General features: G+C 47.3%; 1 protein-coding gene and 1 long non-coding RNA gene across 2 annotated transcripts; one reads left to right on the top strand and one right to left on the bottom strand.

The window, feature by feature from the left end:
* Window positions 1-44,378: 44,378 nt before the first annotated feature.
* Window positions 44,379-69,437, bottom strand: LOC148107089 (uncharacterized). Its single transcript, XR_015722983.1, has 4 exons — window positions 69,325-69,437; window positions 64,937-65,109; window positions 46,483-46,683; window positions 44,379-44,557 (listed from the first exon to the last, which is right to left on the bottom strand). It is a non-coding gene; the product is annotated as an uncharacterized LOC148107089 (long non-coding RNA).
* LOC148107090 (uncharacterized) lies at window positions 65,240-68,710 on the top strand. Its single transcript, XM_087858986.1, is given in 14 exon segments — window positions 65,240-65,362; window positions 65,629-65,748; window positions 66,364-66,450; window positions 66,452-66,510; window positions 66,806-66,831; window positions 66,874-66,961; window positions 67,024-67,046; window positions 67,169-67,315; window positions 67,359-67,441; window positions 67,443-67,658; window positions 67,661-67,751; window positions 67,832-67,919; window positions 67,982-68,007; window positions 68,229-68,710. Coding segments are annotated over 14 exon segments (1,659 nt in total).
* Window positions 69,438-72,089: the final 2,652 nt, after the last annotated feature.

Genomic DNA, 72,089 nt, shown 5'->3' with positions numbered 1-72,089 from the left:
GCAATGGGACCTGCGTGGTGCGGCCCCAACGGGCAGAGCTGCTGAAGAAGCGAGTAGAACACCTGCTGCCCGCCTTCCTAGACGGAGACCTCAGCTACGTCTCCATGTTCCTGGCCACATACAGAGCTTACGCTACCACCCAGGAGGTGCTGGACCAGCTGGTGACAAGGTGAGCACCCTGCCCCTCCACAGCCCAGTGGGATTTGCCCACCTCCTGCCTGGGAGTCTGGGGAATGCCACCCAACTTCGCGGAGCCTCAGTGGGCTCCTCGGACTGGGGCAGAGTTATTACAGGGACTCAGTGGGGTCCTGGAGGGTAAGGACACCTGGGCGCCTGGCCCTGTGGAAAGGTCCGCTACGGGGGCTGTGGTCGTGCTCGTGGATCATCGTCCCGCTCCCCATGAAGAAGCCTCTGCCTCAGCCCTCACCGTCACCACGGTCTTGAGCTGGGCTCTTTTCCCCTTGGAAAAGGACATCTGACAGTCCATCTGGGGGTCCGCGTCCTGGGTGAGACCAGAGCAGGCATGCCCGGGCATGAGCAGGGGGCCCCAGGCCCACTCAGCTCTCTGGGATGGGGCTGGTGGGGGCCCTTTCATTCATCGAGCATAAAGGATGGATGCCCTTCTAGGTGCAGACCTGCAGACGCTTCCCTGGGCGCTGACTGTGATCCCACGCACACAGCAGACAGCACCCGGGAGCACCCCAGGGCTCCATTCTAGTCGGCAGTCAGACAGGGACACTAGATATGATGAGAGGGAGGGTTCACAGGGCATTTCATGCGATCCCCCCACCACCCCTCCGGCCTCCTCTAGCTACGGATGCGTCCTCTCTTCCTGGGACGAGATCGGCGGAGACCAGGAGCAGCGGGGCACGTGAGTGAGCTTTGGCTAATGCACAGGGCCCTTCCTTCTTCGAGAGGGCAGCGAGGGGACTGTGATCTGGGGGCTGCTGGACCCTCATCCCACACATCTGCCATTCCTGTGAGAGGGTCCAGGTCTGAGGGCTGCTTCTGCAGAAGAGGAAAGGGGGCCTGGAGAGCCCTGGGTGGGGTGTGGGCACTGTGGGAGAGCAGAGCGGGCTGGAGGGCAGCCTCAGCCCCTAACAGAGTCATTCCCCATCCCCGCCGCCTCTCAGCCCTGTCTCTACCCTAATCCTGGGACCCAGAACAAAGGGCGTGGCTTCCACACATCTGGTGGAACGTCGACACTGGGTGCTCAGCAGGTACTCAGGAGACCCAGGGAGGGCTCGGGGACTGGACGTCCCCCAGCCAGTGGGAGATTAGTGTCCACGCAAGGACACCCTCTCCTGGCACCTACTGAACGAGGCAGCACGTAGGCACGGGAGGGGAAGTGGGAGGTATCGGGAGGGTCCTGGGAAGGCCAGGGATGGGACAGAGTCCCTTAGTTCCCTCCTTGATTGGATAGTCACAGCAATGACCACGCCAGACACGCCACCCCTCCCTGCCCACATGCAGTGCAAGTCACGCGGCAAGTGGGCAGGGAGACGGAGCAGGGTGTCCAGCTTCCGCTTGGAGGACAGAAATGGTCACACCAGGGGTCAAGGACTCCCACTCACAGAGGCTTTGGGCCAGCCCCTCCTCAGTGACCAGGCCTGCCTCAGGCAGCTCTGCCACATCACAGGTGGACATGGAGTAGGAATGGGCTCTGACAGCCAGGAGCCGGGGACCCAGGGGCCCAGGTTCCGACAGGGGCTCCCTGGGGCATCCGCGTGGGAGGTGCCCTGTCCTCTGACTCCTCTGCCCACCTGTCTGTCCCCAGGGTCATCTCCTCCATCCTGGGCACCTGGCTGGACCACTACCCTGAAGATTTCTTCCAGCCCCCAGAATTTCCCTGCCTAAAGACACTACTGGCATACGTAGGGTTCCTCGTGCCAGGCTCAGACCTGGAGCAACGTGCCTGGCTCCTCCTCTCTCGGCTGCGACACCTCGAGCCCGCTGAGCCGGAGGCTGGGGGTGAGGAGGACTGGGGGTGACTGATGGAGGCCTGTGGAGGGGAGAGAGTGGGCCACACAGAGCAAGCCTCCACAGACTGCAGTGTGGCTGGGAGCAAGGAGTGGTCTCAGATCACTGTCCCCATGGGCTACAGTTTGGGGAGACCACCCAGGGACGGGTTCTTAGACAATACTGAGTGGTGGGCAAAGTTGCCTTCATTTGGAAGGGACATGGAAAGACAATCATGATGACCATACTTTCTCTTCTTGGAGCGACAGCAGCAGCCCCACAGCGAGATCCGCAACCGCGCCGAAAGCTAGTCCCAGCTCCCACTGTGGTGCCTGATGCAGCTTCAGAGCCTGAGCTGGAAAATCCCATCACTGCTGCTGGAGCTCAGCAACTCAAAAGAGCAGGGACGTCATCTGTCGTGTCGGGCCCAGTGCAGCTGGTGGTCAGAGCTCTGATCCACCGTGAGGACGTCCAAGAGTCACCTGCACCCTTGGAAAGCCAGGAGCCTCAGCAGGCCCCAGCACCAGCCACGGAGGTCCCTGAAGAGCCCGAGATGACACCTCCCACGTCAGAGCCACGGCAGGATATACTCACAGCTCTGACTCTCTGTCGGGAGCTACAAGAGTCACCTGCACCTTTGGAAAGCCTGGAGCCCGAGCAGGCTCCAGCACTACCTATGCAGGTCCCTGAGGGGACCCTGATGCCACCTGCCCTGTCGGAGACGGCGCAGGACATACTCACTGCTCTGACTCCCTCTCAGGAGCTCCAGGAGCCACGCCCGGCCTTGGCAGCGCCGGAGCCCGAGCAGCCTGCAGCACCACCTTCGGAGGTCCCTGAAGAGCCCCTTAGGCCGCGTCCCATGTCACAGCCCACAGAGGATACACTCACAGCTCTGACTCCCTATCAGGAGCTTGAAGACCCACCTGCACCTTTCGCAGCCCCAGCGCCCACGCACGCTGCAGCACTAGCTCTGGAGGTCCCTGAAGGGTCCCTTATGCCACTTGCCATGTCAGAGGAAGCGGAGGATACACTCACAGCTCTGACGAACGGTCAGGAGCTGCAAGAGCCACCGGCATCTATGGCAGCCCCAGAGCCCGAGCAGGCTCCTGCTCCAGCTATGGAGGTCCCTGAAGGGCCCCTGATGCCACCTGCCCTGTCGGAGCCGGCGCAGGACATACTCACAGCTCTGACTCCCTGTCGGAAGCTCCAAGAGCCACCTGCGCCCTTGGCAGCCCCGGAGCCCGAGCAGGCTGCAGTCCTAGCTATGGAGGTCCCTCAAGAGCCCCTCAGGCCACGTGACATGTCAGACCCAGCGGAGGATATACTCACAGCTCTGACTCTCTGTCAGGTGCTAGAAAGGTCACCTGCACCTTTGACAGTGCGGGAATCTGAGCAGGCTCCGGCACCAGCCATGGAGGTCCCTGAAGAGCCCGTGATGACACCTGCCATTTCAGAGCCACGGCAGGATATACTCACAGCTCGGACTCTCTGTCGGGAGCTACAAGAGTCACCTGCACCTTTGGAAAGCCTGGAGCCCGAGCAGGCTCCAGCACTACCTATGCAGGTCCCTGAGGGGACCCTGATGCCACCTGCCCTGTCGGAGACGGCGCAAGACATACTCACTGCTCTGACTCCCTCTCAGGAGCTCCAGGAGCCACGTCCGGCCTTGGCAGCGCCGGAGCCCGAGCAGCCTACAGCACCACCTTCGGAGGTCCCTGAAGAGCCCCTCAGGCCACGTCCCATGTCACAGCCAACAGAGGATATACTCACAGCTCTGACTCCCTGTCAGGTGCTACAAAGGTCACCTGCACCTTTGACAGTGCGGGAATCTGAGCAGGCTCCGGCACCAGCCATGGAGGTCCCTGAAGAGCCCGTGATGACACCTGCCATTTCAGAGCCACGGCAGGATATACTCACAGCTCGGACTCTCTGTCGGGAGCTGCAAGAGTCACCTGCACCTTTGGAAAGCCTGGAGCCCGAGCAGGCTCCAGCACTACCTATGGAGGTCCCTGAGGGGACCCTGATGCCACCTGCCCTGTCGGAGACGGCGCAGGACATACTCACTGCTCTGACTCCCTCTCAGGAGCTCCAGGAGCCCAGTCCGGCCTTGGCAGCGCCGGAGCCCGAGCAGCCTGCAGCACCACCTTCGGAGGTCCCTGAAGAGCCCCTTAGGCCACGTCCCATGTCACAGCCAACAGAGGATATACTCACAGCTCTGACTCCCTGTGAAGAGCTTGAAGACCGACCTGCACTTTTTGCAACCACGGCGCCCACACACGCTGCAGCACCACCTTCGGAGGTCCCTGAAGAGCCCCTTAGGCCACGTCCCATATCAGAGCCAACAGAGGATATACTCAGGGCTCTGACCCTCTCTCAGGTGCAAGAAGAGTCACCTGCACCTTTGACAGTGCGGGAGCCTGAGCAGGCTCCGGCACCAGCCATGGAGGTCGCTGAAGAGCGCGTGATGACAGCTCCCATTTCAGGGCCACGGCAGGATATACTCAAAGCTCTGACACCATGTCAGGATCTTGAAGACCCACCTGCACCTTTCGCAGCCCGAGCGCCCGCGCATGCTGCAACACTAACTATGGAGGTCCCTGAAGGGCCCCTGATGCCACCTGCCCTGTCGGAGCCGGCGCAGGACATGCTCACTGCTCTGACTCCCTGTCAGGAGCTCCAAGAGCCACCTCCGCCCTTGGCAGCACCGGAGCCCGAGCAGCCTGCAGCACCAGCTTCGGAGGTCCCTGAAGAGCCCCTTGGGCCACGTCTCATGTCACAGCCCACAGATGATATACTCCCAGCTCTGACTCCCTGTCAGGAGCTTGAAGACCGACCGGCACTTTTCGCAGCCCCGGCGCCCACGCACGCTGCAGCACCAACTGTGGAGGTCCCTGAAGGGCCCCCGATGCCACTTGCCATGTCAGAGGAAGCGGAGGATACACTCACAGCTCTGACGAACGGTCAGGAGCTGCAAGAGCCACTGGCATCTATGGCAGCCCCAGAGCCCGAGCAGGCTCCAGCTCCAGCTATGGAGGTCCCTGAAAGGCCCCTGATGCCACCTGCCCTGTCGAAGACGGCGCAGGAGATGCAAACAGCTCTGACTCCCTGTCAGAAGCTCCAAGAGCCACCTGCGCCCTTGGCAGCCCCGGAGCCCGAGCTGGCTCCAGTCCTAGCTATGCAGGTCCCTGAAGAGCCCCTTTGGCCACGTGACATGTCAGAGCCAGCGGAGGCTATACTCACAACTCGGACTCTCTGTTGGGAGCTAGAAGAGTCACCTGCACCTTTTGCAGCCCCGGCGCCCGCGCACGCTGCAGCACTAGCTCTGGAGGTCCCTGAAGGGCCCCTGATGCCGCTTGCCATGTCTGAGCCAGCGGAGGATGTACACAGAGCTCTGACCCCCTGTCAGCAGCTCCAAGAGCCACCTCCGGCCTTGGCTGCGCCGGAGCCCGAGCAGCCTGCAGCACCACCTTCGGAGGTCCCTGAAGAGCCCTGTAGGCCACGTCTCATGTCACAGCCAACAGATGATATACTCACAGCTCTGACTCCCTGTGAAGAGCTTGAAGACCGACCTGCACTTTTTGCAGCCACGGCGCCCACACACGCTGCAGCACCAACTATGGAGGTCCCTGAAGGGCCCCTGATGCCACCTGCCCTGTCGGAGCCGGCGCAGGACATACTCACTGCTCTGACTCCCTGTCAGGAGCTCCAAGAGCCACCTCCGCCCTTGGCAGCACCAGAACCCGAGCAGCCTGCAGCACCAGCTACGGAGGTCCCTGAGGAGCCCCTTAGGCCACGTCCCATATCAGAGCCAACAGAGGATATACTCAGGGCGCTGACCCTCTCTCAGGTGCAAGAAGAGTCACCTGCACCTTTGACAGCGCGGGAGCCTGAGCAGGCTCCGGCACCAGCCATGGAGGTCCCTGAAGAGCGCGTGATGACAGCTCCCATTTCAGAGCCACGGCAGGATATACTCAGCGCTCTGACTCCCTGTCAGGAGCTTGAAGACCCACCTGCACCTTTGGCAGCCCCGGTGCCCGCGCACGCTGCGGCACTAACTATGGAGGTCCCTGAAGGGCCCCTGATGTCACTTGCCTTGTCAGAGCCAGCGGAGGATATACACAGAGCTCTGACTCCCTGTCAGCAGCTACAAGAGCCACCTGCACCTTTGGCAGCCCCAGAGTCCAAGCAGGCTACAGCACCAGTTATCGGGCTTGCCGAAGGGCGCCGCCTACCACCTCTCTCAGTGGAGCATCCGGCCTCGGCCCCGGCCCCGGAGCAGCCGTTCCTGCTCGCTGAATCCCCAAAGGATGGCTTCCCCTCCCCTGTCATTCCAGTGTTTCTAATTTTTGCGTTGTTCATGCACCTATTTCATAGCTTAATACGTTCTGGTCTATAAATAAAGGATAAATTGAGTTTTCATGGAATTTTACTCTGATCCTTTTAAATCGTACCTCCAGGTGTCATTAGGTACACAGTGTTTCACAACCTGTCCTTCTACAATATTTCCCTCCCAGACACTCCCGTGCCACTCGTCAGATACTGCTCATTCCCTCAGCCCAGTCCCTGTAGCCACGGCTCCCCTCTCGTCTCCGCCTCTGTGAGTTACTTCTTCTGGGTTTTCATGTGTGTGGGATCAGGCAGTGTGGCCTTTTTGTATCTAGCTACGTAACCTATGAGTGATTCATTTTTTTTTTCAGGTTTTTTTCTCTTAAAAAACAAACAAACACAGAAACACAAAAACAGAAACAAAAAAAAACCCATTTTACTACAAAGGAATATTGCTGATACAATACTGCGCATGTGAAGCCCCAAAATGAAATGTTTTCATGATCTGGGATAGGCTTCCCTTTTGTAAGTGTGACCCAGGAGCCAGAAATCTCTGGGTCCAGGAGACACCTTCAAAATCTTTCATTTTCCTGGATAGGCCAGGTTTCAATGATTCTAATGTGCATGTTATAAAAATATAAAGAGTGCATATTAAATCTTCCTCTTTATTACAAACATATCAGGTCATTTAAAAGTTCTCTAAGGTTTCAGCCAGATTACGTTTTGGTAGCAAAAGAGTGATGTAAATATGAAGAAAGGAAGACACATTCCTTCTACCTTCTACCATGATAGCCCATAACACATGGCGTCCCTCTTCCAGTCCTTTCCCTCGGAGTGTATGGGTGAGTGAGAGCGGGGGAGGGGGTTTGCCTGTGTGGGGGACAGGGTGGGGCAGGGAGGGTTCCACAGCTGGGCTCTTGTTCGGCCTGAGGTCCCCACAGTGGACAGGCACTGCTACTCCTCTCCTGTCCCCTTCTGCATTTTCAGGAGCTACACATCATTTACTCAGCAGCACCACCTGCCCAACAACTGAGACCTCTCCAATTCTTTGAGTCTCCTCCTTAAAGTGAAGAGCACAATGTGCCGTAAATCTCTTGTGCTTTAGGGCTGTTTCCTAAAAGCACAATTTCTGGAACACACGCTAGTCCCACTGTTGGGAGTATTGGCTGCAGGGTCCTCTAGCTATACTCTCTTTCTTTCCGTGGAGCCTTGCTCGGGAAAGGAGGGTCCCCGGAGACTAGAGATGAACCCTGAAATCACGAGGAAGACAAGCCAGCAGTGAGGCCATCAGGCTACCTGGGCGGGACCCGTGGAGCACGGAAGAGCCTGTCCATACCGCCCTCATGGATCCTCCCTCCACAAGCAGCCCTGCCCCCCCACCCCCCCCCCACCCCCGTCCTGGAACACCCCTCATCCAGACCCTGTCCCGGGACACACCCCAGCCACTCCAGCCCCTCTTGCTCTAGAACTCAGCTTCTAAGTAGAGCAACCGGGTCCTGCTTCCAGGCCAGCAGAGGGGCGTCGGCCGGGCCACACTTGTCTGCTTGCTCCGGGTCCATCCTTTTTGGGCCCTCTCCTCGCAGGAAGGAACCAACCTCTCAGGGCCGCTCAGCTCAGGGAGTCACAGACATGACCTGAATGTGTTCATCCATATGTCCACTAGGTGGCAACAGCGAGAACTGCTTGAACCTCTGTGAACAGGAGGGACCTTTACTGAGGAGGCAAGAGAAGGCTAGCTGAGGAGGACAAAGCCGGAACTGACACCCCACCCCCACCCCCCACCATGGGGTGGACGTGACATTCCTCAGGCACTCCCGGCTGCCCTAAAGGGCAAAGAAATAGTTCACCTATAGACACCACAATCCTGCAAGACTTAAGTCTCCCTCAGTTTCCCAATGTCTTAGCACTTTCCAAGAACCAAGCCTTTCTATCAGTTACTTAGCTTCCTGAAGGGAAAGTCGATACAATGAAATGTCCTTCTAATCTGCAGCCTCCAGGAAGTTCCCAACCGTCTTAATGTTCATGCCTTGCTAGAGGGCAAAACCACCTTCCCTAGACAATGGCAAGGCCTCTGTACCTTGGGAGTCTTCTTTAACGTATGCAAGTATTATCTCAACCTCCCTTTTTCCTTCCCTTCCCCCAACCCCATAGTCTTATCATCAGCCACCCCTCACAAGCCAGAGCAGCAGCTCTTTCTGCCACGGGTCCTGTCATAAACCACCAGTTTTGCACCAAAGACGTCTCAGGAATTCTCTCCTGGTCGTCGGCTCCGGGTTCCACCCCACTGAACCTCACCTATATTCCACGACCTCCTCATTTCCAAAGCACACTGGGTGCTCATGGAAGCTGCAGGATGGACAGAGCCTCAACCGGCGGCTTTGGCACTGGGCATAGCCCCTCCACACCCCTCAGGCTCCTCCAGCAGCGACCCCCTGCCCCTGCCAGCCCCGATTCCCGATAACCCTCCGGTTCAGTTGTTGTGAGAGCAGTGCCTACGCTTCCTGCTCGAGACCCAAGTGAGGAGAAGGGAGAGATCCCTCTCCTCGCACCAAGTCACTTGACGGGGAGTCCACTTGATCAGAAGCTCTCCGTCTGGGAGCCCTGCAAAGGACAGGAATGCTGTGACCCTCCGCCTTCCCTCAGGAGCTTTGGTGTGGGGAGCACCGCAGACGTCTACACAACTTGGCGCACAACAGCATCACACCTCCGCGCCTACAGATGCGGGCGGCCGTTTTTATTCTCACCCTCTCAAGAGGCGGGGAAAGCCCTCTGGGAACGCAAGGCACACAGAGCAACCCGCTGACCCTGAGCCCCACCGGGCCCCCTGGCAAGGGGCAGTGCATCCCCGTCCAGGCAAAAACACCTGCGAAACAGGGCACTAGGCCCCTGCCCCCCGAATACGAGGTGAAACAACAAGTGAACAGCAAGTTTACAGACCAAAGAGGACGGCCAAACTCCAGCGCTAGGGGAAAACAGCACCTAGAGCTCGAGGCTTTTTCTCATCATTCATTTCTCTCTCCATTCAACATTTTCCATTTCGTTTTTTTTTTTTTTTTGTCTTTTTTCCCTTTCCAACTACTTTTTCTTTTTCTTTTAGCGACTCTTCATTTTTCAATCTTTTCTTAACTTTCATTTTTTACATTGACATTTTATACACATATTCTTCATTTTTGGATTTCTGTCGCTATATTCAATTTGATTTCTGTGTATATAGGAGTTTGGCTTTCTTTACCGTTTTGGGATTTAGTGACTTCCAACACACAGACCAACAGACATTCGGGACGAAGTGGCTCACCCTGTTTTGTCCACCCTGTGAGATCCTAATCTCTCTCTCCCCCATCCATTCTTCTCCGGGGAAAGTGACTAGAGGGAGGGATTCACGGCAAAAGAAAGAGCCAGAGGTAACCCTCTCTGCCACTGATCTAATGCATACGGTTTTAAGTAAGATGTCAGAGCTGGAACTCAGGATGACAATTACAGAGTTGCTAGCTGGGCTTGAAAAAAAGTCTAAATGTCACGAGAGACTCTCATAGTGCAGAAATGAAATCGAATCAGGCCCAAATTCCAAAGGCTCTAACTGAGATGCAGTCTACATAGCATGTGGACGCTCTAACGGCCAGGGTCAATGAGGCAGAAGACAGAGTCAGTGACACCAAAGACAAGCTGACGGAAAGGAAGGAAGCCGAGGAAAAGAGAGAAAGCCAACGAATGGACCATGGGTGGAGGAATCGAAAAATCAGTGATGCCACAAAAGGAAACAATATTGGAATTACTTCTGGCCCCGAGGGAGAAGACACAGAGGGACAGAAGATCTGTCTGTGTAGATCGTAGCTGAGAACTTCCCCAATCTGGGAGGGAAACGGGCATTCAAGTCCAAGAGGTAGAGAGGACTCTTCCCCAAATCCACAGGAATAGAGGAACACCCTAACATATACAGTGACGTTTGCAATTTCAGACACAGAGAGAAAATCCTGAAAGCAGCTTGAGACAAGAGGGTCTTCTAGCCACATACCTATCCACAGAGAGCTGGCACACCAGAAAGGGCTGGCGTGATCGAGTCAGGGTACTAAATGAGAAAAACATGCAGCCAAGAATACTTTACCCAGCAAGGAGGCATTCCGAATAGGAGCAGAGATAAAGAGCTTCCAGGACAGAAAGGAACTCAAAGGATTTGGCCGCGAAACCACCCTGCAAGAAAAAGGAAGGGGGATCCTGTAAGTGAAGAGACACTCCAAGAGTACCACAGACCAGAAAGAAACAGAGACCATCTACAGAATTAGGGACGTGACAGGTAACGCAATGGACTCATCTCCATCTGCTTTTTAGATTTTTTCTTTATCATTGGTCTGAAGCAATTTTATTGGGATGTAGGTTGATAAGGAGGGTTTTTTTCATGATCTTTATGTTTGGGGGTTTTGTTGGCTGGATTCCTGAATTCTTGAATCTCTGGGTGGAGAGGGTTCATACAATTCAGATAATAATCAGACATTACTTCTTCAAACAGTTTTTTTCTGTACCTCAGCCAATTTCTTATCTACCAGGCCACGTGAAATTGCTACAAAGCTCACACATACTCTAGTGTTTGTGTGCAGGGCGTGGTTTGCACCCTTCCTTTTCTCTGCTTTATTCTGGACAACTGCCATGATCATACATTCACGTTCTCTCCCTCTCTCTCTCTCTCTCTCTCTCTCTCTCTCTGCTATTTAGTGTCTAACGTGAAGGAAAGGCCATCTACTACATTTTTCATCTTAGACGTGCTACTGTTCAGCTCCAGAAGTTGGGTTTTCCTTGTTTTCATATTTTCTATATCTCTGTTTCACTTCATCCTTTGTGTACATTCTTACGTATATAAAACCTCTTTCTAACGGTGGTTTGAATGTCCATGGGCAATACTTCCATCGTCTTTTTCATTTCCGGGTAGGTTTCTATTGTTTAATCTTTCTCCTCAGTACGAGGTGAACTTTTCTCCCTCTTTGCATCCTGGTAATCTTTTGTTGGAAGGCAGCTATCGTGAATGTTAATTGTTAGATATTAACTATGGCTTATATTTCTACACATACCCTTGAGGATTGTTCTGATGGGGAGGTTCCTGGAAAACTATTTTATCCTTCCAGACTAGCTTTCCAAAGGTTTGTTAGGTGGTATCACAGTAGTCTTCAATGTATTTTGCTACTGTTCTGTTGGTATTCTGAGCTCTCTTTGCAATGTCCCACGAATTATGAGGTTTTCCACTCTGCCTGCTGCCGGTAGCACAGACTTTTCCTGATTGTGTGTGAAGGCTAGTGACATTTTCCTCTCTGCTTCCCCTGCGCTATTATTTTCCCCACACCACCTACGTTCCTCACACATGTGCCCTACTGCGGAATGCTATGAAAACTCAAAAGTGATCCTAGATGGCTTTCTGAGGTCCTCTTTCTCTGTGCAGCTCTCCTCAGTATTCTGTACTGTAAACCACAGCCATATTGACTTCTCCAAACTTCCACCTTGCTGTCTCCAACTCATGGAAATGGCTGAGCTTCGCCTGTGTTCTACATTCCTGACCCGTAGACTAGAAATGAAATCTCTTTAGGCAGTAAGTTAGGGAAATGCAGAGTCCCTCATGTTTGTCTTCCCCCTTGCACTAGTCACTTCCCTGCATTGCCTGGAAATATATCGAAAGTGTTCTTTTGCCAGGGCGCCTGGGTGGCTCAGTTGCTTACGCCTCCGACTCGTGATCTGGACTCGGGTCACGAACTCAGGGTCTTGGGATCAAGACCAGCATTGGGCATCACACTCAGCACAGAGTCGGCTTGAGATTCTGTCTCCCCTCTCCCTCTATTCTCCCCACCCCCCACACTCTGTCTCTCAAACCAACACAGAAAATCTTTCAAATGAAAGAAAACCAGTTACGTAAGAGACAGCCTCTGCAACAAGGGGAAGACCCCAGCAGGGTCCGTGCCTTGCCCAGAATCACAGACTGGTAAGAAGGCAGAACCAGGCCTGAACCCAGCTGTCCGAGTGTCCTCAACGGTGGGGCCGTGGCTGAACCTAGCTACTCACTGGGAGCTCGGGAAGAGGTTGTGTTTTGGAACTGGCTGTAGACCTGGAGATGGTATGGGGGTGAGAAGAAGCATCGACATCCCAGGCAGGAGGCATCCCAGCACGTACCCGTCTGAGGAGGAGCCCAGGCCAGGGCAACCCACTGACGGCACCCCTGCCCGCAGGACACCCAGAGGAAAGGAGGGATGGCTCGTGACACACGACTGGCAGCGTCTAGGGGTAAGGGTGGGCTCAGCCCCTCTAAGCCAAGGCTCCAATGCCTTCTGCAGGGTTTGCCTTGGAAATTAGAAAGCCTAAGACCTGGGAAAGCTATTTCCCATCCACCCCTAGGTGGGACTCTCATCTTCTGGGCCTGCACAATACGAGTATTGGGGCCCACACATGTGCACAGATACACACACAACACAATAGGGACTGCGGGTGGCATCGGAGGAGCTACAGACTCAGAGAAGGTGAGAAAGGAAGAAAATGTGGTGGCAGGTATTCCCTACGTGGGACACCACTCCCCCAATTTCTTAGATGGTATCCCACCTGTGCCTGTGGACTTCCGCAAGAAGTCCGCTGGAAAAATCCCTATCGCACAGGCAAGACACAGACCATCCCTGACGGGCACAACGGCTTCTCCGGGGTCCCCAACGGGGAAGATGGAGACTTGCGTCAGAGCCCGGGGTGTTTCTAAGCTGGGGCCCTGGCTGCACCCAGACCTTCCCTAGGGCCTGTGGAGAGGGTTGTGTTGGTGTCACTGGGTACGCATGTGGCATGGCACGCAGAAAGGGGATGAGCAGTCGGCAGCCCAGAGCACTGTTTGTGTAGGTGCTAGTCCAGGTGTGCACTCGGGGAGGGGATCCCAGGAAGTGAAGTCACTTCCCTGATAACCGACCCCCACAGAACTTGGAACCCCGGTCACCAGGCACCCACATTCTAGTGCGGTCCCGTATCAGGCTCACTTGGCCGGAGACATTCGATAGCGAAAGATGTTCTCTTGCTGCGTGCCCATTTTCCGGGGCTCTGGCTTCCAGAAACCCCGGGCTGAGGGACTTTTCACCTGCTGCAGACACTGGCTCAACCCGCGCCCCCGACGCCGCAGGGCCTTTGCCAGGAGGTGCCGGAAGGTAATACCGAGCGGCCTAGGCCAGGCCAGGCCAGGCCAGGCCACCTCTCCGAGCCATCCCTGGGCAGCCCCATCCCCCCAGTTTCAGGGAAAGAGGGGTATGTGGGGGAGGTCCCGCCCTGGGCTGGAGGAGGTTGCAGGGCAGTGGATACCCTGGGGATGCCTTCATGGTCACACCGATGCCACGGTGGGCAGGGTGGAAAGAGGATTCCTGAGGTGCCTCTCACCAGGGCCAGAGTGAATCCAAGGCCCTCGAGCTGTGTCACTTTTCTCTCCATGGTGGAGCTGCGTGCATCCTGGGGTGTGGTGGGTCTGCAAGGGAGTCCCCTGGGTCTGAGGACCAGCAAAGGCAGCCAGACAGACCTCCGAGGCCTCCCGCCTGGCTGCCGGGCACTGTCTTTACAGAGCTCCACACAGGAGACAGGGCAGGAGCTGAACGATGGGATCCCCTGCCCCACCTCCCAAAAGGACAGGAAGGAGTCCCCTACTGCCAACAAAGTCCAGCGCTGGCTCAGGGTGAGTGGAGGTGCCGGAGGGACCCAGCACCCAGGGCACCGATGCGGCACAAAGGGACCCAGATCCCAGAAACCAGCCTCTGGGCTCCTCGGGGCTCCCTCCTGGACTCCTGCTCCCATGTGAACCTGGATCCCCATCTCCTCCCCAAACCTGCCCTCAGGGCCCTGCCAACGGCCTTGGCCCCATGCACAGTCCCTATCCACATATCTGTACGAATATCAGAAAAGCGACCTTAAACCACCTCTCATCCCTTGCTCGAGATCCTGCTGAGCTGGGAGACTTTTCCCCAACGGGGCCTGGGGCTCATGGTACTATGCCTATTGCTCTGCCCTTTGGTTGTGAAGGAACCCATCCCTGGGGCCCCTCCAGGGTCCGGAGCAGGCGCCTCCTTGTGCTGCACAACATTCCAGAAGGCCCATCAGTTACCGCAGCCACTGAGCCCTTCACAGAGGCAGGACGTTCATGTGATTCCCTTCTGTTGCCAACTCACAGCGCTGCACGGAACATCCTACGTGCCCTAAAATCCCGAGCACCCCCACCCATGAAACAGTCTCTGTGGTCTCAAGCCTCACATACATCGTCAGAAATCACAGGGACGATGCCGTTAGTGCAGGGAGCGGCTGTCAATACTCAGCTAACGATCTGACCTGAGATACCGACGTCCATTCACACACCCCCCACCTCACATCCCCGTATTGTTGCCATTCTCCTTTTTCCCTAAAGAGATTGCACGAGTTATGTTTTTGAGAGACAGACAGACAGAGACAGAGACAGAGACAGAGACAGAGACGGGGGTTGGAGACACAGAGGGAGAGACAGGATCCTCAAGCAGACCCTGCCCTAAGTGCGAAGCCTGACGACGGACTCGATCTCAGGACGCGCGCATCAGGAGCTCAGCCGAAACCAAGAGGCGGACCCTGAACCCACGGAACCAGCCAGGCACCTTGCTCCTTTTGTCTACTGTGGGCCCTCCTGTCCCACCTCTTTGCCTACGTCACCGAGAGCCTGGGGGTTTGCTCTGGGCTCCAAACCCCAACCCTCCTGGTGACCGCAGTGAAGACCGCATGTCTCCCCTGTCCCACCTCAGGCTAGAAAGGCCTCAACCGTGAAGAGCAATGGGACCTGCGTGGTGCGGCCCCAACGGGCAGAGCTGCTGAAGAAGCGAGTAGAACACCTGCTGCCCGCCTTCCTAGACGGAGACCTCAGCTACGTCTCCATGTTCCTGGCCACATACAGAGCTTACGCTACCACCCAGGAGGTGCTGGACCAGCTGGTGACAAGGTGAGCACCCTGCCCCTCCACAGCCCAGTGGGATTTGCCCACCTCCTGCCTGGGAGTCTGGGGAATGCCACCCAACTTCGCGGAGCCTCAGTGGGCTCCTCGGACTGGGGCAGAGTTATTACAGGGACTCAGTGGGGTCCTGGAGGGTAAGGACACCTGGGCGCCTGGCCCTGTGGAAAGGTCCGCTACGGGGGCTGTGGTCGTGCTCGTGGATCATCGTCCCGCTCCCCATGAAGAAGCCTCTGCCTCAGCCCTCACCGTCACCACGGTCTTGAGCTGGGCTCTTTTCCCCTTGGAAAAGGACATCTGACAGTCCATCTGGGGGTCCGCGTCCTGGGTGAGACCAGAGCAGGCATGCCCGGGCATGAGCAGGGGGCCCCAGGCCCACTCAGCTCTCTGGGATGGGGCTGGTGGGGGCCCTTTCATTCATCGAGCATAAAGGATGGATGCCCTTCTAGGTGCAGACCTGCAGACGCTTCCCTGGGCGCTGACTGTGATCCCACGCACACAGCAGACAGCACCCGGGAGCACCCCAGGGCTCCATTCTAGTCGGCAGTCAGACAGGGACACTAGATATGATGAGAGGGAGGGTTCACAGGGCATTTCATGCGATCCCCCCACCACCCCTCCGGCCTCCTCTAGCTACGGATGCGTCCTCTCTTCCTGGGACGAGATCGGCGGAGACCAGGAGCAGCGGGGCACGTGAGTGAGCTTTGGCTAATGCACAGGGCCCTTCCTTCTTCGAGAGGGCAGCGAGGGGACTGTGATCTGGGGGCTGCTGGACCCTCATCCCACACATCTGCCATTCCTGTGAGAGGGTCCAGGTCTGAGGGCTGCTTCTGCAGAAGAGGAAAGGGGGCCTGGAGAGCCCTGGGTGGGGTGTGGGCACTGTGGGAGAGCAGAGCGGGCTGGAGGGCAGCCTCAGCCCCTAACAGAGTCATTCCCCATCCCCGCCGCCTCTCAGCCCTGTCTCTACCCTAATCCTGGGACCCAGAACAAAGGGCGTGGCTTCCACACATCTGGTGGAACGTCGACACTGGGTGCTCAGCAGGTACTCAGGAGACCCAGGGAGGGCTCGGGGACTGGACGTCCCCCAGCCAGTGGGAGATTAGTGTCCACGCAAGGACACCCTCTCCTGGCACCTACTGAACGAGGCAGCACGTAGGCACGGGAGGGGAAGTGGGAGGTATCGGGAGGGTCCTGGGAAGGCCAGGGATGGGACAGAGTCCCTTAGTTCCCTCCTTGATTGGATAGTCACAGCAATGACCACGCCAGACACGCCACCCCTCCCTGCCCACATGCAGTGCAAGTCACGCGGCAAGTGGGCAGGGAGACGGAGCAGGGTGTCCAGCTTCCGCTTGGAGGACAGAAATGGTCACACCAGGGGTCAAGGACTCCCACTCACAGAGGCTTTGGGCCAGCCCCTCCTCAGTGACCAGGCCTGCCTCAGGCAGCTCTGCCACATCACAGGTGGACATGGAGTAGGAATGGGCTCTGACAGCCAGGAGCCGGGGACCCAGGGGTCCAGGTTCCGACAGGGGCTCCCTGGGGCATCCGCGTGGGAGGTGCCCTGTCCTCTGACTCCTCTGCCCACCTGTCTGTCCCCAGGGTCATCTCCTCCATCCTGGGCACCTGGCTGGACCACTACCCTGAAGATTTCTTCCAGCCCCCAGAATTTCCCTGCCTAAAGACACTACTGGCATACGTAGGGTTCCTCGTGCCAGGCTCAGACCTGGAGCAACGTGCCTGGCTCCTCCTCTCTCGGCTGCGACACCTCGAGCCCGCTGAGCCGGAGGCTGGGGGTGAGGAGGACTGGGGGTGACTGATGGAGGCCTGTGGAGGGGAGAGAGTGGGCCACACAGAGCAAGCCTCCACAGACTGCAGTGTGGCTGGGAGCAAGGAGTGGTCTCAGATCACTGTCCCCATGGGCTACAGTTTGGGGAGACCACCCAGGGACGGGTTCTTAGACAATACTGAGTGGTGGGCAAAGTTGCCTTCATTTGGAAGGGACATGGAAAGACAATCATGATGACCATACTTTCTCTTCTTGGAGCGACAGCAGCAGCCCCACAGCGAGATCCGCAACCGCGCCGAAAGCTAGTCCCAGCTCCCACTGTGGTGCCTGATGCAGCTTCAGAGCCTGAGCTGGAAAATCCCATCACTGCTGCTGGAGCTCAGCAACTCAAAAGAACAGGGACGTCATCTGTCGTGTCGGGCCCAGTGCAGCTGGTGGTCAGAGCTCTGATCCACCGTGAGGACGTCCAAGAGTCACCTGCACCCTTGGAAAGCCAGGAGCCTCAGCAGGCCCCAGCACCAGCCACGGAGGTCCCTGAAGAGCCCGAGATGACACCTCCCACGTCAGAGCCACGGCAGGATATACTCGCAGCTCTGACTCTCTGTCGGGAGCTACAAGAGTCACCTGCACCTTTGGAAAGCCTGGAGCCCGAGCAGGCTCCAGCACTACCTATGCAGGTCCCTGAGGGGACCCTGATGCCACCTGCCCTGTCGGAGACGGCGCAGGACATACTCACTGCTCTGACTCCCTCTCAGGAGCTCCAGGAGCCACGCCCGGCCTTGGCAGCGCCGGAGCCCGAGCAGCCTGCAGCACCACCTTCGGAGGTCCCTGAAGAGCCCCTTAGGCCGCGTCCCATGTCACAGCCCACAGAGGATACACTCACAGCTCTGACTCCCTATCAGGAGCTTGAAGACCCACCTGCACCTTTCGCAGCCCCAGCGCCCACGCACGCTGCAGCACTAGCTCTGGAGGTCCCTGAAGGGTCCCTTATGCCACTTGCCATGTCAGAGGAAGCGGAGGATACACTCACAGCTCTGACGAACGGTCAGGAGCTGCAAGAGCCACCGGCATCTATGGCAGCCCCAGAGCCCGAGCAGGCTCCTGCTCCAGCTATGGAGGTCCCTGAAGGGCCCCTGATGCCACCTGCCCTGTCGGAGCCGGCGCAGGACATACTCACAGCTCTGACTCCCTGTCGGAAGCTCCAAGAGCCACCTGCGCCCTTGGCAGCCCCGGAGCCCGAGCAGGCTGCAGTCCTAGCTATGGAGGTCCCTCAAGAGCCCCTCAGGCCACGTGACATGTCAGACCCAGCGGAGGATATACTCACAGCTCTGACTCTCTGTCAGGTGCTAGAAAGGTCACCTGCACCTTTGACAGTGCGGGAATCTGAGCAGGCTCCGGCACCAGCCATGGAGGTCCCTGAAGAGCCCGTGATGACACCTGCCATTTCAGAGCCACGGCAGGATATACTCACAGCTCGGACTCTCTGTCGGGAGCTACAAGAGTCACCTGCACCTTTGGAAAGCCTGGAGCCCGAGCAGGCTCCAGCACTACCTATGCAGGTCCCTGAGGGGACCCTGATGCCACCTGCCCTGTCGGAGACGGCGCAAGACATACTCACTGCTCTGACTCCCTCTCAGGAGCTCCAGGAGCCACGCCCGGCCTTGGCAGCGCCGGAGCCCGAGCAGCCTACAGCACCACCTTCGGAGGTCCCTGAAGAGCCCCTTAGGCCACGTCCCATGTCACAGCCAACAGAGGATATACTCACAGCTCTGACTCCCTGTCAGGTGCTAGAAAGGTCACCTGCACCTTTGACAGTGCGGGAATCTGAGCAGGCTCCGGCACCAGCCATGGAGGTCCCTGAAGAGCCCGTGATGACACCTGCCATTTCAGAGCCACGGCAGGATATACTCACAGCTCGGACTCTCTGTCGGGAGCTGCAAGAGTCACCTGCACCTTTGGAAAGCCTGGAGCCCGAGCAGGCTCCAGCACTACCTATGGAGGTCCCTGAGGGGACCCTGATGCCACCTGCCCTGTCGGAGACGGCGCAGGACATACTCACTGCTCTGACTCTCTCTCAGGAGCTCCAGGAGCCACGTCCGGCCTTGGCAGCGCCGGAGCCCGAGCAGCCTGCAGCACCACCTTCGGAGGTCCCTGAAGAGCCCCTTAGGCCACGTCCCATGTCACAGCCAACAGAGGATATACTCACAGCTCTGACTCCCTGTGAAGAGCTTGAAGACCGACCTGCACTTTTTGCAGCCACGGCGCCCACACACGCTGCAGCACCACCTTCGGAGGTCCCTGAAGAGCCCCTTAGGCCACGTCCCATATCAGAGCCAACAGAGGATATACTCAGGGCTCTGACCCTCTCTCAGGTGCAAGAAGAGTCACCTGCACCTTTGACAGTGCGGGAGCCTGAGCAGGCTCCGGCACCAGCCATGGAGGTCGCTGAAGAGCGCGTGATGACAGCTCCCATTTCAGGGCCACGGCAGGATATACTCAAAGCTCTGACACCATGTCAGGATCTTGAAGACCCACCTGCACCTTTCGCAGCCCGAGCGCCCGCGCATGCTGCAACACTAACTATGGAGGTCCCTGAAGGGCCCCTGATGCCACCTGCCCTGTCGGAGCCGGCGCAGGACATGCTCACTGCTCTGACTCCCTGTCAGGAGCTCCAAGAGCCACCTCCGCCCTTGGCGGTGCCGGAGCCTGAGCAGCCTGCAGCACCAGCTTCGGAGGTCCCTGAAGAGCCCCTTGGGCCACGTCTCATGTCACAGCCCACAGATGATATACTCCCAGCTCTGACTCCCTGTCAGGAGCTTGAAGACCGACCGGCACTTTTCGCAGCCCCGGCGCCCACGCACGCTGCAGCACTAGCTCTGGAGGTCCCTGAAGGGTCCCTTATGCCACTTGCCATGTCAGAGGAAGCGGAGGATACACTCACAGCTCTGACGAACGGTCAGGAGCTGCAAGAGCCACCGGCATCTATGGCAGCCCCAGAGCCCGAGCAGGCTCCTGCTCCAGCTATGGAGGTCCCTGAAGGGCCCCTGATGCCACCTGCCCTGTCGGAGCCGGCGCAGGACATACTCACAGCTCTGACTCCCTGTCGGAAGCTCCAAGAGCCACCTGCGCCCTTGGCAGCCCCGGAGCCCGAGCAGGCTGCAGTCCTAGCTATGGAGGTCCCTCAAGAGCCCCTCAGGCCACGTGACATGTCAGACCCAGCGGAGGATATACTCACAGCTCTGACTCTCTGTCAGGTGCTAGAAAGGTCACCTGCACCTTTGACAGTGCGGGAATCTGAGCAGGCTCCGGCACCAGCCATGGAGGTCCCTGAAGAGCCCGTGATGACACCTGCCATTTCAGAGCCACGGCAGGATATACTCACAGCTCGGACTCTCTGTCGGGAGCTACAAGAGTCACCTGCACCTTTGGAAAGCCTGGAGCCCGAGCAGGCTCCAGCACTACCTATGCAGGTCCCTGAGGGGACCCTGATGCCACCTGCCCTGTCGGAGACGGCGCAAGACATACTCACTGCTCTGACTCCCTCTCAGGAGCTCCAGGAGCCACGTCCGGCCTTGGCAGCGCCGGAGCCCGAGCAGCCTACAGCACCACCTTCGGAGGTCCCTGAAGAGCCCCTTAGGCCACGTCCCATGTCACAGCCAACAGAGCATATACTCACAGCTCTGACTCCCTGTCAGGTGCTACAAAGGTCACCTGCACCTTTGACAGTGCGGGAATCTGAGCAGGCTCCGGCACCAGCCATGGAGGTCCCTGAAGAGCCCGTGATGACACCTGCCATTTCAGAGCCACGGCAGGATATACTCACAGCTCGGACTCTCTGTCGGGAGCTGCAAGAGTCACCTGCACCTTTGGAAAGCCTGGAGCCCGAGCAGGCTCCAGCACTACCTATGGAGGTCCCTGAGGGGACCCTGATGCCACCTGCCCTGTCGGAGACGGCGCAGGACATACTCACTGCTCTGACTCCCTCTCAGGAGCTCCAGGAGCCACGTCCGGCCTTGGCAGCGCCGGAGCCCGAGCAGCCTGCAGCACCACCTTCGGAGGTCCCTGAAGAGCCCCTTAGGCCACGTCCCATGTCACAGCCAACAGAGGATATACTCACAGCTCTGACTCCCTGTGAAGAGCTTGAAGACCGACCTGCACTTTTTGCAACCACGGCGCCCACACACGCTGCAGCACCACCTTCGGAGGTCCCTGAAGAGCCCCTTAGGCCACGTCCCATATCAGAGCCAACAGAGGATATACTCAGGGCTCTGACCCTCTCTCAGGTGCAAGAAGAGTCACCTGCACCTTTGACAGTGCGGGAGCCTGAGCAGGCTCCGGCACCAGCCATGGAGGTCGCTGAAGAGCGCGTGATGACAGCTCCCATTTCAGGGCCACGGCAGGATATACTCAAAGCTCTGACACCATGTCAGGATCTTGAAGACCCACCTGCACCTTTCGCAGCCCGAGCGCCCGCGCATGCTGCAACACTAACTATGGAGGTCCCTGAAGGGCCCCTGATGCCACCTGCCCTGTCGGAGCCGGCGCAGGACATGCTCACTGCTCTGACTCCCTGTCAGGAGCTCCAAGAGCCACCTCCGCCCTTGGCAGCACCGGAGCCCGAGCAGCCTGCAGCACCAGCTTCGGAGGTCCCTGAAGAGCCCCTTGGGCCACGTCTCATGTCACAGCCCACAGATGATATACTCCCAGCTCTGACTCCCTGTCAGGAGCTTGAAGACCGACCGGCACTTTTCGCAGCCCCGGCGCCCACGCACGCTGCAGCACCAACTGTGGAGGTCCCTGAAGGGCCCCCGATGCCACTTGCCATGTCAGAGGAAGCGGAGGATACACTCACAGCTCTGACGAACGGTCAGGAGCTGCAAGAGCCACTGGCATCTATGGCAGCCCCAGAGCCCGAGCAGGCTCCAGCTCCAGCTATGGAGGTCCCTGAAAGGCCCCTGATGCCACCTGCCCTGTCGAAGACGGCGCAGGAGATGCAAACAGCTCTGACTCCCTGTCAGAAGCTCCAAGAGCCACCTGCGCCCTTGGCAGCCCCGGAGCCCGAGCTGGCTCCAGTCCTAGCTATGCAGGTCCCTGAAGAGCCCCTTTGGCCACGTGACATGTCAGAGCCAGCGGAGGCTATACTCACAACTCGGACTCTCTGTTGGGAGCTAGAAGAGTCACCTGCACCTTTTGCAGCCCCGGCGCCCGCGCACGCTGCAGCACTAGCTCTGGAGGTCCCTGAAGGGCCCCTGATGCCGCTTGCCATGTCTGAGCCAGCGGAGGATGTACACAGAGCTCTGACCCCCTGTCAGCAGCTCCAAGAGCCACCTCCGGCCTTGGCTGCGCCGGAGCCCGAGCAGCCTGCAGCACCACCTTCGGAGGTCCCTGAAGAGCCCTGTAGGCCACGTCTCATGTCACAGCCAACAGATGATATACTCACAGCTCTGACTCCCTGTGAAGAGCTTGAAGACCGACCTGCACTTTTTGCAGCCACGGCGCCCACACACGCTGCAGCACCAACTATGGAGGTCCCTGAAGGGCCCCTGATGCCACCTGCCCTGTCGGAGCCGGCGCAGGACATACTCACTGCTCTGACTCCCTGTCAGGAGCTCCAAGAGCCACCTCCGCCCTTGGCAGCACCAGAACCCGAGCAGCCTGCAGCACCAGCTACGGAGGTCCCTGAGGAGCCCCTTAGGCCACGTCCCATATCAGAGCCAACAGAGGATATACTCAGGGCGCTGACCCTCTCTCAGGTGCAAGAAGAGTCACCTGCACCTTTGACAGCGCGGGAGCCTGAGCAGGCTCCGGCACCAGCCATGGAGGTCCCTGAAGAGCGCGTGATGACAGCTCCCATTTCAGAGCCACGGCAGGATATACTCAGCGCTCTGACTCCCTGTCAGGAGCTTGAAGACCCACCTGCACCTTTGGCAGCCCCGGTGCCCGCGCACGCTGCGGCACTAACTATGGAGGTCCCTGAAGGGCCCCTGATGTCACTTGCCTTGTCAGAGCCAGCGGAGGATATACACAGAGCTCTGACTCCCTGTCAGCAGCTACAAGAGCCACCTGCACCTTTGGCAGCCCCAGAGTCCAAGCAGGCTACAGCACCAGTTATCGGGCTTGCCGAAGGGCGCCGCCTACCACCTCTCTCAGTGGAGCATCCGGCCTCGGCCCCGGCCCCGGAGCAGCCGTTCCTGCTCGCTGAATCCCCAAAGGATGGCTTCCCCTCCCCTGTCATTCCAGTGTTTCTAATTTTTGCGTTGTTCATGCACCTATTTCATAGCTTAATACGTTCTGGTCTATAAATAAAGGATAAATTGAGTTTTCATGGAATTTTACTCTGATCCTTTTAAATCGTACCTCCAGGTGTCATTAGGTACACAGTGTCTCACAACCTGTCCTTCTACAATATTTCCCTCCCAGACACTCCCGTGCCACTCGTCAGATACTGCTCATTCCCTCAGCCCAGTCCCTGTAGCCACGGCTCCCCTCTCGTCTCCGCCTCTGTGAGTTACTTCTTCTGGGTTTTCATGTGTGTGGGATCAGGCAGTGTGGCCTTTTTGTATCTAGCTACGTAACCTATGAGTGATTCATTTTTTTTTTCAGGTTTTTTTCTCTTAAAAAACAAACAAACACAGAAACACAAAAACAGAAACAAAAAAAAACCCATTTTACTACAAAGGAATATTGCTGATACAATACTGCGCATGTGAAGCCCCAAAATGAAATGTTTTCATGATCTGGGATAGGCTTCCCTTTTGTAAGTGTGACCCAGGAGCCAGAAATCTCTGGGTCCAGGAGACACCTTCAAAATCTTTCATTTTCCTGGATAGGCCAGGTTTCAATGATTCTAATGTGCATGTTATAAAAATATAAAGAGTGCATATTAAATCTTCCTCTTTATTACAAACATATCAGGTCATTTAAAAGTTCTCTAAGGTTTCAGCCAGATTACGTTTTGGTAGCAAAAGAGTGATGTAAATATGAAGAAAGGAAGACACATTCCTTCTACCTTCTACCATGATAGCCCATAACACATGGCGTCCCTCTTCCAGTCCTTTCCCTCGGAGTGTATGGGTGAGTGAGAGCGGGGGAGGGGGTTTGCCTGTGTGGGGGACAGGGTGGGGCAGGGAGGGTTCCACAGCTGGGCTCTTGTTCGGCCTGAGGTCCCCACAGTGGACAGGCACTGCTACTCCTCTCCTGTCCCCTTCTGCATTTTCAGGAGCTACACATCATTTACTCAGCAGCACCACCTGCCCAACAACTGAGACCTCTCCAATTCTTTGAGTCTCCTCCTTAAAGTGAAGAGCACAATGTGCCGTAAATCTCTTGTGCTTTAGGGCTGTTTCCTAAAAGCACAATTTCTGGAACACACGCTAGTCCCACTGTTGGGAGTATTGGCTGCAGGGTCCTCTAGCTATACTCTCTTTCTTTCCGTGGAGCCTTGCTCGGGAAAGGAGGGTCCCCGGAGACTAGAGATGAACCCTGAAATCACGAGGAAGACAAGCCAGCAGTGAGGCCATCAGGCTACCTGGGCGGGACCCGTGGAGCACGAAGAGCCTGTCCATACCGCCCTCATGGATCCTCCCTCCACAAGCAGCCCTGCCCCCCCACCCCCCCCACCCCCGTCCTGGAACACCCCTCATCCAGACCCCGTCCCGGGACACACCCCAGCCACTCCAGCCCCTCTTGCTCTAGAACTCAGCTTCTAAGTAGAGCAACCGGGTCCTGCTTCCAGGCCAGCAGAGGGGCGTCGGCCGGGCCACACTTGTCTGCTTGCTCCGGGTCCATCCTTTTTGGGCCCTCTCCTCGCAGGAAGGAACCAACCTCTCAGGGCCGCTCAGCTCAGGGAGTCACAGACATGACCTGAATGTGTTCATCCATATGTCCACTAGGTGGCAACAGCGAGAACTGCTTGAACCTCTGTGAACAGGAGGGACCTTTACTGAGGAGGCAAGAGAAGGCTAGCTGAGGAGGACAAAGCCGGAACTGACACCCCACCCCCACCCCCCACCATGGGGTGGACGTGACATTCCTCAGGCACTCCCGGCTGCCCTAAAGGGCAAAGAAATAGTTCACCTATAGACACCACAATCCTGCAAGACTTAAGTCTCCCTCAGTTTCCCAATGTCTTAGCACTTTCCAAGAACCAAGCCTTTCTATCAGTTACTTAGCTTCCTGAAGGGAAAGTAGATACAATGAAATGTCCTTCTAATCTGCAGCCTCCAGGAAGTTCCCAACCGTCTTAATGTTCATGCCTTGCTAGAGGGCAAAACCACCTTCCCTAGACAATGGCAAGGCCTCTGTACCTTGGGAGTCTTCTTTAACATATGCAAGTATTATCTCAACCTCCCTTTTTCCTTCCCTTCCCCCAACCCCATAGTCTTATCATCAGCCACCCCTCACAAGCCAGAGCAGCAGCTCTTTCTGCCACGGGTCCTGTCATAAACCACCAGTTTTGCACCAAAGACGTCTCAGGAATTCTCTCCTGGTCGTCGGCTCCGGGTTCCACCCCACTGAACCTCACCTATATTCCACGACCTCCTCATTTCCAAAGCACACTGGGTGCTCATGGAAGCTGCAGGATGGACAGAGCCTCAACCGGCGGCTTTGGCACTGGGCATAGCCCCTCCACACCCCTCAGGCTCCTCCAGCAGCGACCCCCTGCCCCTGCCAGCCCCGATTCCCGATAACCCTCCGGTTCAGTTGTTGTGAGAGCAGTGCCTACGCTTCCTGCTCGAGACCCAAGTGAGGAGAAGGGAGAGATCCCTCTCCTCGCACCAAGTCACTTGACGGGGAGTCCACTTGATCAGAAGCTCTCCGTCTGGGAGCCCTGCAAAGGACAGGAATGCTGTGACCCTCCGCCTTCCCTCAGGAGCTTTGGTGTGGGGAGCACCGCAGACGTCTACACAACTTGGCGCACAACAGCATCACACCTCCGCGCCTACAGATGCGGGCGGCCGTTTTTATTCTCACCCTCTCAAGAGGCGGGGAAAGCCCTCTGGGAACGCAAGGCACACAGAGCAACCCGCTGACCCTGAGCCCCACCGGGCCCCCTGGCAAGGGGCAGTGCATCCCCGTCCAGGCAAAAACACCTGCGAAACAGGGCACTAGGCCCCTGCCCCCTGAATACGAGGTGAAACAACAAGTGAACAGCAAGTTTACAGACCAAAGAGGACGGCCAAACTCCAGCGCTAGGGGAAAACAGCACCTAGAGCTCGAGGCTTTTTCTCATCATTCATTTCTCTCTCCATTCAACATTTTCCATTTCGTTTTTTTTTTTTTTTGTCTTTTTTCCCTTTCCAACTACTTTTTCTTTTTCTTTTAGCGACTCTTCATTTTTCAATCTTTTCTTAACTTTCATTTTTTACATTGACATTTTATACACATATTCTTCATTTTTGGATTTCTGTCGCTATATTCAATTTGATTTCTGTGTATATAGGAGTTTGGCTTTCTTTACCGTTTTGGGATTTAGTGACTTCCAACACACAGACCAACAGACATTCGGGACGAAGTGGCTCACCCTGTTTTGTCCACCCTGTGAGATCCTAATCTCTCTCTCCCCCATCCATTCTTCTCCGGGGAAAGTGACTAGAGGGAGGGATTCACGGCAAAAGAAAGAGCCAGAGGTAACCCTCTCTGCCACTGATCTAATGCATACGGTTTTAAGTAAGATGTCAGAGCTGGAACTCAGGATGACAATTACAGAGTTGCTAGCTGGGCTTGAAAAAAAGTCTAAATGTCACGAGAGACTCTCATAGTGCAGAAATGAAATCGAATCAGGCCCAAATTCCAAAGGCTCTAACTGAGATGCAGTCTACATAGCATGTGGACGCTCTAACGGCCAGGGTCAATGAGGCAGAAGACAGAGTCAGTGACACCAAAGACAAGCTGACGGAAAGGAAGGAAGCCGAGGAAAAGAGAGAAAGCCAACGAATGGACCATGGGTGGAGGAATCGAAAAATCAGTGATGCCACAAAAGGAAACAATATTGGAATTACTTCTGGCCCCGAGGGAGAAGACACAGAGGGACAGAAGATCTGTCTGTGTAGATCGTAGCTGAGAACTTCCCCAATCTGGGAGGGAAACGGGCATTCAAGTCCAAGAGGTAGAGAGGACTCTTCCCCAAATCCACAGGAATAGAGGAACACCCTAACATATACAGTGACGTTTGCAATTTCAGACACAGAGAGAAAATCCTGAAAGCAGCTTGAGACAAGAGGGTCTTCTAGCCACATACCTATCCACAGAGAGCTGGCACACCAGAAAGGGCTGGCGTGATCGAGTCAGGGTACTAAATGAGAAAAACATGCAGCCAAGAATACTTTACCCAGCAAGGAGGCATTCCGAATAGGAGCAGAGATAAAGAGCTTCCAGGACAGAAAGGAACTCAAAGGATTTGGCCGCGAAACCACCCTGCAAGAAAAAGGAAGGGGGATCCTGTAAGTGAAGAGACACTCCAAGAGTACCACAGACCAGAAAGAAACAGAGACCATCTACAGAATTAGGGACGTGACAGGTAACGCAATGGACTCATCTCCATCTGCTTTTTAGATTTTTTCTTTATCATTGGTCTGAAGCAATTTTATTGGGATGTAGGTTGATAAGGAGGGTTTTTTTCATGATCTTTATGTTTGGGGGTTTTGTTGGCTGGATTCCTGAATTCTTGAATCTCTGGGTGGAGAGGGTTCATACAATTCAGATAATAATCAGACATTACTTCTTCAAACAGTTTTTTTCTGTACCTCAGCCAATTTCTTATCTACCAGGCCACGTGAAATTGCTACAAAGCTCACACATACTCTAGTGTTTGTGTGCAGGGCGTGGTTTGCACCCTTCCTTTTCTCTGCTTTATTCTGGACAACTGCCATGATCATACATTCACGTTCTCTCCCTCCCTCCCTGTCCCTCTCTCTCTCTCTCTCTCTCTCTCTCTCTCTGCTATTTAGTGTCTAACGTGAAGGAAAGGCCATCTACTACATTTTTCATCTTAGACGTGCTACTGTTCAGCTCCAGAAGTTGGGTTTTCCTTGTTTTCATATTTTCTATATCTCTGTTTCACTTCATCCTTTGTGTACATTCTTACGTATATAAAACCTCTTTCTAACGGTGGTTTGAATGTCCATGGGCAATACTTCCATCGTCTTTTTCATTTCCGGGTAGGTTTCTATTGTTTAATCTTTCTCCTCAGTACGAGGTGAACTTTTCTCCCTCTTTGCATCCTGGTAATCTTTTGTTGGAAGGCAGCTATCGTGAATGTTAATTGTTAGATATTAACTATGGCTTATATTTCTACACATACCCTTGAGGATTGTTCTGATGGGGAGGTTCCTGGAAAACTATTTTATCCTTCCAGACTAGCTTTCCAAAGGTTTGTTAGGTGGTATCACAGTAGTCTTCAATGTATTTTGCTACTGTTCTGTTGGTATTCTGAGCTCTCTTTGCAATGTCCCACGAATTACGAGGTTTTCCACTCTGCCTGCTGCCGGTAGCACAGACTTTTCCTGATTGTGTGTGAAGGCTAGTGACATTTTCCTCTCTGCTTCCCCTGCGCTATTATTTTCCCCACACCACCTACGTTCCTCACACATGTGCCCTACTGCGGAATGCTATGAAAACTCAAAAGTGATCCTAGATGGCTTTCTGAGGTCCTCTTTCTCTGTGCAGCTCTCCTCAGTATTCTGTACTGTAAACCACAGCCATATTGACTTCTCCAAACTTCCACCTTGCTGTCTCCAACTCATGGAAATGGCTGAGCTTCGCCTGTGTTCTACATTCCTGACCCGTAGACTAGAAATGAAATCTCTTTAGGCAGTAAGTTAGGGAAATGCAGAGTCCCTCATGTTTGTCTTCCCCCTTGCACTAGTCACTTCCCTGCATTGCCTGGAAATATATCGAAAGTGTTCTTTTGCCAGGGCGCCTGGGTGGCTCAGTTGCTTACGCCTCCGACTCGTGATCTGGACTCGGGTCACGAACTCAGGGTCTTGGGATCAAGACCAGCATTGGGCATCACACTCAGCACAGAGTCGGCTTGAGATTCTGTCTCCCCTCTCCCTCTATTCTCCCCACCCCCCACACTCTGTCTCTCAAACCAACACAGAAAATCTTTCAAATGAAAGAAAACCAGTTACGTAAGAGACAGCCTCTGCAACAAGGGGAAGACCCCAGCAGGGTCCGTGCCTTGCCCAGAATCACAGACTGGTAAGAAGGCAGAACCAGGCCTGAACCCAGCTGTCCGAGTGTCCTCAACGGTGGGGCCGTGGCTGAACCTAGCTACTCACTGGGAGCTCGGGAAGAGGTTGTGTTTTGGAACTGGCTGTAGACCTGGAGATGGTATGGGGGTGAGAAGAAGCATCGACATCCCAGGCAGGAGGCATCCCAGCACGTACCCGTCTGAGGAGGAGCCCAGGCCAGGGCAACCCACTGACGGCACCCCTGCCCGCAGGACACCCAGAGGAAAGGAGGGATGGCTCGTGACACACGACTGGCAGCGTCTAGGGGTAAGGGTGGGCTCAGCCCCTCTAAGCCAAGGCTCCAATGCCTTCTGCAGGGTTTGCCTTGGAAATTAGAAAGCCTAAGACCTGGGAAAGCTATTTCCCATCCACCCCTAGGTGGGACTCTCATCTTCTGGGCCTGCACAATACGAGTATTGGGGCCCACACATGTGCACAGATACACACACAACACAATAGGGACTGCGGGTGGCATCGGAGGAGCTACAGACTCAGAGAAGGTGAGAAAGGAAGAAAATGTGGTGGCAGGTATTCCCTACGTGGGACACCACTCCCCCAATTTCTTAGATGGTATCCCACCTGTGCCTGTGGACTTCCGCAAGAAGTCCGCTGGAAAAATCCCTATCGCACAGGCAAGACACAGACCATCCCTGACGGGCACAACGGCTTCTCCGGGGTCCCCAACGGGGAAGATGGAGACTTGCGTCAGAGCCCGGGGTGTTTCTAAGCTGGGGCCCTGGCTGCACCCAGACCTTCCCTAGGGCCTGTGGAGAGGGTTGTGTTGGTGTCACTGGGTACGCATGTGGCATGGCACGCAGAAAGGGGATGAGCAGTCGGCAGCCCAGAGCACTGTTTGTGTAGGTGCTAGTCCAGGTGTGCACTCGGGGAGGGGATCCCAGGAAGTGAAGTCACTTCCCTGATAACCGACCCCCACAGAACTTGGAACCCCGGTCACCAGGCACCCACATTCTAGTGCGGTCCCGTATCAGGCTCACTTGGCCGGAGACATTCGATAGCGAAAGATGTTCTCTTGCTGCGTGCCCATTTTCCGGGGCTCTGGCTTCCAGAAACCCCGGGCTGAGGGACTTTTCACCTGCTGCAGACACTGGCTCAACCCGCGCCCCCGACGCCGCAGGGCCTTTGCCAGGAGGTGCCGGAAGGTAATACCGAGCGGCCTAGGCCAGGCCAGGCCAGGCCAGGCCACCTCTCCGAGCCATCCCTGGGCAGCCCCATCCCCCCAGTTTCAGGGAAAGAGGGGTATGTGGGGGAGGTCCCGCCCTGGGCTGGAGGAGGTTGCAGGGCAGTGGATACCCTGGGGATGCCTTCATGGTCACACCGATGCCACGGTGGGCAGGGTGGAAAGAGGATTCCTGAGGTGCCTCTCACCAGGGCCAGAGTGAATCCAAGGCCCTCGAGCTGTGTCACTTTTCTCTCCATGGTGGAGCTGCGTGCATCCTGGGGTGTGGTGGGTCTGCAAGGGAGTCCCCTGGGTCTGAGGACCAGCAAAGGCAGCCAGACAGACCTCCGAGGCCTCCCGCCTGGCTGCCGGGCACTGTCTTTACAGAGCTCCACACAGGAGACAGGGCAGGAGCTGAACGATGGGATCCCCTGCCCCACCTCCCAAAAGGACAGGAAGGAGTCCCCTACTGCCAACAAAGTCCAGCGCTGGCTCAGGGTGAGTGGAGGTGCCGGAGGGACCCAGCACCCAGGGCACCGATGCGGCACAAAGGGACCCAGATCCCAGAAACCAGCCTCTGGGCTCCTCGGGGCTCCCTCCTGGACTCCTGCTCCCATGTGAACCTGGATCCCCATCTCCTCCCCAAACCTGCCCTCAGGGCCCTGCCAACGGCCTTGGCCCCATGCACAGTCCCTATCCACATATCTGTACGAATATCAGAAAAGCGACCTTAAACCACCTCTCATCCCTTGCTCGAGATCCTGCTGAGCTGGGAGACTTTTCCCCAACGGGGCCTGGGGCTCATGGTACTATGCCTATTGCTCTGCCCTTTGGTTGTGAAGGAACCCATCCCTGGGGCCCCTCCAGGGTCCGGAGCAGGCGCCTCCTTGTGCTGCACAACATTCCAGAAGGCCCATCAGTTACCGCAGCCACTGAGCCCTTCACAGAGGCAGGACGTTCATGTGATTCCCTTCTGTTGCCAACTCACAGCGCTGCACGGAACATCCTACGTGCCCTAAAATCCCGAGCACCCCCACCCATGAAACAGTCTCTGTGGTCTCAAGCCTCACATACATCGTCAGAAATCACAGGGACGATGCCGTTAGTGCAGGGAGCGGCTGTCAATACTCAGCTAACGATCTGACCTGAGATACCGACGTCCATTCACACACCCCCCACCTCACATCCCCGTATTGTTGCCATTCTCCTTTTTCCCTAAAGAGATTGCACGAGTTATGTTTTTGAGAGACAGACAGACAGAGACAGAGACAGAGACAGAGACAGACACGGGGGTTGGAGACACAGAGGGAGAGACAGGATCCTCAAGCAGACCCTGCCCTAAGTGCGAAGCCTGACGACGGACTCGATCTCAGGACGCGCGCATCAGGAGCTCAGCCGAAACCAAGAGGCGGACCCTGAACCCACGGAACCAGCCAGGCACCTTGCTCCTTTTGTCTACTGTGGGCCCTCCTGTCCCACCTCTTTGCCTACATCACCGAGAGCCTGGGGGTTTGCTCTGGGCTCCAACCCCCAACCCTCCTGGTGACCGCAGTGAAGACCGCATGTCTCCCCTGTCCCACCTCAGGCTAGAAAGGCCTCAACCGTGAAGAGCAATGGGACCTGCGTGGTGCGGCCCCAACGGGCAGAGCTGCTGAAGAAGCGAGTAGAACACCTGCTGCCCGCCTTCCTAGACGGAGACCTCAGCTACGTCTCCATGTTCCTGGCCACATACAGAGCTTATGCTACCACCCAGGAGGTGCTGGACCAGCTGGTGACAAGGTGAGCACCCTGCCCCTCCACAGCCCAGTGGGATCTGCCCACCTCCTGCCTGGGAGTCTGGGGAATGCCACCCAACTTCGCGGAGCCTCAGTGGGCTCCTTGGACTGGGGCAGAGTTATTACAGGGACATTTATTTCCAAATAAATCTTGCACAGACATCATTTAAATAGCATGTATGTCACTGGATAAATTCCTAGAAGGGGAATTATTAAGCAAAATGAATTATACATTTCAATTTTGAGAAATATTGCCAAACTGCCTGTTGTATTGTGTATATTTCCACCAGCAACACATGAGAACGCATGCTTTCCTGACACCCCATTGACACATTGTGTCAGTAATTTTTTTTTTTAACTATAGGAATAGGACAGGTATGTTACATAGCTGAGTTTCAATTTGTATAAGTGAGGATGAGATTTTTCCCCACATGCATGTCATCTTCCCAATCCTTCATTGGACATTGGTCTTTTCCCAACTGATTCACATGGATCCTGGACATGTTAAGAATATGAATTCCTTAACTGTTAAAGGATTTATAATTTTTTCCAGTTTTATCTTTTGTTTGTAGAATTTTATATGCAGTTTTACTTTAATGTAATTAAACACAGCTATTTATATATTTTTGAGCTTTTTGTCATTTTAAAAAAGCTTTCTCCAATCCAACACCATAGCATTTGAGTTGAGCTTTGCCTTGATAAGTTAACTAGTGGTATGTTTTATATAAAATGTATCATGCAGATGAATAAATTATCCTATTGGAAAAAAATATCTCCTATTTAAATTTTGGAGTTTGAGATAGTCAACATTTTGCTTTTTGCATGGTTAATATTCAAATGCACAGGCATTGGAGAACAGGCCTAATTGTTTCTAAAGCTATTTCTGGTTCTAAATGATAAACCACATCTTTGACACAAACAAGGATACTTTTTTCTCATTTCCAGTAGAAACTGACAGCCTCCAAGTCATCTAGTAGTTACCCTAAAGGATCCAACTATAATTAAGATGTAGGAGATGTAGTTTACATCCCTTTGACCAGAATTAGAATTGTATTTGTCAAAATATTTTTCCTATGTTTATTCTAGCTGAAACTAGAAGCTACTTCTCATGAAGTAGATGGCGTAAAAGCATTTGTGGTTTTGTATTTTTACTGAGATTTTACAGTTTTCTGGTGATAATACTATCTGTGGACTCAGGGCCTCGTAATTAATCATGTATGTTGAAAACACCTTACGTATGTTCTTCATGACATGAAACTATTTTTTTGAGTGACTTAAATGGGGAGTATCTACACTAAACCTATATGCTCTTTTTATATTGATATATACATTTAGTCCAAAAAGTATACAAGAAATATCCAACAGTAATATTTTGAAGGGATATTCTATAGATTCATGGCTTTGCTGTTTTGTGAGAAAAGATTTTCCCTTTTTAAAAAAGAAAACTATACTCACACTTCTCGGTAAGGCAACTCTGTGTAGTTAAATCAGAGAAATAACATTTTGTAAGGTTTAGAGAACTCTTTCAGGAGAGACTACAACGTAGTCTTGCAGTTAGTATACGTGAGTTAGTGTAAGTGAAGTAATTATTTCAAGTCCAAGGACTTCATGTGAATCTCCAGAGCAAGTCAAAGCATACCAAAAATTCTCAACATAAAAGAGAGGAGTTGGGTTTATACACGAATAAGATAATCAGATTTTAAAATTCCAATATAGTTATCTAAACAGTCCGCCCATACCAATTGTAAATTGTATTCACTTACTTAAAATGTGTAATTCTACCCAAAAGTTCATTTGTCCCTATAATTTACTTAAATGATGTACTTTTAACCAAGATTTCAATTTCATTGATGTCCCTATAATAATGTGGAAAGTAAAATGGAAAATTCGAACATTTATCCCACATGGAGCAATATGGAAGACCCTAAATAAGAGACTTCAAATAAATACCTTTTTATACAATGAATTGCTTTGAATGAAACAAATTTCCAGTGTTAGTGACATATAAATGGAGATGCAGGAAAATCTTGTCTTTTACTTCTATTTTTATTATTACATACAGAGATAAGATTTTAAACAACAGAAGGAATAAAATCAAATATTTCAGAAAAATAGGAAGTTTTGAGGACTAATTGTATATGGCATTGTTTATCCATGAGTATGATCTGGTAGGTCTTTCAACCCAGGTGGGAAAAGCAGGAGAGCAGCCCTGTGGGTGGGAGTGTGGGGTAGACTGGGTGGGTGATTGGCACCTACCACTCCCAGACATATCCTGTGCAGGATTTAATACTGTAAGTGTGATGGAACTTCACTTTAACATTCCATAGCAGAGTGTAGCTTTGACATAAAGGGACTCTACTTTCGATCCACAGCAAGATGGTTAGTTGCAAGTACAGAAGAACCCTATTAGGCAGTACTTCCTTAGACGATGACTACGGAGTAGTTTACCTGCCTCTTGGCCACAACTTTTGTAAGCGAAAGGCCACCTAACTCCCTAAAGTTGGCTAGTATCCACTGCTTGCTTCTAAGCCAGTGCATTTCTTCTGCTCAATTTCCCAATTAAATCTGATCTTTCTTTGGGATCAAGTAAGTGAGCTGTAAGTAGTAAATAAAAATACTAGCTAGAAAACAGGTGGATAGGTAGTGAAGGTTAGAGTTTGCCTAGAAGGAATAGAAAGAAAATACAAACATATTAAGAGTCTCTAAAAAGTTAATACACATTGAATGTGAATGTAACTACTCATTTTTTTTTAAACTGTGACTCTGTCTAAAATAAAAGAGATGCTTTTCTGTGTAACTTTGGGATAATTATCTTTTATTAAAAAAAATCAAAATCTGTCCATGCATTCCCAAGAACATGTACTTTGGCAATTAAATGCAGCAGTAGGGCTATCAGAATGGGAAGTATTTTAGCAATTATTAGTTCATAAAATAACCTTGATTTCTTTTTGAGTCAAGTTCATATGTTTTCTTTAAGTGGGATATCCATGGAGCACTTTACTGTGGTTTACAAAAAAACTATTTCATATGGGAATCTGATCGCCATCAAAGCATTAAATCCTAGTCAATCACTAAAACCACTAGATCTCAATCACAACATCACCTTTTAGGTTTACAGTTCTTCCTCCTATGTTGGAGGTTCTCAGAATAACAAAGGTTTTCAACTAGATCCAGGAGAACTATGGAGGTCCTCATGTCAGACAGGTAGGTAGCAGAATTTCAAAAATCACATTTGGACAGTCAGGTGCTTTTCTCAGTTTGCTACATAAATTTGTCACAGCCTAACAAGTCTACCATTTTACGTTGCAACCATGTAAGTTATATACTATTTTCCAAACTGAACTTTTAAGAGTAAAAGGGACACTGATAATAAGGATACCGGGAAAACAAACATAATCTGGGCCTATTTCAGGCTAACTGGAACTCAATGGCCACCTTACCAGGGAAGTGTTAGGGTCCTTTGTCTGCTTCTATTTCAAGAATGCAAATATTGACTTTGGTATTTATATTGATTAAAGCAGGAAAAACATTACATCTCAATTTCTTTTGATGAAATGTGGATACACCATTTAGAATGATGGCTCACCCTTTCACATCCTATGATCTACCAATCTCGTTACCACTTTTTAAAGCTGGTTCGTACAGAGAAAACCCAAAACACTGCTTGTTTTAATATTGTAAATAAAAGACCTGAAACAGGGTAACAGGATCTCTGAAAAGCCAGGCCTTAAAAGGCATAAAATTGCAAGTCATTGTAATGTTGATCTTTATCCCCAAGATGATTTTGATGATGATAAAGTTTGTTATCATTCCTTGGATGAGTGCTGTATGCCAGGTGTTTTGCTAGGTGCTTTTCATATATTAACTTTCCTCGCCTATCCAACATCACTCTCAATCTGTCCAGATTTGCTTTATTCTAAGAACAAGAAAAATCAGTCATAGATAAGTTTGACTGATTTGTTTAAAGAAGCCCAGCTAGTCACCCAATGGAAGCTTCTGTGTTCAAACTGGGATACAATTCCAATCCCCACGCTCTTCTTGAATAAGCTACAATACCTTTATGTCATCTTTCTTAGGAATTTTAGGATTCCTCCTGACATAGTAGTGTGGTCAGCCTTGTTCCCACTGCTGACTTTTACATTAAGGAATTAGTGGAGACATTTGAGGCCATCAGGAAACAGAACATGATGTACATTTGCCAATGTGTAAAGAAGGAAAATGTCCACATTACTAGCAAAATAATAAAAGCCACGTGTACCTAATCCACAGCAAATAATATTGACCGGAGACAATAAACCGTGGGAACTGACGTGGGATTGGAAGATAAGAAATTCTTAGTAACTGCTTTGTCAACGCCAAATTCCCCATGAACTCCTCTTTGCAGCCCAGTCATAAGGGGCTCCTCTACCCTGCCACCTACCAGGCAGTCACACGAGGAGAGATGGGAGGTCTACCCAGTACACGTTCCACAGCAAGCACCAGAACACCTACGTGCTGGTAAATATTTGTTAATTGCAAGAAGGACCTAGAATTAACTAAATCAGGGCATCAGTCAAATGGATAGGAGTATTTCCCCTCTGCAAAGCCTCTTTTTCCATTAAGTTAGTATTAATATATGACTATTATCATTTCCATCTCTCAAATCAGAAAACCAGGCACAGCAACGTTACTAATTAGATCACACCCTTTCTAAGTGATATTATCAATTAAAAGATCCGGGTATTTTAATTTGAATAAGACTGTAGGCTTAAGTACTATGCCCCACTCTGCTTTTACTAAATTCTACAAATAAAAATTTAATTTGCAATACTGAAGAAAAATCATTAAAGTACAGATATGTTCGATTTTTAAAATGAAGTGCTTCTATTATTTCAATCCACATTATTATAAAGCTATATTTTTAAAAAATTATCTTCAAAATGTTAACAAGGTTGCCCAAGGTCTACTCCTTAAATGATCTGAGCTAATCATCCTGCTTGGCCACTCCCTGACATCTCATTTCAAGAAATAAAAGTTCTAGATGAAAACACATATTGAAAACATGCGCTGAAGTGGTGATTTGAAATCAGGCATATTTCACTTCATCAGCTACACGAAGTATCAGGGATTATGTGATGTTTCTACATACACCTTGTACTGATAGTAATAAAGTTGTATTTTTACCTATATTGTGATTTTACGAAAGGATCACTATTTGTCTTCCTCTCTACTCTCAGCTTCATTCTAGCAACTAATACTAATTACAGGAAGGTTGAATCGCCATCACGTGTGATTAACTTCAATGGCGTCCCTTTCTCCTCCACTTCAGACATCCTCTCCTTTCATGGAGTTCTTCTCAAGGCCACTTAGGCCATCGGTGACACCTACAGAGAATACTAAAACCCAACTCATTATGAAAAGTAGTAGGGAGAGCCACTGTAGACAGGAGGCAGCATCTGGGGAAACCCAACAATAACAACAAAGGTAGAGCTGGAGCAAGTGAAGATTGCAGCTGTGTCCCTACATCCCTTAGCGCTATGGGAAAGATGAAGTAGGAAATGCTTTAAAAAAAAATTATACCGAATTTTAAAAAATTGTTTAACACTGTTTAATCCTGTTTAAAGCATACAAGAGAGTATCATTAAAAACTTCTCCAGAAACAGCTGTGTTTTGATGCTTTGCTACTTAGAAACGTAACAATGGAAGATGTAGGGTTCGAAGGGTTTAGATTTCATGTGAGCATTCAGGGTAAAGAGAGCTGAGCACTGGAATAAGGCACAAAGAGAAGCTGGAGAGAGAGACAGCAAGAAGATGGCGGACTTGGTATGCCATGCCAACCTTAGTGGGCTCAGCTACCACCCTGAAGGGCAGCTTCTGAGTCAGACGACAGGAGAAGAATGAGACACAGCTCAGTCCCTACAGATTCAGTGAGGACTTGGTCTCAGTTCTGAGATTCAGAGGTAAAACCAGTACTGCTGTGCTCTCCGTGGGTGGGTTCTGGCACTTGGCTAACAGCAGAAGAACTACTGCATAGGGGAGAGAGACAAGACTTGCCCCGGGGCTGTATATAGCCAAGGTGTACTTGAAAGTAAATCTGTCTTCATAAACCAGTAAGAAAAAACAAACTTCACTCATAGTGGGCAAGTTAAAACTAGACTTATATCTTTTTATTTTCACATCTTGCTTTCTTTTATTTTTTAAAAGACTATTTGAGACAGAGAGCGAGCGAGCAGGAGGGGCAACGGGAGAGGGGGAGAAGCAGACTCCCCACCGAGCATGCAGCCTGATGTGGGGGCTCGATCCCAGGACTCAGAGAATGTGCCCGGAGCCAGATGCTTAACCAACTGCGGGGTGAGGCGCCCCTCACATCTTGCTTTAACGTCATTTTGTCTTGTAATGGAAATGTATATATGTTTTATCCATATCTGCCTTTATATTTAATAAACAGCTATTTTTATATAGGTAAAACACTTTGAATTTTAGTAAACTATGACCATATAAAGGACGCTTTCTCAGAGCACTGCTTTTGTCCGTCAAGCAGCTACGTCATTTAGTGGAAACTAAGCCAAACTGTAGCCATAAGCACAAGCATGGTCCTCCAATATATATGCTCTTTGAATGTGTATTAATCACATATTACACTCTTAAATGGCTACTTGGACCAAGCAAGTAATACATGAATGAAACGAGCCAAGATAAGAAAAATCATGATTGTTGAAATCTATGGTAAACTGATGTGTACTTGCCAAGGCTAAAAGGACTCGACTCCAGAAGATTTCTTCCCTGTAGAAAGTGAACTCCATGTTGGCAAATCCCACAATTTTCAAAAGCCAGGTTACATGAAATTTCCTGATTTTTAAAAGTTATTCAATTAAAAAATACTACAGAGGTAAAAACAAAACAATATAACTCACAACAGTCATTGCAATAGAAACACATCTACTGAATGAATTTGGCTTACAGGCTGCCAGGTTATGACTTCTGATCAAAGTTTTGAAATTATCTTTGGGAGGCTGGGGAGGGGAAGACTCAATTTGAAAGGAGCCACATGTAGTTTTGCAAGAGAATTTGTAGACGTCAAAGTATGCACTCAGAACATTGCCCAAGGGAAAACGAAAACTAAAATAAGACACATTAAGGTTAATACTCAAAGGAAGGAAAAGTCACTCCTTTGCTATCATGCAGAAGTACACTCACACATGATTCCTGGCTGTAAGACCAAATCAGTCTGTGAGACTAAACCAGAAAAAGTAAAAAGAATATAAACAAGCAAAAATAAAAGAAATATAAAAATCTTTCAATTTCTTATAGACAAGGACTAGAAATCCAATGTCAATAAAAACAAACAACCCCACCAAACAACTTCCCTAGGTATCACCTGGCAAACATGGGCATTAATCACAGTTTCACACTAAACTGCAGATTTTATAGCAGTATTTGCTGCAATAAAATTTGCTTAGTCTTAGCGCTAGTTGTAATTTATGTTTTGTTTAGATGAATTCATGAGTTCTCTGTACCTAAATTTAATTAATGAATGAAAATAAATAGTTTAACTTATGTGCTTGCTTTGAAAAATAGATATAAATAAAAGGTAATAGTACATGGGTGATGGACACTGGGGAGGGTATGTGTTGTAATGAGCACTGGGTATTATGTAAGACTGATGAATCACAGACTGTATCCCTGAAACAAATAATACATTACATGTTAATTAATTGAATTTAAATTAAAAATGTTTTAATAAAAAAATAAAATGTAATAGTACATTTAAAACCACATTATGCATGGTAAGTGTGTCCTATCTACTGGTGAGTTGATTACCGGAGAACATAGCAGGTGCCAATGGGGAATGTAAATATAGTTATTGACCTACTGTGTCAGTGACAAGAGATTAGTCTTTTTTTCCAGGAGGTTGTAATTAGCCTTGCAGAAAATATTCATTCCATACCAAATTAGACTACACATTGTATTTCTGTCACTGAATGTTTTCCTTGATGGTTGTCTGAGTAAAACAAATTGGACGTAGGTTGAAGGTATATCATTCAGGCACCTTCTTTCAAAAGTAATTAGGGTCTTACTCACTTGAAACCAGATAATTACATCTAATGTAATCTTAAAAGGGCCCCCAAGGATTGTTTTCCATTGGTAAATGAATGAGAAGTGGAATAAATTGACTTTCATGATCACTAAAGTTTAGAAGAACTAGGAAAAGAAAATAATGCTGAATCTAAAATTTAGTCTCATAAAACTAATAAAGGTAAAATACTTTATTCTCATGTAACCCCCAGGGGATTTTTGTCCAGTGAAAGTGGCACATGGAAGGATGTTCCACAAAGACTCATTCAGTGATCAGCTCAGCATGGTTCCACACTAGACCTCCAACCAAATGAGAGCTAGACACTCATCCCCTTGGCTTCAATTCATTTAGGAAAAAAAGCATATCTTTGGATAGCTCACTGGACTCCATGCTAGCACACCAGGATGATAAGACTTCATTCCTGACTCAACATACAGGTGGAGACCCATCACTGTCTGACCTAAACCAGGCCACCTGTAATTAGAAAATAAATCCACTACCAGCCCAAGAACTAGGTTAGTAGATACACAAAGATTTTAGGAGTAACATCATAAAATTAGAACAGAGGAGGTCTTGAAGGGAGAAAAAAGGGTTTGGTAATTATTAATGGGCAGAAATGCTAATAATGATTTAAAAAATTCAGCAATTTTCTCAAGAAATTTTTCCCCTATTTCAAGTATTTCTAGAAAATGAATCTAGATGCAGTTTTGAATAGGTTTGTATACCAGAAAAGTTATATTTGATTTCTCTTATTTTTCTATGTCCAGTATAAGAAAAAAATTGTACTAAATCACTGCAGGTACTGTCTAATTAAGTCATATTCAATAATATATTTTAGTCTTCGAATGTACCCTACTAAAAGTTAAAATACAATTTTTGAATCAAATAAAAGCTATTTTAAATTTCACTCTGCCAATTTCTAAAATGTATTCAGAAATTTATATGAAAATTATTTCAATGGCCACCGTGCTTAAATCTCTTTTATTTTAAAATATACATTTTCTATGGGATAGGCCGGTGATGGGTAGTTAAGGAGGGCACATATTGCATGGTGCACTAGGTGTTATACACAACTAATGAATCATCGAGCCTTGCATCGAAAACCGGGGATGTACTGTATGGTGACTAACATAATATAATAAAAAATCATTATTAAAAAAAAAAAAAGAATACAGAGACAAAAAAAATTTTAAAAATTAAAAAAATAAAAAATAAATAAAATATACATTTTCTTATTAAATCTATTTATTTGAATTTTAATTAACATTCAAATATGTTAATTTGTAAAGATACTTAAATATGCCAATGGTCCTATTTCCTTCCTGTGGGTGGGTATTTGAAACACATTTCTGTAAATTTAAAGGACCCTTTAAACTTTGAAAACATAGCTATTATTTTGTACTTTCAAAATTTGGTGTTGCCTATGACCCTTTTCTTTTTTTTTTTTTTTTTTAAAGATTTTATTTATTTATTCGACAGAGACAGAGACAGCCAGCGAGAGAGGGAACACAAGCAGGGGGAGTGGGAGAGGAAGAAGCAGGCTCATAGCGGAGGAGCCTGATGTGGGGCTCGATCCCATAACACCGGGATCACGCCCTGAGCCGAAGGCAGACGCTTAACCGCTGTGCCACCCAGGCGCCGCCTATGACCCTTTTCAACTGAATGTCTTCTAAGCAGTAAGCCTGCCACACTTCACCCATGTAATGGACACCCTGTGGATACAATCATGATGCTTCATCTTCCTGACAGCATTCTCTTCTCTCCTGAGGGAACTTCTAATGGGATGACTCCGGTGTCTTGAATGTTTTTTTCAATTTCCTTCATATGATACACAGCCTATTCTTATTATGCTGTTTTTTTTTTCTTTTGTAAAAATTCAGATCTAGAATTTGGCCTACTGTAGTGTATTGCTTATAGGACTCTCTTTTCAGCAACTTTGAACAGATTATTGAGGTTTAATTGACATACAATTAACCACACATGTTGAAGAATACAATTTGATAAGTTCTGAGTATGTAAATAAACATATATTGGTCAAATTCTAAAAAGATACGTTGAAATATTTGTTTCTTCAGGATGTGACCTTATTTGGAAATAGGGTAACTGCAGATGTAATTAGTTAATATGAGGTCGTATTGGAATTCCGATATGACTAGTGTTTTTTGGTTTTTTTTTTATGTTAGTCACCATACAGTACACCATTAGTTTTTGATGTACTGTTCCATGATTCATTGTGTATCACGCCCGGTGCTCCACGCAATACCTGCCCTCCTTAATACCCATCACAGGGCTAACCCATCCCCCCACCCCCCTCCTCTCTGAAACCCTCAGATTGTTTCCCAGAATTCATAGTCTCTCATGGCTCGTCTCCCCTCTGATGTCCCCCCCCCTTCATTTTTCCCTTCCTTTAAGAAGTGGGAACTTCGGAAAAAGACACAGATGCAGGGAAGATGGCCATATGAAGATGGAGGCAGAGACTGCAGGGATGTTGCTCCAAAGCCAGAAACACCCAGGACTATTACAGACTGGAAGAAGCAAGGAAGGATCCTCCCGTAGACACCTCAGAGGAAGCATGACCCTGGAACACATTGAGTTTGGACTCCTAGTCTCCAGAACTGACGTCATAAAATTCTGCTACTTTAAGCCAACCAGTTTGTGGTAATTTATTATAGTAACCCTAGGAAACTAATAAAATTTGCAGTCAGGAAACTGACACCAAAAATAGCAAACAAATGTATCACCTCAAACAGTTACATGATCCCCTTGCCATTGACATCTCCCTAACACTCACCCCATCCCCGTGAAACCACTGAACATTTTTCTGTCATCCTAGATTGCATTTTCTACAATTTTACATATATTTTACATAAATTTATAAGAATTCTAGAATGATATGAAATATATTATAGACATTTGGCATGCACTGGATTCTTTCAGCGTAATTATTCTGAGACTCATTCATGGTGTTGTTCATTCACGTGCACATTCACTTGTTGCTCCTTTGTGTTAACAAACAGTATTCCATTACATGACTTTACCACCATCAGTTCATTCACTCACCTGCTGACATACATTTAGATGGTTTACAAAATCCTGGCTATCCGAAATACACCAGCTATATACCTCATACGAGTGTACAAATATCTGTATGGAGTTACAGTTTCACTTCCCTTGGGCAGAGAGACCCCTAACTGTGGAATCACTGGGTCACAAAGCAGGTAAATGTTTACACTGTAAAGGAACTACCAAACTGTCTTCCCAAGTGTATGAGAATTCCAGTTCCTCCACACCCTTGTCAACAGTCGGTATGTGTATTAATTGTGCTTGGTTATTTTCTGTATATTATGACGTTCTGACCTCTCTTGGGAGCCTTCAGACCCGGGAAGAGACTGCCCTTCCCGGAGCTAGAGGATTCCTGAAGATAACGACAACCTTCCCACAAGCACGTTTTCACGTACACACCAAGCAGCGCACTGTCCGTGCCCCAACTACGTCTTACCCAGCTCTCCCTCCCACGTCCGTAGGGTCGTGTGCCCTTGCTGGGGAGCACACGTGCCAGGACCGCAGCGGTGCCGGAAACCGTGGAGCGTACCGAACCCCGCGGACACGACGCCCTTTCCTATACCTAAGCCCCTCTGACAAAGCTTAATGCCTACAGGAGGCACCGGAAGAGACACAGCAGTACCCAGTAATAAAATAGCGTCATTATAGCAATATACGCTCACAAAAGCACACGAACGTGGTCCCCCTCTCCCCAAATCCCTTATTACACTGCACTCACCCTTGTCTCTGTGACGTGCTACGAAACATCCACAGCAGGACAGGAAGTGGGACGAACGAGGCGGGCGCGCCATGTGATGCAGGATGGGCAACTGACTATTCACGCTTGGACGGGGAAGGAGGCGGAGCCACAGCTGCTCCCCGATGCAGGTGCGAGTGCGGAGCTGAAGATGCGGAGCCCGGTGCTTTCTCTGCCCTGAATGGGTTTCAGGCAACTAGAGACAACCTCTGTGGCCCCAGACGCACCAGAGTAATTCGAACCGGCTGAGCCTGAAGTGTTGACTCCTTCTTGCCTTGTCTTTCCCGGGGGAATTCCAAGGTGGTTCTTGCCTTGTCTTTCCCGGGGGAATTCCAAGGTGGCTCTGGCACAACTGCCTTCCTGGTTGGATTTACACTCTATTATTAAAGAAAGTCTTTTGTATTGATTTGTTTGTTCAAAAGACTTCCCTACTTCATTCATCTGTTCTGCCTCATCATTCCTTTTTGATAGGCATCGAGCATTCTCGTATCTGCAAGGATGAAAATACGGTAGCTATTTATGAGACCGCCATGAAACTGGAAAGGTTGAAAATCAGTTTTTGATACAGATTTCCATAAATAGTTTTATTATTATATTCCTAATCTCTAACTGCTGAATCCTAGATGAATCTCTTACTTTGTTTTCTTGAAACAGAACATAATTTAAACTATTTTCGGTTTTTTTGGTTTTTGGGTTTTTTTTGTTTTTGTTTTTTGTTTTTTTTTGTAGCTGGTCTGTGATGTCTTTTAGCTTGAACGAAGTTTTGTTTAGAGAAAACATTTCTTCCTTTATCTATATAGTCACACAGATTATAGCTGTAAGGGTGGGGGAGGGGCATAGGAAGAGGGAGACAGAGAATCTCAAGGGGACTCCACGCTGAGCACAGACCTGTCACGGAGCTTGATCTCACAAGCTTCAAGTCATGACCTGAGCCCAGATTAAGAGTAGGACACTTAACTGACCGAGCCACACAGATGCCCCTCTTAGTAGATCTTATTAGGAGTGTATCAAATCTATTAGTCTATAATTTATAGAGAAATCAACTTTTGGCTGTTTAATACTTTTATTGACTATTTAGTGTTCCATAGATTTTTAAATTTTTATTTCTGCTCTTTATGTTTTTCTTCCATTTTCTTAGAATTAATTTGATATTATTTAACTCCTTTAGAATAATCATTTTTAGCCTTTCTTTTTTTGTATATATACATTTAATGTAATACCTTCTAGTCTAAACAATTTTGCCTGCCTCTGCAGGCAATACTAGATTTTTAAAAAATTCTAATTCAGTTCAAAATATTCTCTGTGGATTATTTAGTAATATATAGCTTTACTGTATAACGCTTGATCTGTGGATTATTTAGTAATATATAGCTTTATTTTCAAATATAAGGACATAGTCTAGTCATCTTTTATGACTGAATTCCAGTTTCACTACATTGTGGTCGAAGGACTTTCTGAATTATCTAGTACTTTAACATTTGTTGAGATTTCTTTTTACTCCAGCCTATATAAAATTTTTTACAATACACTTTGATAAATGTTCATGTGAATGTCAAGAGAATCTGTGCATTCATCTATTTTGTTCTGCAGCACTTCATATATATCAATTAGGTAAATATCTTAATAACTTCTACAGATCTTCTATGTGCTTACTGAATTTTTTTCCTGCTTGGACTTAGTTATGAGAAATGTGTGTTAAAATCTTCTTCATTGTGGATTTTTGCACTCCACCTTTTACTTTTGCCACTTTGTTCTGTATATATTTGGAACTTATATTGTTGGATGCACACAATTTTAGAATTATTAAATCTTCTTGGTAGATTGACCTTTTTCATTATGAAATGTTTTTCTTCTATTTATTTTTTTGCTCTCTCTTTATTTCTAGTGATACTTCTTGCCTTAAAATATTCCCTATTTGACATTGGCATAACTACATAAGACTTCTTTTGGATACTGCTGAAATAACATGTTTTTCCATTCTTTAGTTTTTTTAGCACTTTTACTCTTTTCTGTATTTATTTCTAAGAGTATTTTCCTTCTTCTTGAAGACTTCCTTTTAGTATCTATCTACTACTAGTGAATTCTCTTCACTATAATTTTGTGGACATGTCTTTATTTCACCTTTACTTTGAAGGATATTTTCAGTGGGCATAGAATTATATATTTTAAATTATTTTGTTTAAAATGATAATTGCCATTTTTTAAAAAAATTTCTATTAAGAATTCCACTGTCAGTCTTATTTTTAGTCTTTTGGGTTGCAGTTAAGAAATACACCCTTCCTATAACACTAACTTGACTACTAAGATAAGGAAAAACTGAAAAGCGGGAAAAGTTCATAGTGGGGAAAAAAAAACAACTATGAGGGGAAGAAACACCACAGAAAATAATTTATTAGACAATTAAGTGACACTTACTTTTGACCAAAGTTTGCAGACTGGCTGGAATTTGATTATTAGCGGTCAGATGAAAACAAGTAATGCCCCACTCCTTGTCAGAATACCTTCCAGAATGTCCTTTAGTAGAAACTGGATGTTACATGAAACTAATTGCCACAAATGAGGTTATAGTTTTAGTAAAATCCAGCATGGATGTAAATTTTGACTCGTACTCCAAACCTAAAATGAAAGCAGAACTATGTTAGTAACAGTCATATTTGATGAAAATAATTAATTCACTTATTCATTGATCAATATCATATACCAATGAGGTGACAAAAGTTAATTTTCTTTCATTATAATTCACTTGATATATTTTGTTAAAGATATTTATAATATCAGTCAATAAAAATAAATACCGACTTTCAGGGAAGACGCGATGCAGACGTGGGTATTACATGAGAACATAAACCCTATGAGAGTGTGAACTTTGTGTATCTTGTTCTCTGTGGTATCTCTTGCACTGAGATTAAGGTTTATTTCATAGTGCTCAAAAATATGTGTTGAGGGTGCAGGAATGGGTTACCCAGGTGATGGGGATTAAGACATGCACTGGGGATAAGCACCAGGTGTTGTATGTAAGTGTTGTCTCACTAAATTGTACACCTGAAACTAATATTACACCATATGTTAACTGGAATTTCAATAAAAATTTAAAAAATATATATGTGTTGAACAAATGGATCAGTTTTTCTCTAAAAGTTGACTTAAAAACATCTTAAGGGTGATGATAAGCAGTATAATCTAGTTGGAGAGGCATCTAACAGAAGTCTGTAAACATCAATCTCTTATTCACTCTAAACACATAGTCCAGATAGTATTTACAAATGAGGCAAATCTTGAATGTCCACTGAGATTGGTTCTGTCACTATTTTTAGGGGATACTGAAGTTACCACGTAGTGTGATCTGAGATGTCTTCAGGCCTAGTTTGCTCTAAAAATTATTAACACCTTTCAATGGTATAAACCACCTCTTGAAACTTTGAACTCTTCATCGTTTGCAGCACTTCTGGCGAGGCTACCAAGCTCTGTATATATTCAGTATATTTTGATGGTAACAACAGTTTGAAAAGAAAAATATGGAAAATAACTACATATATTTGGGTGAGAAAGCTAACTCCAAGTTTAGACATATGAGACAGGCCTACGTTTCTCACCAATAGCATTTCATGATTGTCTACAGTTCCTGCCTGGCTTGAAGTTCCTTAATGTAAAATACTTATTTGGTTAGACAGTAGTGAGGCTCTTGCCTCCAGACTTATTTAGCAACTACCATAACTTTTACTCTCTTAGCATCATATTAGATTCTATGAGTGGTATAAAAAGTGCATAATGCAGTCTGTTTTTATGACGATCACAATTTTGTTTTCTGCAAGGAAAAAATAGAGATATCTGCATTTGCTTGAACATGTATTAGAAATTCTGAAACCTCATATTAGAAGTCTGAAACTTCATAGTGGGATTATATATTTGAGATCTAAATCTTGACTTAACTTTCCTAAAGATATCCATGGTTGGCAAAGCTGGGAAGTTGTGTTATGTAAAACCTTCCTGGTCTACTACTTTTGGGTTAAATTGAGAGTGTTATCACCCATCCTTGGAAAGAGAAAAGTTTCCTCCCCCCCCCCAGAAAAACCGGATTACTTTAACCTTTACAAATGTAAAATAATGCCACCTAAAGGAGCTTCACTGATACAAAACAGAGTTTAGCATGCAGAATCTACTTTCATGTGAAAAACAGAGCAAAGAAACTATAGTCTGAGTCCTTCACCACTACTTCCGTGGAATAATGGAAAGATCACAGGATTTTGAATGAGATAAATCTGCATTTGAGTCATGTTTGTGAATTAGCACAGGTTTCTTAGTTTCTCACCTACAAAATGGCCTTAATAATGTTGCCACAGAGCATTCTTGTGAAGATTAAATAAGAGAATGCATGTGAAAGCTCTCAGCAATTAGATTTTCAGTAAAAATGAAGTCTAGTCTTCTGTTGTTCTTATAGTTGTTTCCACAGAGTTTAACAGAAATTGTCTTTCATTTCATACATTAGCTTTGTCTTTCTATTGGGTTAACATATAATTGAGGAAATGGCCAAGAGTTACGTGGAAAAAATCACTAACCATCAGGGAAATGCAAATCAAAACCACAATGAGATACTACTTCACATCTGTTAGAATGGCTGTCATCAAAAAGAAAAGAGGTAACAAGTGTTGGTGAGGATGTGGAGGAAAGGGAAGCCCCCCATACACTGTTGGCAGGAATGTAAATCGGTTCAAACACTATGGGAAACAGTTTAGAGTTTCCTCAAAAAACTAGAAATAGAACTACCATATGATCCAGCAATTCCACTTCTGGCATGCAGCCAAAGGAAATGAAATCTCTATCTTAAAGAGATATTTGCACCCTGTGTTCATAGCATCCTTATTTACAATAACCAAGATATAGAAACAGCCTAAGCAGGGCGCCTGGGTGGCACAGCGGTTAAGCGTCTGCCTTCGGCTCAGGGCGTGATCCCGGTGTTATGGGATCGAGCCCCACATCAGGCTCCTCTGCTATGAGCCTGCTTCTTCCTCTCCCACTCCCCCTGCTTGTGTTCCCTCTCTCGCTGGCTGTCTCTATCTCTGTCAAATAAATAAATAAAATCTTAAAAAAAAAAAAAAAAGAAACAGCCTAAGCAATGAGAGATGAATGGATAGAAAAATAGCAAATATACATATATATATTTATATATTCCATATATATATTCCATATAAATAGATGAATGGATAGAAAAATAGCAAATATTCCATATATATGGAATATATATATATACATTTATATGGAATATATATATATTCCATATAAATTGATCAATGTGGAATATTATGCAAACATAAAAAGGAAAGAAATCCTGCCATGGATGACAACCTATATGGACTTTGAGGACATTATGCTAAGTAAAATAAATCAGACAGGGAAAAACAAATACTCACATGTGTAATCTGAAAAAGCCAAATTCAGAATCAGAGAATAGAATGGTGGTTGCCACAGGATGGGAAATGGGAAGAGTTGGTCAAGGAGTACAGACTTCTAGTTATAAGATTAATAAATTCTGGGCATCTAATGATGATTACAGTTAGCAACACTGTGTTATACACTTCAAAGTTGCTAAGAGAGTAGATCTTAAGTGTTCTCACCAAAAAAACAAAATGGTAATTATGTGACATAATGGAGGTGTTAACTAACTTTAGTATAGTAGTCATTTCACAAAATATGTGTTCAAACAATCACCTTGTACATCTTAACCTTATACAATGTTATATGTCAATTATATCTCAATACAGTTGGAAAAAATATCCTTGAGGACAATAATAAGGTCTTAGTCTTCTCCTTAGTACCAGTTTTCAGTCAGTTATAACACTGTGGTCTGGAAATACTACTTACCAGTTTGAGAAATAGACTGGTTCTCTCATTGTTTCATTTATGCCTATCTGCCTATCTGCCTATCTATCATCTATCTATCCATCCATCCCAGATCTTCTATACCTGATATGGATACAAGTGACTTCAATATTTCTGTATTTATTGTTAAATTTGGTATTTTATTCCTTACATACTTGAACAAAATTATAGTAAGTGCTATATAAATAGTAGATGCCATTATTATAGCTCACTCAGTAAATACTTCATTTTACAATAATTCATTCAAAAAATTATAGGAGAAAAGATATAAATTTCTTCTGAAAACATGGTTAAAATCAAAACTCAAGTTCTAAGCTGATAAAATTCTTAGTAATAACAATAAAGCTGACAATACTTACTCAACCAGAAAAGTAGTTGACTTATCCCAATCTTACTCAAAGATTTCTGTTAGGTGACTTTAAATATCTCTTCTCATATACAAAAATGTGTACCTCATTTAACTGAGATAAAGATGCTTTCAATTTCCGTTTATAAAATAATGGCCCTAAAGACTTTAAAACAAATAGTTAACACCAGTATGATTTATGGTGGGGATTTCAACAAAACTCCATCACAGATAAAGGTCAAAGTGATAAACTTATGTTCCTAATGACAGAGAGTTCCAGAAACAGAGGTAAATCCAAGGTCTGTATACATAATCATGGAATGATAATGTGCTAGAGAACACCTGCATTATAACTCTGGCAGAAACCCTGCATCCCAAATGGCTAAGCAGGGAGCAGAGAATGAAAAGATGTTGATCACAACATAGTTACCAACACTCCCTTCACTGCCCCCCCCAACAAAAAAAAGGAGTAATCCAGATTTATCAGGCAGTCATGGACATTTTTTTTAAAGGAAGTTTTTTGTTTTTTGTTTTTAATTTATTTATATTGCATTTTCTTTTAATTTCTGGAAGGATGAATGCACTTACAATAAGTTTTAGCAAACGTATATGATATTTGTAATGAAATGGAAATAAGTAATCTTGACAGAATTGAGAAGTTAAGATTTTTAATAAATCAAAACTTCTAAGTTAGAAATAATACGTCTTGTTTCTGTGATAACATAACCTCTACTTATTCTCATTTTCTTTTCTGTCTTCTTTGTGTAGACCACTCATTATACACATTGGCATTGCCCAGGTGTGTCTTCTTCCCTTGACTACTTGTTTTTCCCATTCTGTGGATTTAACACTTTAGCCATATGTGTGTGTGTGTGTGTGTGTGTGTGTGTGTGTGTCTATACATACAGATATAAAATATATCAGAATCCAGTGTCTCTGTAAGGTATCATTCACAATGTTGGATATAATCCCATATTATTAGCTATACAAAGAAACCTTAAAATGTAACTAATACTCAGAATAAAAGGCAATCAATGAACAACTCTATAAATATACTGAAAACCACTAAATTATAGACTTTAAATGATAAATTCTATCATATGAGTAATTTCTCAAACTATTTCAGCAATAACAAGCAATCACTGGGGTTTCTGAGATGATGCATATGTAATTAGCAGACAAGATTTTAAAAGCATTTATAATAACTAGGCTCAGTATGTAAATTAAAATACACACATAATGATTAAACACATAAATCTTAGCAGATAAACTGAAATGTTCATTGAAGAACCAAATGGAAATTCTAGAAAAAAGTATAGATACATAGATCTTATGTATATGTATACTCCATGTACTTATATCTACATTTATAACTATCTCTAGTAAAGTTTTCAACCATAATCATTCTCTACTTGAGACTTCTGTAATAGACACAAGGGTCCAATGGCCATCTTCACTATGTCTCATATGCACCTTGAAGTCAACACATTTAAAACTGAGCTTAACATCTTGTCTAAAACTCCACCTTCTGTATACCTCCACAGAAACAGCAGATTCCACCCATCCCATCCAATATGGAAACTGAGATTTACCTTTGATCTCACATTTTTCTTCTCCACTCACATCTAAACAATCACCCAGTGCACACAGATTTTACTTTCTTAGTTTCCCTTTTCTTTCTTCTGCATCACTACTAGATCTATCATGGGTAATTGGGGGGAAATCTCCTTTGTTCTCTTCTGCGTCTGGTCTTATTTCTTTAAATCCATTCTCTAAACAAAGCATAGTTACAAACTGAAATATAACTATACTACGGTTATGATCAGGTATTTTCAATGACTCTACATATCCTTTGAATTAACTCCAATCTTCCTATATTATGTGCAAAAGAGAAGATACTTCCACATCCCCTTCTTCAACTGGAAGAAAAAGATGAGAAAGGGAAATTTTAACTTTAAATCAACTAGGAATCTTGACTATTTTATGGGACTGGGCATTTTAATAATTGAAGGACTGACTAGAAAAATCATGAGGGAAACTCCATCTGAGTTTCAGCTGGAGAAAAGAGAAATGATTAGCCTCATCAAATGAATATAAAGAATAATAAGAGGAGGATCAGGGTCATGTATACTTTCATTCCAAGGAGGATGGATTTGATACACTAGTTATATGTGCAATTTTTTATACTCGATACAAGCTCTGTACTTCATGTTCATTAAAAAAAAGAGAAAGAAAAGCTTTATCCTCAGTTTAGAATGCCCTATCTCCTCCTTCTGCCTTACTTGAATAATTACTCTTCATTCTTTAAAACACAAGTGGTGATTTTACTTAGCAATTCCTGATTATTCAAATCTTAGTTTGTATTCTGCATCCTTGTTCCCGTCATACCCCTTGATCTACACATGCCATCATCCTTACAGTATTGGATTTTGACCATGTGTTTTGGTTCTGACTATTCCATGAATTCTTTAAAGTCAGAGAATATGGCCCATTCATCTTTGTGTTTTCAAAACTGCAAACTGGACCTGAAATATTAGGTTATTGATAAATAAATGAAATGATGTTGCAGAGAAGGAGAGACAAACGGAACTATCAACAACAATAGAGAAGTAGGTATGATTATTTTTGAGAGGGGATGAAGAACTCCATCTGGGGAAGTTCATACTGGAATGGCAAAAGATCGTTTTTAAAAATAGAGCTTCCTACAGACCTAATAAGCACTAATTGAAGTTAAAACAGCACAAAAAGCTAGTTAGCACAATATCATTGGGATGCTTTGAAATTGCACTCTCTTTAGATACAGGAATCTGAACTGGAAAGTCTGGGAGTTACAAAAAATAGAAGGTATGGTCCCTTCACTCCTTAACATCTCTGTAACCATGCACCACCTTTGGGGAATAATCCTCTTCTGAGAAGATCCATCTGATGACTGAGATACAGAGAATACAAGTGATTCTCTCAATTGCTTAATAATGAAACTAAGACAAAACAAAAAACCTATCTTCTCTAAGGAAAATGACCCAATGCTTTTTGTGAGAGAATATAGAACTAAGGAATGATTTAGCTATAGAAAACACAAGTATGATGATTATTTCAGTTCCTCTCAGAAGAAAGGAATGTCTTATGATACCACATACAGAAAACCCAAAAGACTACCAAAAATCTATTGGACTAATAAAGGAATTCAGTAAGATCACAGGATATAAAAATCAATATACAAAAATCCATTACATTTCTATACACAATAAAGCAGCAGAAAGAGAGATTGAGAAAATAATCCCATTTACAACTGCACCAAAAATAATAAAATATCTAGGACTAGGGACCCCTGGGTGACTCAGTCAGTTAAGCGTCTGTCTTTGGCTCAGGTCATGATCCCAGGGTCCTGAGATGGAGGCCCATATCGGGCTTCTTGCTCAGTGAGGAGCCTGCTTCTCCCTCTACCTCTGCTCCTCCCCCTTGTTTGTGCACTCTCTCTGGCAAATAAATAAGTAAATCTTTAAAAAATATATCTAGGAATAAACTTAACCAAAGTGATGAAAGTCTATACTCTGAAAACTAGAAAACATTGATAAAAGATATCAAAGACAACACAAACGGAAAGATATTCCATGCTCATGAATTGGAAGGACAAATATTGTTTAAATGTCCATACTACCCAAAGAAATCTACACATTAAGTGCAAACCCTATCAAAATACCAACAGCATTTTTTACAGAAGTAGAACAAACCAACCTAAAATTTGTATGGAACCACAAAAGACCCTGAATAGCCAAAGCAATCATGAAAAAACAAAGAGGAAGTATCACAATCCCAGATTTCAAGTTATACTACGAAATTGTAGTAGTCAAAACAGTATGAGCATAAAAATAAACACATAGATCAATGGAACAGAATACAGAGCCCAGAAATAAACCTGTAATTATATGGTCAATTAATCTTTGACAAAGGAGGCAAGAATATGCAAAGGGTAAAAGAGAGTCTCTTCAACAAATAATGTTGGGAAATCTCTATGCAAAAGAATGAAACTGGACCACTTTTTTACTTGGTACACAAAAATAAACTCAAAATGGGTTAAAGACCTAAATGTGAAACCTGAAACATAAAAATTCTAGAAGAAAGCACAAGCAGTGATTTCTCTAACACTGGCCATACAAACATTTTCTAGATATTTCTCCTAACGCAAGGGAAATAAAAGCAAAAATAAACTATTGGAACTACATCAAAATGAAAAGCAAAGGAAATGACCAACAAAACTAAAAGACAACCTAATGACTGGGAGAAGATATTTACAAATGACATAATCAACAAAGGGCTAGTATCCAAGATATATAAAGAACTGATACAACTCAACACCAAAAAAACAAATAATCCAATTAAAAATGGGCAGAAGACATGGGAGGTTACTCAAAAAATTAAAAATAGAACTACCATATGATGTAGTAATACAAAAACACCAATTCGGCTAGATATATGTACCCCTATGTTTATTGCAGCATTATTTACAATAGCCAAATATCGTCAAGTGTCCAACACTAGATGAATAGATAAAGAAGTGGGATATATATATACAATGGAATATTACTCAGCCATAGAAAAGAATGAAATCTTGCCATTTGCAACATGAATGGATCTAGAGAGTATAATGCTCAGTGCAATAAGTCAGAGAAAGACAAATACCATATGATTTCACTCATATGTGGAATTTAAGAAACAAAACAAAGGAAAAAAGTAACTAACCAAAAACAGACTCTTAACTACAGGGAACAAACTGATGGTTATCAGAAGGGAGTTGGGTGGGGGGATGGGTGAAATAGGTGACAATGATTAAGAGTACATTTATGACAATGAGCACTGAGTAATGTATGGAATTGCTGAATCACTATATTGTACACCTGAAACTAATATAACACTGTATGTTAACTATATTGAACTAAAATAGAATAAAATAAAAAGTCACTTTCATATTAAAAGGGGATTTCTTAACATGGGTTTTAACTTTTTTTTTTACTTTATTTTTATTTTTTTAAAAGATTTTATTTATTTGAGAGAGAGTGAGAAAGAGAGAAAGAGAGAACATGAGCAGCGGGAGTGGGAGAGGGTGAAGCAGACTCCCTGATGAGCAGAGAGACTGATGCAGGGCTCGATCCTGGGACTCCAGGATCATGACCTGAGCTTAAAGCAGATGCTTAACCAACTGAGCCACCCAGGTGCCCCTTAACTATTTCTTTTGAAAAAACTCTACAAAAAAAATATTACCTTTTCGCCTAATATAAAAAAGTGAAAAACTACCATGTAAATAAAATTAGGTGCGTATGCTTCTATTTTCTTTTGAAAATATATCCCAGGCTAGAAAATGTTGCTTTAATAATGTTATGACTATCTATCATCTATCTATCTATCATTTTTTGTGTATATATGCACACACATTATATATCTAGGATTATCCCTTTTTTAAAAATTTTCTTATGCTACCCTTTAGTTACTTATTTTGAACATTAAGATACTAAATTTTGAAGAACTTCTTTTAATGAAAGGTTTCAAGTTTATTAATTTAGTTTTTCTAATAAAAATGAAGAAAACAAGGCATTTTACAGAACTATAATCACTGTTATATAGCCAATGGAAGGGAAAGGGGATAAAAAAATTATCTTATGGAATTAACAATGGTTAATTAGTATTTCATGTTAAAGTAAAGGCATTGTTTAAAATAATATTAAATGGCTCAAGCAGCATAAAAATGCTACCAAGTTTGAGTAACAAAATCTAACAGATTGATTAGAGTTGGTTTGGGTCTTCAGAGTTCAACTCTAGAGGCCTTGTCTCTGCCACCTTACTTTTACAATGACATTTTCAGTGCACAGTGATTACTCATTGGGTTTTCCTTTCCCTCTGAATGGTTTATGGCAACAGGAGTCATCGGCCATGAAATTGCAGGAGGTCTCCGAATAAATACTATCATTGACTGAAGGGAAACAGCTGCACACATTTGTACAGATTTCTTTAACACCTAATGTAAAACAAGGCATCACACTGGACCTGGTGAGGTGGTTCTCCTCCCCCTCTTCCTCCTCCTTCTTCTTCCCCTCCTCCTTCTTCTTCTAATGGAAATATCCTGATTTAGGTGGGCAAAGGCTGGATATGTTTTCTTAAGTGAAAAGCAATGGAGACATCGTGGAACGCTGCAAAGATTAAAACCCATTCATATACACACCCATTTCCTATTCCTTAAAGTAAAAAAGAAAAAAAAGCTATAAATTAACTTACTGAAGAAAACCACAGGCAAGTATATGTATATGCAGATACATATATGCACATATATCTGCATATTTAATTTACCTATTTGAAATCTTTTCCCCCATTTAAATTCAAACAAGTCCCTTAATGAGTCTTCATCTGTCCCTTCATTTGTTCATTTGTCATGAGTCCCCAGAAATGAAAGACTCCATTTTATGAATGAAGGTAAAATGTTCCCTGAATAGTGAATCTTTCTTAATAAAAGGAGAATTCAGGTTAAAGAAAGGGGGATAATCAGTTCTTGAGGGCCTTGGGTTATTTTTTCTAAAGTTTTAATTCATTTATATCTTCACTAAAAAGAAAAATGTAAATTATTCTCTGGGTTTCCATTTAGCACACAAGTGAGTTCTAAGATATTATTTGAGGGAATTAACAGCTGAAATTATCCTAAGAGAAAATCAATAGTATTCACTAATGTGTAATTGCATTTTATTTTAGTGAATGTTAGAATAACGACATATACGTGTTAAACCACAAGCATCTTATGGGCTTTAAAATATGTGGTTAGGGGATTTTCCAGCTGCCACATATCCTGCCAGATGCTTCGGGTTTTTGGTCTATTCCACAGATTCGGAATGAAGAAACTTGCTCTGCAGAAGTGCCAGGGCCTGCATTCAGATGCTTTCCTTGAAGATTCCTTGAATCTAGTTTCATGGTGTGATGAATAAAGCAGCACTGTCAATGAGATTAAGTCAAGCTGCCCCTAAAAATAACACTGATTGAGCAGTTATTTCATGATTCATCCTTTAGTTTTGTCTTCTAAAAAAATTTGTTATTAACAAGCTAAGTGCTCGTTAATAATAAATAAATGAATAATAATGAATGAATAAATGAAGGAATGTATAGCTCAAATATAATCTTCTCTAAAAAACTTGGTGACTCTTTCCTAAGAGATTTCCAGAATCATGCACTTCTTGATTTAGTCACACTTTCAGTATGGCTTTTCTAACTTTGCTTTAGTATTATGATCATGTGTTTTATTTCTCTGTGACTTTCTGGTGTGCAAAGAGCACATTTTCTGTTTGCCTTTTCATTCTCAACACAAAGTGTGGCATTTTGCATATTAAAGGTGATTAGGGAATGTTTGACAGAAGAATTAAGGAATGAAGCAATAGGCTTCCTAAGCATAGTCTCACTCCATTGACAGTATCAATTAGATCATTACAAACTCAAGCCTTTTATTTCATCCCTTCAGGAATGTTGGTAGAGTGCTTAATATAAAGTAAATGCATCCATAGCTACCGATCAGCTTTCCATTGAAGATAACATCCGTGAACGTAAATAAGGGAGAGGAGGGGAGAAATCCCCAATGGCACACAAAGCCCGAGGCTAAAGCTCTGGGGGCAGGAGATACGAAGTTACTATGGGCTCCATAAAAAACTAGTTAGGGTGCTGTTGGCTGCTTAACCTTTCTGGTTATTGGTTCCTTCATTTGTATGATGAAGGGATCACCTTAATGATAAAAATTCCCTGTAGGTCTAACGTTTTATTTTTGTGATCAATAGCTGTACTGTTCAGGGACAAGCTCTGTAGGCTCCTCATCACATTGCTTGAAGTACAGGCATCAAATCATTCTAATGGGTATCAACAGGGGGAAACCAGACTTCTAAAATGATTCTACGTGCAAAAAGCAGCACAAACAGAGGCAATGAGAGGTCAAGTCCTGGTGGTGGTGTGTGGTGGGGAGAGAAAGCTTCAAGAGAAGTGTTACCAAAAAATATGGACACTAAACCTAGGCTTTTCAGGGTGAATTTTGCAGGGACACAGCAGGGGACGTAATGGGAATAGTCGTTCCAAATGTCAAAAACAACATGTGCAAAGAATAAAGGTTTGAAGTGGTGGGAACATAAAGGAAATTGAAAGTAGTTTGGTTTTGTTGGAGAATTAATCTGTGTGATGGAGACTGGAGTCATAGGCAATAGTCAGACCTAAAGGATCTTGGATTCCATGTCTAATGGTGTAGACATTCTTATTTGTGCGGTGATGGACCATTTGGAGGCGTTTTAACAACAGAGCGACATGACCGATCATTGTTTGCAAAGCTCATGAGGGCTGCTGTGTAAAGACTAACTCAAGGAAATAAAAGGAAAAGCAGTGGGTCTCTAAGAGGGAAGTGAGGTGAAACTGCAGGGGAGATGGTGAAGGGGTAAACTGGAACAGAAGCAGTGACCTGGAAAGGGGCGCAGGACGAGAGAGATTTGTGAGGAAGAATCAGCAAATAAGATTTGTTAATAAACTAGATTTGGAATCAGGGAAGAATTACAGGGCAGAGTAGGAGATTCTTTTAGGTCGGGCAACTGAGGGGAGATGATGTCATTAAATGAGATGGGCAACGTAGAAGCAGGAACATGCTGGTGGAAGAAAGATGGCGAATTTGGTTTTAAATATGTTAAATCTGAAGTGCCTTTGGAACATTCAGGAAGGAATAGCCTTTTGCAATTAGTCCAACAGTCCTGCCTTGAAAGTCTAACATCATGCTCTCACCCCTTCCTCATTTCCTACCTTTCTCTGCTTTCCTGCTCTAGCCAACACTACCATCTTTAGATTCCTTGAACATGCAACAGTTTTCTGCCCAGAGCTTTTGCATTTATTATTTACTCTACTTAAAATAATTTCTGAGGGGCACCTGGGTGGCTCAGTCGGTTAAGTATCTGCCTTCAGCTCAGGTCATGAATTTGAGGTCCTGGGATCAAGCCCCACGTCAGGCTTCCTGCTCAGCGGGGAGCATGCTTCTTCTTTTCCCTGTTTCTCCACCCTGCTGCTCGTGCTTGCTCTCTCTCTCTCAAATAAATAACAAATTATTAAAAAAATAATAATTTCTAAGGTGCCTGGGTGGCTCAGTCTGTTGAGTGTCTGACTCTATCTAGATTTCAGCTCCGGTCATGATCTCAGGATCCTGGGATCCAGTCCCACATAGGGCTCCCAGCTGAGCAGAGAGTCAGCTTGAGATTTTTTCTCGCCCTCTGCCTCGGCCCCTCCTCCCCACTCACATGTGTGCTCACCCTCTCTCTCTAAAATTATTTCTCCTAAAATATTTATAGAAATGGTTTATGTTTATTATTATGTCTCAGAATATTTTCTTCTTAGAATCACCTTCTAGTTCTATCTCAGGTTGCTCATTACCCCAGTCATCTTTATCAATTCCTATTTTATTTCCTGCATTGCTTATATGACTACCTAAAATAGTCTTGGTTATTTATGTATTTACTTGCTAATTGGTTGTTCCCCTCTCCCCCCCTGACAAAAAAGCTCTGTGGGAACATGGATTGTTATTCGCTGTTTCTACACCCACATCTAGAACAGAGCCTCATATGTACTAAATGCCCTGCCGAAATTTATTCAATGAATGACTGAACCTATGGCCGTGGAATTATGGAGAAAGGATGGGCTGATACTCAGTGGGGGGCACAAGAAGATTTACTGGGGAGTTTCAATTGTCCAAGCCCCTTCTACAGCTCTGGGAGAGCTGCTAGCAATGGGTTCACACAATCAGATTTTGTGTGTGTGTGAAATTCACAAAATAAGATATTTTAACCATGGTAAAACTACTATCTTTTTTTAACTCTGACCTTTTCTACTCTACCCTCCTCATGTCAGGTGATGTTGAAAAAGGCATATTTGAAATCTGGCTTGAAAAGTTAAGTTGGGATACATTTAGTTTGGTTTTTAAAGGATGATATTATATAGTTCGCAAAATAAAAAAACATAAATGCAAAATTACATACAGACAGGGATATTTACTTAGAATGAGAAAAGAAATAATAAATTACAAATTTTAAAAAACTAATACCTTAAACATCACAAAGTCCAGAGAAATAACGTATTTTTATGCTATTTATTTCTGACGTACTTCTGTAACACTTCTTTTCTGATATTTTTGGCTGGGTACTCTTTGACCTCCTCTTCAAATTCCAGTGCTTTGGTGATATAATTTTCTTTCTTTCTTTCTTTCTTTCTTTCTTTCTTTCTTTCTTTCTTTCTTTCTTTCTTCTTCCTTCCTTCCTTCCCTCCTCCCTCCCTCCTTCCCTTCCCTTTTTCCTTCCTTTCCCTTTCCCTTGCCCCTTCCCCTTCCCTTTCCTTCCTTCTTTCCTTCCTCCTTCCCTCCTTCCCTCCCTCCCTCCCTTCTAGACTCCAGCCCAGCTAGAGCACAACACGAGCCTTGAACTCATGACCCTGAGATCAAGATCTGAGCTGAGATCAAAAATCAGACACTTAACCAACTAAGCCACCTTGGTGCCTCAGTATAATTTTCTATACACATAATAAAAAGAAAATTCTACTTTTCCACTAGCATGGTTGATTTTTTAAAACATTGGTTGTTTAAAAAAATATTTTTAGCATTATAACTTGTTAATGCAATATCATATAACTTTAAGGATTGTTTTCAAATTTGGGAAAAATCTCAAGTTTCCTTCACACAAGTTGTTACTTTCATACTCACTGACTTCACAGGTTTGTACCCTACAAACACAGGAATTCTGATAAATTCTATTTTGTGTAATTGCCACTAAAAAATAGTGTGCTTATCTTTGCATATACCCAAAAAGAAAGAACTTCTATTACTTGAGAACCAAATTCTCTAATTGCATGTTATTCATTGAACATTAGAAGAATTTTCAGTTATGTACATTTCAAAATTTATTTCTCCTCCATTCTTCATATGCTTCTGGTACTGAGTCACTCGGGGTACATTCACATTTCGATGAAATCTTTGGCCCTGCTGCTCTGTCACGCCATTAGATGAGTCAGTATTTGGGGTTGCCTAGGTGACCTACTAATAACTTGACTATATACCTACACAGCTATACGGACGTAGTTGATATATATACAAGATGGCCTAAGGGAAAGAGGAGATGGACAAGACAGGAATTCTCACATGAATTGTTTAGTAAAGAAGTCAGTAAAAGATTTAGGAAATAAATGGGCAGAGAGGAAGAATTATAACAGGTAAAGGCAAATATCATGGAAGAAAGGCAAGGAAAAATTTCATGTCTATAAATATGTTTAAACAATGTTTATACAGTACTAAACCACTAATCATTATGAACTGATATTTTAAAGAATTAAAAATTAAGATAATATAAAATATTGGATTTTAGAATGGAAAGTTTTCATATAAAATTGGAACGAATATACTTGTATTACTTTCCTAAGGCTGTTGTAACAGATTACTGCAAACTGAGTGGGTTAGCCAACAGAAATTGTCTCATATTTCTGGAGGCTAGAAGACAAGATAAAGATGTTGGCAAGTTTGGTTCCTTCTGAATGTCATGAGGGAAAGAATTGATCCAGGCCTTTCTTTCTGGCTTATAGACAGTTGTTTTCTCCCTAGGTCTTAATTTTTTCTTTTTCCTACGCATGTTTGTCTCTAGGTCTGAATTTTCCCTTTTTAAAAGGACATCATCGTACTGGATTAGGGACAGCCCTAACGATCTCATTTTAACTTGATTGCCTCTGTAAAGACCCCATCTGCAAATAAGGCTATATTCTGAGACATCAGGGGTTAGGACGAGAACATCTTTTGGAGAGGACACAATTCAACCTGTAACACATTAAATTTAAAATTATATTTAGTGTTACTAAGTAATGAGTGAAACAATATGATAGTAAGCAAATGTCATGATTAAAAAATTGAGCTACCCTATGACCCAGCCATTGCACTACCGGGTCTTTACCCCAAAGATACAGACATAGTGAAGAGAAGGGCCATATGCACCCTAATGTTCATAGCAGCATTGTCCACAATAGCTAAATCGTGGAAGGAGCCGAGATGCCCTTCAACAGATGACTGGATTAAGAAGCTGTGGTCCATATATACAATAGAATATTACTCAGCTATCAGAAAGAACGAGTTCTCAACATTTGCTGCAACATGGACGGCACTGGAGGAGATAATGCTAAATGAAATAAGTCAAGCAGAGAAAGACAATTATCATATGATTTCTCTCATCTATGGAACATAAGAAATAGGATGATCGGTAAGGGAAGAAAGGGATAAAGAAAGGGGGTGTAAGCAGAAGGGGGAATGAAACATGAGAGACTATGGACTATAAAAACAAACTTGAGGACCTCAGAGGGGAGGGGGGTGGGGGAATGGGATAGACCGGTGATGGGTAGTAAGGAGGGCACGTATTGCATGGTGCAGTGGGTGTTATACACAACTAATGAATCATCGAACTTTATATCGGAAACCGGGGATGTACTGTATGGTGACTAACATAATATAATAAAAAATCATTAAAAAAAAAAAAAAAAGACTGGTATCCAAGATCTACAAAGAACTTCTCAAACTCAATACAAGAGAAACAAATAAACAAATCATAAAATGGGCACAAGATATGAACAGACACTTTTCTAATGAGGACATACAAATGGCTAACAGACACATGAAAAAATGTTCAAAATCCTTAGCCATCAGGGAAATTCAAATAGAAACCACACTAAGATACCACCTTACACCAGTTAGAATGGCAAAAATCAACAAGGCAGGAAACAGCAATTGCTGGAGAAGATGTGGAGAAAGGGGATCCCTCCTACATTGTTGGTGGGAATGCAAGTTGGTACAGCCACTCTGGAAAACAGTGTGGGGTCCCTTAAAAAATTAAAAATGGAGCTACCCTATGACCCAGCCATTGCACTACTGGATATTTACCCCAAAGATACAGACGTAGTGAAGAGAAGGGCCATATGCACCCGAATGTTCATAGCAGCATTATCCACAATAGCTAAATCGTGGAAGGAACAAAGATGCCCTTCAACAGATGACTTGATTAAGAAGCTGTGGTCCATATATACAATGGAATATTACTCAGCTATCAGAAAGAACGAGTTCTCAACATTTGCTGCAACATGGACGGCACTGGAGGAGATAATGCTAAGTGAAATAAGTCAAGCAGAGAAAGACAATTATCATATGATTTCTCTTATCTATGGAACATTAAGAACTAGGAAGATGGGTAGGGGAAGAAAGGGATAAAGAAAGGGGGGTAATCAGAAGGGGGAGTGAAGCATGGGAGACTATGGACTCAGAGAAACAAACTGAGGGCTTCAGAGGGGAGGGGGGTGGGGGAATGGGATAGACTGGTGATGGGTAGTAAGGAGGGCACATATTGCATGGTGTACTGGGTGTTATACTCAACTAATGAATCATCGAACCTCGCATCAGAAACCAGGGATGTACTGTATGGTGACTAACATAATGTCATAAAAAACATTAAAAAAAATAAAAATAAAAAAATAAAGTCCTGTAGAAGGAAGCACTCTGTCAAAACAATCAGCCTTTGAAAATTATAGGAACATTATAGCTAGAAAACTGACAGCTATGAAGTTTCTAAGTGAACTTCTAAACTCTAAACCACTTTCCCTTGGTTCCGTGAAAGAAAACATTTTATTTCAAAAATTTACTTGACGCTTATTCTGTTGTTGTTGTTGCTGTTGATGACCGCTCTTCAGTTCCACCTGAAAAAGTATATTTCTCATTTTGATAAACCTAGCACATTAGGCATCGGCACCCACTGCCACCACTGCCTTCAAAGCTTCCACTTCAAGCTGCAGTCTCCTTACCAGCCTGCAAGTCTCTATTTCTTCATTCAGCCTAAACTAATTGTGCCCACAACTCTGTCTCTCATTTTCTGCTTCCCTCCTGGAATTCAGCTACCTCATCCTCAGCTTCCTGGAAGCTAATCAGAAATAAAGTGGGAAAGAGAATTATAAAAAACGAGGGTCCTCTTGGAGAGGATCACAGAGCAACTCAGGAATCGTTGCCTGGGTGCTCTTGCTACTACTGTAAAATCTACTTCACAAACAACAACAACAATACCAAATGTGCACGCACACAAAAGAAAGGAAGTCACGGGATCCAGAGAGCCCAGGATCTAAGACCAGGAAAGGCTATAGTAACCCACAGGACTGTGGGCCTGAAAGCAGCTAACCCAGACTGGAGCAGTCAAGACTGAAGGAGCAGTACTCTCAAGATGAAATGATAAAGTTCCTGCTGTGCGTGAAGGTCCAGAGAAGAAATTTACACAGCTGGGGAGTATGGTGATAAAGGAGGAGGTAGAAAAATAAGCATTTTAAAAGAAAAAGAAGCATTTGAGCAAAAGAGCAATTAATGACATCAAGAAAAACAAAACTTTATGCAAGAAATTGTAGCAAACTCTGCAGCTACAGATACTATTTACAAGGTCATAATAATATAAATGTGAACACGGATCTAACAAAATCATATTACTGAACTGGGAGGCTCCCAGGTCCTATATATATAGGCTTTCCATGAAAAAGTCATTCCAACCCCTCAGGAACACTGGTCCCATTAAAACCACGGGAAAGCACGTGTGTCTCCGCACATACCAGTTTGCTTCTCTTAAAGGCGGTTTCCGATGCTTGTGCAGCTGGAGCAGCGAGAAGGGACGCTATTCACGTGCTCGGTAACCTCAGCAAGCGGCCCTACTGGTTCCACTCGGAGTAGCTGAAGAGTCCGAAGGCAGTTCACCTCGAGGCTGGCTGGTGGAAGCCATCTTATGCTGGAAGAGAGCACATCCGGCATGTGGAGTGTGTATCACAGACCCTACTTCATGTTAACCAGTGGGACCCTGAGGGCGAAGCTGATATCTTGAATTTGGTCGGCCTTATTACCAGAAAGATGTAGCCAAGATGATCATGAATTTAGCCGACTATCACCACCAACTCCGGGCACAAAGCTCAGAGGAGGTCCCTGCCCAGGACGCATCCACCCAGCGGTCCCCTGAGGCTGCCCGCGAGGCTGCGACCCCCGCGGTCCCCTGAAGGCTGCCTGTGAGGCAGCCACCTGTAAGCCCCCCCCCCCCCTCACTGCCAGCAAGGCGGCCACTGGGAGCTACCCCCCACCCCCTGCCTGCCAGGAAGCTACTGGGAGCTACACCCTCCCACCCTGCACTGCCCGCCAGGAGGCTACCTGGAGCTCCCCCCGCCCCAGCGCTGCCCCCGAGCCTGCGACCCAGAGCTCCCCTGGCGCTGCCCTCGAGGCTCCCCAAACCCCCCCCCCCCCCGCCCCCCGCTGCCAGCGAGGCTGCGACCCAGAGCTCGCCCCCGGCGCTTCCCGCGAGGCGGAGACCCGAAGCTCCCCCCAGCGAAGCCCGCGAGGCGGCGACCCGAAGCTCCACCCCAGCGAAGCCCGCAAAGAGGCGACCCGGAGTTCCCCCCGGTGCTGCCTGCGAGGCTCCCCTCAGCGCTGCCCGGGAGGCGGCGACCCGGGGCTACCCCCCCCCCACCCGCGCTGCCCGCCAGGAGGCTACCCGGAGCTCCCCCCTCCCACCCCGTGCTGCCCGCCAGGAGGCTACCCGAAGCTTACCGCTGTCGCAGCCCACGAGGCGGCCACCCGGAGCTCTCCCCCCTCCCCCCCGCGCAACCCGCCAGGAGGCTACCTGGAGCTCCCCCCAGCACTGCCCGAGAGTCGGCCACCCGGGGCTACCCCCCACCCACCCGCGCTGCCCACCAGGAGGCTACCCGGAGCTACCCCCCACCCACCCGCGCTGCCCACCAGGAGGCTACACGGAGCTACCCCCCTCCCACCCCGTGCTGCCCGCCAGGAGGCTACCCGGAGCTACCCCCTCCCACCCCGTGCTGCCCGCCAGGAGGCTACCCGGAGCTTACCGCTGGCGCAGCCCACGAGGCGGCCACCCGGAGCTCTCACCCCTCCCCCCTCCCCCCCCTCGCAGCCCGCCAGGAGGCTACCCGGAGCTACCCCCAGCGCAGCCCAAGAGGCGGCCACCCGGAGCTACCCCCCCCCCCCCCCGCAGCCTGCCAGGAGGCTACCGGGAGCTCCCCCAGGCGCAACCCGCCAGGAGGCTACCAGGAGCTCCCCCTGCCCCGGCGCTGCCCGCCAAGTCGGCAACCCTAAGCTCCCCCAGCGAAGCCCGCAAGGCGGCGACCCGGAGTTCCCCCCGGTGCTGCCTGCGAGGCTCCCTTCAGTGCTGCCAGGGAGGCGGCAACCCGGAGCTACCCCCCCCCCCCACCCGCGCTGCCCGCGAGGCGGCCTCCCGGAGCTACCCCCCTCCCACCCCGTGCTGCAGGCTACCCCGAGCTTACCTCTGGCGCAGCCCACAAGGCGGCAACCCGGAGCTCCTCCCCGGGGCAGCCCACGAGGCGGCCACCCGGGGCTCTACCCCTTCCCCCCATCCCCCCCCCCCCCCCCCCCCCCCCCGCGCAGCCCGCCAGGAGGCTACCCGGAGCTACCCCCAGCGCAGCCCAAGAGGCGGCCACCCGGAGCTACCCCCCCCCCCCACAGCCTGCCAGGAGGCTACCGGGAGCTCCTCCAGGCGCAACCCGCCAGGAGGCTACCAGGAGCTCCCCCTGCCCCCGCGCTGCCCGCAAGTCGGCAACCCTAAGCTCCCCCCAGCGAAGCCCGCAAGGCGGCGACCCGGAGTTCCCCCCGGTGCTGCCTGCGAGGCTCCCTTCAGCGCTGCCAGGGAGGCGGCAACCCGGAGCTACCCCCCACCACCCGCGCTGCCCGCGAGGCGGCCTCCCGGAGCTACCCCCCTCCCACCCCGTGCTGCAGGCTACCCCGAGCTTACCGCTGGCGCAGCCCACAAGGCGGCAACCCGGAGCTCCTCCCCGGGGCAGCCCACGAGGCGGCCACCCGGGGCTCTACCCCTTCCCCCCTGCCCCGCCCCCTCCCCCCCCCCCCCCGCGCAGCCCGCCAGGAGGCTACCCGGAGCTACCCCAGCGCAGCCCAAGAGGCGGCCACCCAGAGCTACCCCCCCCCCCCCACAGCCTGCCAGGAGGCTACCGGGAGCTCCTCCAGGCGCAACCCGCCAGGAGGCTACCAGGAGCTCCCCCTGCCCCCGCGCTGCCCGCAAGTCGGCAACCCTAAGCTCCCCCCAGCGAAGCCCGCAAGGCGGCGACCCCGAGTTCCCCCGGGTGCTGCCTGCGAGGCTCCCTTCAGCGCTGCCCGGGAGGCGGCAACCCGGAGCTACGCCCCCCCACCCGCGCTGCCCGCGAGGCGGCCTCCCGGAGCTACCCCCTCCCACCCCGTGCTGCAGGCTACCCCGAGCTTACCGCTGGTGCAGCCCACAAGGCGGCAACCCGGAGCTCCTCCCCGGGGCAGCCCACGAGGCGGCCACCCGGGGCTCTACCCCTTCCCCCCTGCCCCGCCCCCCCCGCGCAGCCCGCCAGGAGGCTACCCGGAGCTACCCCCAGCGCAGCCCAAGAGGCGGCCACCCGGAGCTACCCCCCCCCCCCCACAGCCTGCCAGGAGGCTACCGGGAGCTCCTCCAGGCGCAACCCGCCAGGAGGCTACCAGGAGCTCCCCCTGCCCCCGCGCTGCCCGCAAGTCGGCAACCCTAAGCTCCCCCCAGCGAAGCCCGCAAGGCGGCGACCCGGAGTTCCCCCCGGTGCTGCCTGCGAGGCTCCCTTCAGCGCTGCCAGGGAGGCGGCAACCCGGAGCTACCCCCCCCCCCACCCGCGCTGCCCGCGAGGCGGCCTCCCGGAGCTACCCCCCTCCCACCCCGTGCTGCAGGCTACCCCGAGCTTACCGCTGGCGCAGCCCACAAGGCGGCAACCCGGAGCTCCTCCCCGGGGCAGCCCACGAGGCGGCCACCCGGGGCTCTACCCCTTCCCCCCTGCCCCGCCCCCCCCGCGCAGCCCGCCAGGAGGCTACCCGGAGCTACCCCCAGCGCAGCCCAAGAGGCGGCCACCCGGAGCTACCCCCCCCCCCCCCACAGCCTGCCAGGAGGCTACCGGGAGCTCCTCCAGGCGCAACCCGCCAGGAGGCTACCCGGAGCTCCCCCTGCCCCGGCGCTGCCCCGCAAGTCGGCAACCCTAAGCTCCCCCCAGCGAAGCCCGCAAGACGGCGACCGGGAGTTCCCCCGGTGCTGCCTGCGAGGCTCCCTTCAGCGCTGCCCGGGAGGCGGCTACCCGGAACTCCCCCCTGTGCAGCCCGCCAGGAGGCTACCCGGAGCTCCCCCGCGGCACAGCCTGCGAGGCGGCCACCTGGAGCTACCCTGCAGCAGCCCTGGAGGCAGCGACCCAGAGGTCCACCAACGCTACCCAGGACCCGGTTACCAGGTCATAAAAGCACTTCAGGCCCGGGAGCAGGAGCCAGGCAATGATAAAGTGGAAGACCTTGCTGCTACTCTATTCATCTAAGTCCCGCTTCTTCAGGCAGAAGCTGGGGAAAGAATGGTGTGGGTAGTTCTCAGTCCCTGTCCCCAGGTAAATGTTTGCAAACACTGATCTAAAGAGTTCTAACAAAGAATTGAATTTCCCTTAAAAATAAAATAGGTGATGGGGATTAAGGAGGACATGTGATGAGCACCAGGTGTTGAATAAGTGTTGAATCACTAAATTCTACACCTGAAGCTAATATTACACTATACGTTAACTGAAATTTAAATAAAAACTTTAAAAAAGAGAAAGAAATGAGCTATCAAACAATGAAAAAACATGGAGGAACCTTAAATGCTATTACTAAGTGGAATAAAACCAGTCTGGAAAGGCTACAAACCGTATGATTCCAACTATGACATTCTGGAAAGAGCAAAACTATGGAGACAATAAAAAGATTTATACAGGGTAAGAGGTAAAAAAACGACCCACATAGAAGCATTTCCGCCATGTTTCCCAAGATTCAAACTTTTCCGCTTAGGTTTGATACATTCGGCAGGAGAATATCAGGGACAAGAAGGAAACCTTAAAAGTGTTCAAACAGCAAGATTAAAAATTCAAACAGTGAGTTGATGTGGCTGGCCATGCCTCCCTACCTTGGGCTGACCGAGTCTCTCCCTGGAGATTTACTTGGGGCTCAGGAGCCCCGCTCGGCGCTGCAGGACCGGAGGCCATTCCCCACGCCAAAGTGGACTCCAGAGCCAGGCGCCAGGCGGGGGGCGGGGGAAGTCTGTGCCTGAGCATGCGCCTTATTGGCTCCTGCCCGGAAGCCGTTGGGGAGAGTGCACCTGCAGCCAGTTAGCTTGCAACCGTTGTGCATGTGCTCTTGGTGCTAGGGAGGCCTGCAGGTGCTGTGCTGCTTCCTTGTTTGTTACTAAGGCACTGTGATTGGCAGCCCTGGAGAGTCTACTTTTTCCAACTGTATTAAGGAGACCCAGGGAAAAAAAAATAACGCTTGCCAGGGGTGGAGGTGGAGGAAAGATTAACAGAGGACACAGGATTTTTAGGGCAGTGAGAATACCCTGTATTGGTATTATAAGGATGGCTGGATCATTATATATTTGTCCAAAACCATGGAATGTACTCCAAGAGTGAACTTTAAGGTAAACTGTGGACTTTGGGTGCTTATGATGATGTCAATGTCCACTCATCCTTGGTAACAATGTACCATTCTGGTGAGTGGTCAGTAATGGGGGAGGCAATGGAGGAGTGTGTGTGTGTGTGTGTGTGTGTGTGTGTGTGTGTGCACTCACACAGGGGATATATGGGAAAAATCTCTGTGCCTTCCTCTCAATTTTGTTGTAAACCTGAAACTGCTCTAAAAAAATGGATGTCTTAAAAAAAGAATGCTGTCAGATGTCTGTCAGAAGATATAGTAGGTATAAATACACACCCAAATAAAGTACAAAAAAGCTTAATAAAATATATGACACACCAGCACACTCATCATACATAAGAAACATAATATTGTGAGAAACAACAGATCAGTAAATAAAACTTCAATTTCAGAATAAACATCTTTGAGCATCCCAGAATCGAAAGCAAGAAAGGAAGCTAAATAAATTATAGTGTTCTAATTGTATAATGAGACAATATAAATCAGAGAAGCAAAATTTTACATAGCATGATACTTGGAAAAGAATTGATTCAATTGGGTTCCCCATGGTTTTATTTTAAAAATTATTTTACAACTTTCCTATAAAATACAAGATGCAGCATAAAATGCACAAAACATATATGTAAAGTATAATAAATATACAGCAAACATCCAATAGCCACTACCAAAGACAAGTAGGGCATCGCAAGAACTCTGGAAGTCCCTTTGTTTTCATCACCCCTAATTCTCCCCCTAACTTCTCGTGTAAACTTCTTTGCTTTATACTTTTTATTCATCCACTAAAAAATAGATTTACCTGTTTTAAAACTTATGTAAGTGGAATCATCTTTAATATATTCTATTTTAAATGTATTTCTTTTTACTTTATATACAGTAAAATTCACTCTTTGAATTAATTTCACCTTGATCAGATTTTGCTTATCTATTTTGAAGCTCTGTTGTTGGGTACCTCCCACCTTTGGAACTGTTATATCTTCCGCAAGAAATGACCCCTTTTGGAAAAAAAAAAAGAAAGAAAGAAAAGAAACGACCCCTTTTGAATCATGAGATGTCCTTCTCTCTGGTAATGTTCCTCATTCTGAAGTCTATTTTGTCTAATATAATGTAGCTACTCCAACTTTCTTTTGTTTAATGTTTGAATAGTATGTATTTTACTTTTTTAATTATTTTTTAGATTTTATTTTACTTTTAGTCTTTTTTTTTTTTAAGCAGACAGCATATTGTTGGGTCTTCCTTTTATTTCTAATTTATAATCCCAGTCTCTTGGTTTCTTTAGATCATTTATATTGAATCCAATTTCTGATATGGTTAGATTAAAATTACCATTTTGCTAATTGCATTCTATTTATTCTATCTAATCAGTTCTTTTTCTGCCCCCTTTTGTGTTAGTTTTTATGAATCCATTTTAACTTCATCATTTCCCTATTATTTATATCTTTTTAAAATATTTTAAATTGTTGTTCTAGGATTAAAAACATTTAATCGAAGTCTAACTTCAAATAATATCACTACCTGATGTGTCGTAAAAGAGATTTACACCAGTATATCCCCAATTCCTCACTCTCATCCTTTGGGTGATTTTTTTTTGTCATAAATTCTACTTTTACTTATGCCATCAACAAAACATATTGCTACCATACATATTTCTTTTATTCCACTCCCACTGCTTTTCATTTCTTTGGTGGATCCATGTGTTGGTCTGGTATCACACTACTTCTGCCTGAAAACATTAAACGTTATTCATAGTGCAAGTCTACTTGGCAGTGAATTCCCTCGGTTTTGTTTTTATGAGAAAGTATAGATTTCTCCTTCATTCTTCTTCCTGCTTTATTGAGGTATGATCGACAATAATTATATGTATTTAAGTTGTACAGTGAGTTTTTTGAAGTTATACAAGTTAACGATGCCTTAATATATGTATACATTGTGAGGAAATGAGTACCACCTCAAGTTGATTAACACATTTATCACCTTTCACAATTACACTTTTTGTGTGGTGAGAACACTTAGGATCTATTCTCTTGGCATATTTTAAGTATGCAATACAATACTATTAATTATAGTCACCATGCTACATATTAAAGCCCCAGAACTTATCATCTTACCAACATCTCCCCATTCCACCACCACCCCCATCCTTGGCCACCAGCCCCTGGCAGTTACCATGTTACTGTCTGGTTTGATGAATTCAACTTTTTTAGATTCCACATGTAAGTGAAATCACACAATATTTCTCTTTCTGTG

Source organism: Ursus americanus, chromosome 35 (genome assembly GCF_024610735.1).
Source record: "Ursus americanus isolate L20-20 chromosome 35, mUrsAme1.1.p, whole genome shotgun sequence".
Lineage (NCBI taxonomy): Eukaryota > Metazoa > Chordata > Mammalia > Carnivora > Ursidae > Ursus > Ursus americanus.
The sequence above is the reverse complement of the archived record's forward strand: the minus strand, read 5'-3'. Positions and strand labels throughout refer to the sequence as shown.